Genomic DNA, 72,089 nt, shown 5'->3' with positions numbered 1-72,089 from the left:
TCCTGTTTTGTTTTTCCTTGTATGCCTAAACCTTTGCAAAGTATCTTTAAAGTGAATACAAGCAAAACGTTTTTTTTTTTTTTTCTTGTCCCTCTCTCTGAGTTACCATTTGGATTACTGTTTCAATGATCCTCTACTGGTCATCTGTTTTAGTTGACATACTAATGATCTATTACTTGTGTTTCTTACTTGCACCTCTGGATCCAGCATGGCCATTTTAGAAGCATACCACCTCACTAGTAGCTACTAAGCATATTCATAGGCTAGGACTTGGAATAATTGGAGTACCATAGTCTGGCGACATCATGAATAAAGAATTTCTTCTTGGTAATTCCTTTACCTACAGAAAATATATCTACAATCATGGTTTACATATTTGTATCTCCCTCCCTATCATAACTCATTAAGGCATCTTATATTGTGTCCGACCTCAACATACTGCTTCTTTCTAGGTGACGACTGCTGCACTGTCCTGGATAAAGACAACAGATTGCCATGTGGCTTTCTACCCATATTCATGATCATGGCTTTCTAGTGGCACAGAAAGATGCAATGGCACCATCTAAAATTATTTGGAAGCACTCTCAAAACCTTACTGCAGCCTAGCATTTACAAAGAGTCATCACTCCTAATAACATTGTAGACTTAGTTAACTGCCTCATGGACTTGTGTTTATGGATACAGCTTTTTGAATGATCACCTTTGTATTGCATTGTTTATTGTTCTCTACTTCTTTCATACCAATGCAGTTTGCCACTATGTGAAACACGATAGTAGATCTACAATGTCATAAGTCCTTCCATGTGAAACCTACATTTTATTTATTTATTTTATTTTATTTTACATTTGTTGACTGGGTTTGTTCGACTGAGCTTAGTAGCCCTTTTTTAGTGGAGGCCCGGGGAGAAAACCTCCAAATAAGTATATATGAAAAATTAACATAGTCTATTTACAAATGAGCAGAAGTATCGAAAAAACAAACAAACAAACAAATGAAATGTATACTGTATAAAATTACATGCAACCATACAACACTTATTAACAGCATAATAACAAGCAGTAGACTCGTTCATCTAATACATTAGAACAGTGTCTTTTTGAAGGGACATCTGGTAGAATTAATGCTTAATGGCCTTAAAATCCAGAAGGAGATGGTTTGCTTGGAAACAGGCAAACCCAAAAACCTCGGATGAAATGCTCAGACCTGTGAATAACTTTTGTTTTATCCAAATAATACCTGAGCTGTTCATGCAGGTCCAAAGTGTTAAGAACCTTCCCATTGTCAGACAGCAGAGAAGGAAAAAAAGGAAGGAAGTTGAATAGACTGATTAAAAGGAAACTCATTAACCACTTTGGGCATAAAATAAATAAAGTGGTACTGCGGTAGCATTGTCGCCTCACAGCAAGACATTGTCCCGTTCGATTCTCAGCTAGAGCATCTTCTGTGTGGAGGCATGCATGAATGGGCGTACCTTCGTTGAAGGATGTGCATCAGGGCTGGTAACTTGGCATGTAAAAATCCACTACCAAACATTAGCGGACCGGAGTTCCACTGTGGCGACCCCTAACCGGGATAAGCCGAAAGACACAACAAGGGATATGAAGAGGCACTCTGCCTATATGAAAAATTTTAAAAAGGAGGAACAGCCATGAAAGCCTGAAGTCCAAACACTTTCTTAGCAGAAGTAACTGCCAACAGCAGAACAGTGTTCCAAGTACAATGTTGTAAGGAAGCTGAAGCAGCAGGATCAAAAGAAGCCCAAGTCCATTTTTCAAGTACAAAACTAAGGTCCCAAGAAGGTGGAATAGGCTATCTTGGTAGCCCGATATTTATTCCTATTTATTTATTTGACTCCTATTTATGTATTTATTTATTTGATTCATTTAAGAAATTGCTTGACCTCAAGCCAAGAGGCCGAAGAAGGATTCAAAGGCACATGTGACATTAAGACTGGAAATGACTGAAAAACTTCTCAAAAAAAGTTTAGAATGATAATGCTCTGTGAAGGTGACTTGTTCAAAGTTGTTGTGCTTCATGTCTTTTGTGGGATTATATTTGTGTTCCCCTCTCATTAATAATTTTTGACTGCTTTCCTGGACTTTACAGAAGAATGCAAAGACAAGTTACAGAAGTCTCTTCCCCAGACAGTGTTTTAGTTATGCATAGACTAAGCCATGTATGCATAATTTCCCACTGCCCAAGTTTTCAGAAAATGCCCAGATTTTTGCCTCACATTTTGTGTGTGTTCCTCATAAAATGTTTGCTTTTCTGGCAATTCACTGAGGACTGAGGTCACTAAGTGGTAGACATTAGAGTTACAAACTTCATATCCTTCAGAAAATGCATGCTAACACAAATCCTGTTATTATAGCAACTTTCAGGTATATAAGAACAGTATTTGAAATCTTTCCCTGATTTTGATTCTTTCCCCTCCATTATTTTTGGCTTTTTCCGGATTTCTTGTGCTTAGATGTTGAGTGGCATGTGTGTAAGTTTTGAACTAAGAAACTTCACTAAAGAAAATTGGTTTGACCCAAAAGGTTTACCTCAAAACATGAACTGTGTTGAATGAATGGAAGACAGCAATTAATGCTAAGTACGTTTTGTATCTACAAGTATTATTGCATCAAGACTCTTACCTTTATGATGACTAATAGTAGATACACACTTGTGATAGCTGCAGTTTTTAGTAATGAATATACCTGAATTAAAAAGAAGAGTTTTTGAAATGTATAAAACAGCAAACGAACTCCACCAAAAGCACCAGTTCGTATAAGATGGCAAAGAGAAAGGAAAATATAAATGGATGTCACCAAATGATGTACTCAAGTCAAAATAGCGTACAACACACTTTAATACACGCTTTCATCATACGACTTCATCAGAAAATACTTACAAACCATTTCACTCTATTTAAATACACAATCAATTAACACACATCATATAATCTAATTAAACAATTAATTAATAATACACTTAGTAAAAAAATATACTTAATAAAATTCATTAAAACCATAATTAATTATTAAATAATTGCAGTATATTCTGTTCTTTATTTATACCTAACTTTCTATATTTTAAAAAACATTTCACATTTATTGCTTCATTTAAACCAGGAAATTTATCAGAGTTCAACCTGACCTGCCATAATGTTTCCTTTTGTTCCAAAAAATTCTTGAAGTCACCGGCTCTACAGTCAGGTTTACATATTTCCAACACTGAAAATACAAATTTTTTAAAAAATTCACAATTAATGGAATGTTTGTATAGGGCATTATTGTCGTCTTTACTTTTAATGCTGTATAGATGTTCTTTTATGCGGGTACTTAAATTGCGTGTAGTCATTCCTACATAAAATGCTGGGCATGCCGTACACATACCAACATAAACTACCCCGCATGAATTACAGTCTACATATCCCGGAACTTCGAAAATTCTGTCACTATTCAATATTGAAATACTAGTACCAACAGAAATAAACCGACAGATTTTACAATTATGACAACAAAACATGCCTTTTTTCTCAGTAATATTTTTCTTAAAATCAATATTCTGATATTCCAGCATGTTTTTGATGTTATGAGAATTCCTAAAAACAAAGTGTGGTTTACCACCTAACACCTTTGCAACATCCTGATTTCCTTGAATCACTCTCCAATTTTTTGTTAAAACTGATGCAATAATATTCATTTCACCACTCATTTCCAATGAACATATGAATTCCTTTTTAGGGTTCTTAGCTTTACAATTTTTTATTCTATTATAATTCAAAGGTTCATTTAATATTGCTGGAAATAAAGATTCATGTTTCTCAAAAATTTCATTTCCACTATTTATTAAAACATCAATGTCATAACCTCTCTCAACAAACAAAGAAGTTATAAAATGAAATTCTTCAACTAGCTTTTTCTTTTTACTAGTCATCCGACTAGCTCTTATATATTGCCCTCTTGGGATATTTTTATAATATGTCTAGGATGATTACTTTTATAATGCAGGTAACCATTTGTAAACGTCTTTTTTCTATATATTTTACTATGGAACCTATTATCAATAAGGTCCCACCATAAACACACATCTAAGAAGTTCACCGTTAAACCTATATCACCAATGGTAAATTTTAAAAAATCAGAATGACTATTAATCTGCGTAGTAAAATTTTTTACTACCATTTCCTTTCCTTCAATTATGAAAATTAAATCGTCAATGAATCTTTTATAAAAAACAACATTAAACTTCTTTACTATAATAGATAAAATATCCATTTCCCACCAAGCCATAACTATATTGGCAAATGACGGGGCAGCTGGTGACCCCATAGCAATGCCTTTTCTTTGCCTGTAATACTGTTTATCAAAAATAAAATAGTTGTTTTCCAACACAATTTCTAAAAAACCACAAATAGTGGAAATTATGTCATTTGAAACTAATTTGTTCCTAGTTAAATAAATACGCACAGCTTCAATACCTTTATCGTGTGGGATGCACGTGTACAATGATGTAACATCCAAAGTAAAAATAATATGCTTTATGGGGTCAAAAATATTTTCTTTAGCAAAATGACTAACTTCTTCCAGAAAATGCCAAGAATCTTTAATATAGGACGAACTTTCCTGTAGAATCGGTCCTAAAACAGCATCTATTATTAATGAGATACCTTCAGTACTAGAATGAGGACTTGACACCACAGGTCTAAAAGGGGGTTTTTTGGAATCCTTGTGGATTTTGGGGATTCCAAAAATAACCCCTATTTTTGGATGTTGTACAGAACAAAAATTATACAATTCTACATTAATGTAACCAGACATTAAGGCTTCATATAACTGTGATTCAATGAATTTAAACTTCTTATGTATGTCAAACAGCTTAACTTTTTCATATTCCTCTTGATTATCTAAAATTTTTTCCATACTATTGTTGTATGCTTGTTGTTCCATTATTACTACATTAGACCCTTTATCACTTTTCATAAAACACATAGTACTTCTTAAAGCTATAAGATGTTCTAAAGCCTTTCTTTCTTCCTCATTTAGATTATCATTATTTTTCTTAGTGTTTTTCAATGCCTTTTTTATATCCTCAATACATATTTTCTCAAACACTTCCATAGTATGCTGTAGTTTAGGAACAAAACTTGATGGTTTTATTAATGCTTTACTAGATTCAGGTATATCATGCATCACATAGGCTAAATTTAAATTTCTAACAAATTTCTTAACATCAACAACTGTACAACTATAATTAGCTTTATAATATGGCACAAAATTAAAACCATATTTTAATAAATTTAATTCATCACCAGAAAAAACATGTTCTGTTAGATTAATGATGTTAAAACAGTCAATGTCATCCATCATGCTTCGTCCCCCGACGAATTTGACCCCAAAAAAGTACGACTTCTTGTCAAAACTGTTGATTTATTACCTTGGTTCCTTTTTGCCATTAAGGCCTCATTCACTGTTTTTGGTTTTACACTAGTGCTTTGTTGTCCCCTGGCCGGTGAAGGCCTATTTAATCCAACCCTTTGTGGCTTACTAATGTCCTCACTATTTGAGCTGCTACCATTAGGAACACTAACCTTTACTGCTTTATCACTAGTAATAACAGTCACACCATCATTGCCTTTATCAAAATTCCCACTATCTACTACGTTATTCGCATTCACAACTTCACTAAAAGAACGCTGATTAGCATAGTCATCCCCAGCTATGATATTACCATTTTTCTTCCCAGAAAAATTGTTCCCCCTACTATTAGGCGCAAAATTGTTATAGGCAGCATTATTGTTATAAACCTCAATGTCACGTACTAGTTTAGAGTGCTTTCTATTAAACACTTCTGTGGCATGTACATTAACGTCGCGTGATAAAACATTAAACAACATTTCAAAACTCTCACTAGATAAATTACTTTTTATATGATTTTCAATGGTGTTAATTTCCGTTCTCAACAAGTCCATTTTCTCTTTATTATTGTCACTTAAAAGTCTCAAAAAATTCAGTCCTGCTTCGTTAAAGAATGTCACCAAAGTCTTGAACATCGGATTCCCCCAAGTTTTTGAAATGTACCAAAACACTAACCATGCAATGCATTAACATTTAAAATGGCATTTGCAGAGATAAGGAATGATTTCAAGTAATCATAGTAACCCACCAGTGAACCTTCAGTTCTCAACTGAAATAGATTACACTGAGGTTTGCAGTGGATTTGCCTGTTGCTACATTATAAAGTAAATAGGGTCAGAGAGGTAAACTATACAGACAAGTGTACTAGAATTTAGGTGAGTTGTTTACACTGAAATATAATTTTGAACATATTTCTACTCTATGGTAGATTTTATGTAACACATATATGGCATAGATATGGCACTGAAGATCCTGCATCTTTGACAATCAAATGTAGGATCAAATCGTCTTGCTTGAACAATTTACAGACATTACTACAGAAACCCAGGGATTCATGAACAATCATGACGGATTCGCACAAAGCCTACAGGATGTTTACTTGTTAGCATAATGAGCAGCAGCACTAATCACATATGCATGCTAGTCAACATACTAACAAGAACACTAGCACATTTCCATGGCCAGCAACAGAGTTTGTGCCAGGGGAACCTCTGCTGAACAGCACAAGTATACACAGGAAGCAGACAGGTTTGTCTATGGACAGACCTGTTAAGCATGCTCATGCAGACAGCGCAAAGCGCTACATAAGGGAAATAATGCATGCTGATCATAGGCAGGGAAAATGTATTAAGCATACTGTGCACATAAATGAAACATATGAATACAAACATAAGTAAGAGGGGATTTGAAATGGCAAGGGCAAAAGCAATACATGGATTATCAAACATAAAAAGGGTACTGAGGACAATGTACTTAGAAATCAAAGAGATGCATGGTGAAAGATATCAGAGGGGAGGGTAAATGTTCCAGGTCTAGTATGATAATTGATGTGAAGGTGCTTATGTCACAAAGACAACTTTGTAATAATAACATTTTGCAATACGTGTGTCAGAATAAATAATGGTCATCATTATTCCTAAGCAAATGCAGGTAAATAAAAGCAGACATGATACTATAGGATGTGACAGTTACACAAAATCACATTGTAACATATGAATGTCATTGACATTCTGAGTTGACATGGCAGTTCACAAAGACAGTACATACACATAATGGGATATTTGCACAGTGTTCATTACATCCATATAACACATTATAAGACATTATTATAACACATATAATGCTATGCTATACAACATATAATGCTGCACAATACTCACATGATAATGCACCATTTTTATTCATTAAATGGTTCTACACTTCATGCAGAGCCACCAAATAAAGGTAAACAGCAAAGGATGATAATGAAAGCATAATCAGCTGAAATACATGCTAATGAATCAATCCAATATGGTGGAGCCTTTCAGTTACCTAAAAAGTAACTTTGTAGTTACTCAGATAGTGTGGCCATTTGCCATGAACACCAAGAACCTACTGGAATACAACCACTATCACACTTAGAAAAAAAAAAACAATATTGGGGGTGATGCTGCTCTCTAGCTTATGTATGTGCAACAGGCACACATCTATGCTTCTGCTACAGATAGACCTTATTCAAGGCGAAGAAGGGTCTTCGGACCCTTTGTATCATTTCATGGACTGCATAACATTGAAATAGTAGAGCAATACAGGGTGTGCAACCTCTGCCACCCCTACCTCAGACCCAGGGAAACTGAAGAGGACCTATACCAGTAAAAGCTAAGGTATTTGTAGAATTAAGGATATTAGCTACTGGTACATTCCAGCGACCCACAGATGATATATTAAGGGTATCACAGGCCTCAACCTCCAGAGTATTTATACCGATGTTGCAATGCTATGCTAGAACATGCAAGGGAGTATGATCTATTTTCCACAAACCCCAGAGGAGAGAGCAAGAACAATGCAGGAATTTTATGCCATAACACATTTCCTCGAAGTCTTCAGGGCCATAGACTGCACTCACATAGAAATTACAGCACCACCTGGTGAACAGGGAAGGGCATACATCAACAGGAAGGGGATCAACTCATTCAACTGCTAGGTTGTCTGTAATGCCCAAGGAATCATCCTCACTGTCTGTGCAGGCAATCTAGGCAGTTATCATGACTCAGAAATATGACACACCTCACAGCTTTACACAACATTTGCTAAGAGTGATGTTGCGCAAGGTAATCTACTGGGTGATGCTGGTTATGCACTGGAACCATGGCGCATGACACCCATCAGAAATGCACACACCCACAGAGGAAGGATGCAACAATTACCACACTCAAACTAGAAACATTATAGTGTGTTTATGACATGCTGAAGTCATGATTCTACTGTCTAGATGCATCACAGGTGCCCTGCAGTACAACTGAGGCAGCTGAGTAGAAATTCTTATAGTCTGTACCATGTTGCACAGTACCATCTTGAGGAAACAGCTGCAACACTATCAGCTAGGACTACTGCCACACATTCTGGGTCAACAGGCAGGGCCAGCATCTCCAGCACAAACAGACAACGAATCTGAGGGAGAACTTCCAGCTGCACAGGGGGCCAGCAGACCTAGGCATGCACAATATGTCCTTGGCCTTGCTAAGAGGCAAACAGTAGCACACACACTCACCACCTAAGACTCAAAGGTTAGCATTAACACACACACACACACACACACACACACACACACACACACACACACACACACACACACACACACACACACTCAGACTCAGCAATTGAGAAACAAATTATAGCACATGCATTCACCAGTGAACGAATATACATACCAACCTAAGCACACGCAGGTATTAAAAGTGATGCCATCTGCTATCCTCAGACTTTACTTATTTATGTAATGCCCATGTATGGATAGTATCAGACAGAGACAGCTCCAAAGCACATGACTTGTAACTGCAGTAATGTGAAGGTAAGTGCATAATCTGAATATTGTGAGCAAATGTGTTAGAAGATAAAGTACCTGCATACTGTCAGTCATAAATGTACTCAATCAGAGCCTGTGTGAGGTGTCCACAAATGTCCTTCTTCACTTGCAGGAATAATATCTGCATTGCACACAATAATTGGCATCAAGCCAGTCACTTAACCTACTGTACAAAAATCAGTCAACAGGACAATTATATCAACAGTTTTTCAAATAGAGCAGTAAGCAAGAATGCAATATCACTGGTCTGAATACATGAATTACAATACTAAATGAAAAAAGCCTTCCAAAATGAGTATTTACAAAAATATTCACAATCCTGTTATGTACTAAATATGCATATAATCAATACACTAAGAAAGTCTCTTAGATATCAGACATATATACAACCCTAAGTCAAACCCAAATGAACAAAAGGCATGACACAGTCATTATCATTTGGTGGGGGGGGGGCAGTAGGCCAAGGCTGACATCAATATAGTGAGTGTGCATGAATACAAAATACAGAACATTCATTAAAGTAGGAAATATATAAGGGCCACTAACAGGAGATGTTTCCCAATCAACATTAAGGCTTTCATAGCTTGCATGTGTGTGGTTTAGTTTGGACAGTTATTGTGAAATATGTATTTTTCTGCATGAACAGAATCAAGCTCTTTGCTAGCACTATATCATGCCATGTCAGACAGGTGTGAGTCATGCATGGTAGAGTTCTCAGTTCAGTGTCAACCCTTCTGACCATGCAAACTGCCTCTGCCAGGAGTTTCACTGCTACTTCCACTAACCCAGTTCAAAGTGGGGGTGCTACCCACATGAGAACTATGTCTGCTGCTGGATGAGTTCTCTTCATGACTATGTCCAGGACCATGATCCCAAGGCCTACCATGTCTGGGTGTGGCACTGTCACAGCAGTGGGAAATAGTGACACTATGGGAGTAGTATCTGGAAAAGCCACATCAGCTGTCACTAGAGGATGTTGCAGCTTTATGGGCATGTGGATGCCAGCCAGCCCCTAGCAGACATTCCATCACAGACACTGCTTGATCCAGTATGTCACTCATCCTATCCAATGAGTCACCCACATGGTTGAAGCAATCACACACATCAGAATGTGCTACATTTAGGACTCACACAATCTATTCCAGGCCCTTGTTGAATATGCTGTGCCTCCATGACAGTCTATACATATATCCTGTGGCACATAATGACACAACAGCTTCAGGATGAGGGTGAATAATATGCCTCCTCACAGCACCTCCTTCAACCTTACTGTGTGGTGCTATGCCTTCACAATGGCTATGGGCAGACTCAACTAGCTCTGCAGCCAGAAGAGTAACCACTCTACCTTGATCAACTATGCCACCCTCAATCTGTCATATATCTAAGGCCTGAATGGAATGGGTATGTGTAGACATACTGACTGTGTCTGAAATAAGACCATTGAATGTTTGAGCCACAACCTCAATGTCAGACTGAACCTCTGCACTGCCTGGCTGTTCCTCTATATCACCAGCACCATCAGAGGATACCAATACTCTGACATCTGGTAAAATGAGTTCTACACTGCCACTGTCAGGATCATATGTGATAATAATCAATAGACACATGTAGGAGAGAAACAATGAGTGGAAATAATCCAAATTGGTTCTACATATTCCTGTTAAACAATTTCAGATGTTAAACAAATGCAATACTTTTTTACACTCTTTTCAGACTTACATCTAAGTAATGGTTATTACTAATAAAAGAAAGTTTGTGCTTATCATCTGCAGCTTGTCTTTCTTATGGTAATTCTGATGTCCCTGGAAAAAGGGGAGCGCAGAAGAAAAAAGCCTAATAAGCATCATGATGCAAATGGCACAAGGACTACAGAATAATGCTCTGCCTAGCTTCCCTTCAATAAATAGCTCAGAATTAATAAGACTGACCATCCTCCCTCCAACATAATCTTTGTTGGACTACTCTCTCTTGTAAGGCACACATATCAATGATTTCAGTTGTAAAAGTAGTAACATATAAAGATGTATAGAATGGCATAACATGCCTTACATACACACACATATATATATATATATATATATATATATATATAGAGAGAGAGAGCATACCTAGGATTTCTTCTTGAGACCTACTTGGCCTGTTTTCCACATCAACACCAATATCAAGGAATGTGTGTGAACCCTCTACTGAGCTGTATGGATCTCTGACAGTGGACAGGAATGCTTATTTTCAGTGAGTTGCAGTTCCATAGCAGGACACCCCCCCCCCATTCCATCTGTTCTCATGTTGCTGTGGCTGCTCTCCTGAGTGCAGTTGTAATTATACCAGTGGCATGTTGTCACACCTGATTATAATTTCTGGCATGACCACCCACTGCATGTATGTGAATGACTACCTGCTGTCATATGCATTTTCTGGCTGACATATCTCTTCTCCCTCTGTCAGGCAGGAAGGATCCAGGCTGAAGTAAGACTTCAATGATGATTTCTTTCATGGCACCACTGAATGGTGGCTTTTGGGGAACAGATGGTCTGAGTGTCATATTTCTGTTTGACATGAAACTGGAAAAAAACATTTGCAGCACATACAGAATGGATTTTCTTCAAACTAAATCAGTGTACCTACCCTCATCACAAAATAATTGAACACACAATGCTCATTTCAGACTACAGACAAGCTAAGGGATACCCCCATAAAATAAATAAAAAATAATAGTACATTTGTATTGCATCCATTCTGTTAACATGTCTGAAATGATGACAGCAGTTATGAAAATGTCTGCTTGATGGCAGTATTATCAATAACTAGGCAAAAGTTCAAAGTCCAACTGCCCAAACAATTTCCATTGGTCTTTCCATTGCTGTGGAGGTCACCAGGGGCTATCTGAGAAGACTAACATCTCCGTTACCTACTGATGCACAGCCCATTGAAGTGAATGATAAACAGAATACATTAGTCTCCAGTACCTGGTAAAATTCCAATAGTAAATGATAACATAATATTGTGATTTAACAATGCTAACTTTGAAAGCACAGCTAAAATTAGCAAATGTGCAGTATACCAACAGTGAATTTTTAAACTTCTAAGAATATCACGGTGCATTGGTGTAGTGGTTAGCACTGCCACCTCCCAGCAAGAGGTTCGCTGGTTCAATTTTAAGCAGAGGTGCCTTCTGTGTGGAGTCTGTATGTCCTCCCTGTGTTTGTGTGGGTTTCCTCCTGATATTCCAGTTTCCTCCCATGTTACAAAGACATGTGCATCTGGAACATTTTTCTGGGACCTCTGCTGGAAATTGGTTTGTTCCAAGTCAGACATTCCTGGTAAACAAATGTTTATATAAATATAAAAATTATTTTTATTGCATATTGAAATATATTCAAACTATGAAAATTAAATCAGTTTTTGAAAAAACATAACTTACGAAATAGTGCAGCAATTAGTTGAACAATCTCCTCAAAGTAACTAGCAGTAATGGTTTGTCTCTAACCAATCAGTCTCTACTCCTTCCTCTTCCATGGCTAGACTATTGATTTTATATAGTGTAGATTCAACCTTCTGAGCACTGTGGAGATGCAAATGAGATACAAAATCACTAGCATTCCTGAATACCAAAAGAATCACTTGATGTAGAGGACATAAACATGCTGTAAGTAGCTACATGTTTGCAATACTGTATGAAGGAGGAATGACAAGTGTTAGCTGTTAATGGCATGTAAATGTTACTGATTGTTCTGATGACAAGAACAAGCAATTCTGAAGTGACTCTCCTCTCTAAAGTGTTTGAATCATGTAGAGTAGGCTTAAAATAAAAAGTGAAAGCACCTTGACAGCTATGAGAACAACCTCAACAAGACTGATATCCTTATAGTAGGAGTACACTGTCCATCTTCTGCTTAAAATGTGTCTGAAATGCTGATCAGCTATATTACACATCAAAACAAAAAGCAAATAAATGGCCATGGCATTGCATTTCTGTCATTAACCTGAAAGGTGGTGAAGATGTTCAGAAAATAAAGAGAAGAAATAGCTGGCAGTGTTGACAACCTGACATCAATATGATGTGGGCTGTTATTAGTGTAAAGTATTTGTCAATATTATATTGTTCTAGACATGTTCAGGCAAAAAATAAAGGAGCATTTTTCAGTCCTGTGCTGTTGGCAAAGAGGGATAAGAAACACAACAAAGAGTCTGTGGTTATTGCACTGAATTGAAGGTTCGCATCCATAGTGTTCTGTCAAACAGAATTAATGTATATTTTCTGAGCATATGATCAGGCTGTAACACACACAGAAGAAACAACAAAGTTCTTGCTGTAAGAAGGAAAATAACAGCAATAAAATCCAACATCGAGAAAAAACCTTTAATAAAGAAGCAAAGCTTTCGAGTCCACACCCTTCCTCAATACTAAAACACATTACATCAACAATTAAGACTTTAAATATGAACACAAAATCCATCACATGACTACAGATAGCCAGCCAAGCATGTGATATAACAACAATTAAAACATTAAAAAGTTGATTAAAAATAGAGAAAAGTTAAAAAACAAAGTTTGTTCTGTTGTATTTTAATTAAAATGGGTTTTAGAGATACAGCTATGTTTAAACTGGAGGGGGGTCAGCCATCAAACATAAAATCCACTCATATTCTTTAATTTCAAGCACATTGTTTAAGTCCCCTCCCCTAATAGATTTATATACTATATCTATTGCCCTGAACTTAAATTTATGGGAAATAGTGCACAGTATGTGCTTACATAATGCATTATTCTCATTTTCCCTATGTATATCCGATTTGCGTTCTATAATGTGCTCCTTCAATTTTCTAGTGGTTTTACCCACATAAAATGAGGGACATGACATACAGGTAGCTAAATAGATCACATTGACAGTGGTACAGCTTGCTGTCAGCTTTAAATTATAATTTACCTTAGTGATGGGATGTTCAAAATTCTCACTTCCTTTACCTAATAAATCGGAGCAGCATGTACAACTCATATAGCAAAATGTACCTATACTTGTAGCTAATGTGATTGATTTAACAGGACAATCTTTATAGCATAATTTGCTTTTTAAATTTCTCAAATTTCTGTAACAAAAATATCCCCTACAACATTCTTCACTTTGGAAGAGGCCATTAAAATTTGCCAATTATTAAAAGTCATAACATATCTAGTTTTCTCCATAGTAGACATGCAAATATTGGTAACTATTTGGTCATTGACTCCCATCTGAAAAATGGGTTTAGCAGTCATACCCCTTTCTGTTTTGACCCTATTACTTAATTCTAGCACTTGTGCATGGTCATATCCACTTGACATAAATTCAACTTTCATATCTTCCAGTCACTGAAGGAAGACAGAATCATCAGTGTTAAGTTTGCTTGCCCTTCTAAACTGTGCTAACATAACACCTCTAAAAACATGAGGCACATATATGCTGCATCTATTTAAGTATCTCTCAGCATGTATCTCTTTTTTGTGGATACTGGTTTCAATAACACCATCCGTAATATGTAGGTTTTAGATCCAAAAATGTAACATTACTAGCAGAATATTGCATCTTAAACTTCAAAAAAGTTGTAGTTTTATTTAAATACTCTATATACTCATGGAGTTTTAAACTAGTACCCTTCCATACAACAAAACAATCATCAACAAAACGGTTTAAACAAACCTTCTGGTTTAACACATTAAAGTCACTGCACACATGTTTCTGTTCCTATTGATGTAGAACCAAATTTGCATACGTATTAGCCACTGATGTGCCCATTGCCACCCCAGATAACTGCAAATAAAAATCATCATTAAACAAAAAAACGTTCCTGGTCAAAACAATTTCTAACAAGGAACATAAAGTTTCTATGTCTTTAGCAGACATTGTTCCCTTGTGCACCAAAAATTCTGTAATAGCTTGTATACCATCTTCATTGGGGATTACCGTAAACAATAAGGTTATATCCAACGTTACAAACAAATAATCATTGCACTGTAAAGGTATCTAAGGTATCATACCAATGTCACAGTTTCAAAACAAAATCAGTGGTATCCTTCAAAATATTAGGGCAATTGGGCAAAAATTGACTTAGTTTCCTTTGCAGATATACCGAGATAGGTTTGGTTATCCAACCCTTTCCGGACACTATGGGTCTCATCGGTGGGTTTTCCAGTGATTTGTGTATTTTAGGAAGTCCATATAGCTGCGGGGTAATGGGACATGGTACACTGAAGTAATTAAATAAAGGTAAATTTATGTCTCCACATAGTTGTAACTCAAAAAGCAACATATTTACCTCACTAATATATTTTTTGACATCAAGTATTGTAATGTGTTTAAAAATATTCCCTTCCCCCAATAGCAGTTCCATGGAGCGTATATAATTAATACGATCCATAATGACCACTGAACCTCCCTTGTCAGCCTGCTTTATAACAATGCTGTTATCATTAACCAAAGCTGTCAAGGCTAGGGATTCATCATAAGTTAGATTATTTTTTTTCTGTACAGATCTAGTTGTATAAAACTTTCTTAAATCTACCTCACATACATCTTGGAACGCTGTTAAAACAAGTATACTCAATGGTATAAATGTACTCCTTCTCTTGCATTCTATATCTGACTCTAATGGGTTCCCTTTAAATAATATTTTTAAATTCACAGTTCTAACAAATTGTTTTAAATCAGTAAGTGCAGCAATGATGTCATCTGCTGCATGGAGAATAAAAGTTAATCCTTTCTGTAATAAAGATAAAGTCGGTGCTGTAAGTATGGCACCAGAAAGGTTCACAGTACCTTGAATTATCTGTGGCTTAATTTTCCCTAAGGGCTCTCCTTCTTGTGTTTGTTCCTATTTGGGTATTTTCTTTGCAAAGATCTTCCACGTGCAGCACTCTGCTCTTGAATCTTCTCCAGGTGTTCCAATGAAAAGTGTTTTTGTGGCCCTAGCATTGATACATTCAGAGTAAGTTGTTGAACCATTTTTGTACTCCCTTTATTTTCTTCTACGGTATCCATATGATGTACATTCAAGTTTGTATCCGCTGACATCACCACAGCCGAGGTAGACAGAATTGGGGGCATGTCATTCGCAGATGCAACAGGTTCATGTAAAGAACTTAAAGAGACAGTAGGAAATTTAGGAGTACCAGTTCCGTTTATCAAAGGGACATCAACCCCTTGCATATGCAGGCTTTTTTGGACATTAAAGTTGATATTTTAGCTTCATCTACTTTAGGCCAAGAAATATATGGCCTCTCTGGAAGTCCATAATGTCTCTTAACATTTTACGTTTTTTTTGTGGTTTCTAGCCTGTCATCCTATTGCTGTAGTCTAGCAAGCATTTTTTGATAGACAGATAACATATTAGAAAAACAAGGTAGCTCCATTAGGGTATTTTCTATATCGAGTATTTCTGTTTTCAGGTCACTTTCCATTTGTGAGAAAAAATCGTTCATTAAAGACATATAATCAAGACTTAACTTTAAGTTGAGTTGTTGCCAGCATTTTAGAAGTTCTGGGTGTGCATTCCCATAAGATGACATTTTCAGGAAGCGCAGTCCTCTTGGGATTATACCCATTTCAATGTAAGCAGAGAAACTAAAACGCTGCCATTGAAAACACTTGTAGGTTCCCACCTTTCTTTCTAGAAGTTCAGTTTTTCTGTTAAAGTCCACAGTATTTTCAGATGCCACAGCAGGCAAATTATTATTCACTGATAGCAGATTCAATAATGCATTAACTTCCTTACATAAAAATGATTTCACTGGATTAGTGATATCCATGCTGGCTGCATAAGTTCTCAAACAGTTCTTAACGATACAGCAGAGAACTAATAAATCCAATGAAGAAACAACAAAGTTCTTGCTGTAAGGAAGGAAAATAGCAGCAACAAAATCCAACGTCAAGAGAAAAAACCTTTAATAAAGAAGCAGAGCTTTCGGGTCCACACCCTTCCTCATTACTAAAACACATTACATCAACAATTAAGACTTTAAATAGGAACACGAAATCCATCACATGACTACAGCCAGCCAGGCATGTGATAGAGCAGGTTCTTCTGTACCTAAATTTCAGATAAACTACCCAGCTAAGCCTGCCTTTGTTCAGAGGCAATCCTGCCCTTCTACTAAAGGTAGGAAGAGTGGCAAACAGGCTCCTCCTGCTAAGACTACTCAATTTTCAGGGACTCAAAAACTTTTCTTTCATGACAAACCAGGTGTTGTATGAGTATCCATCTCTTCCCAGCCACATTCCTCTTACTCTTCACATTTCTATCTCTCTTCCTATTTGGCTTCAGATCCCTTAGTATTCTTGGGTTCTGTCGATCATTTGTCAGGGGTACTTCATAGTGTGGAAATCCCATCCTCCTTTTTTGGGCATTCCTCAGCATCCTTGGGAACAACTTTCCTTTTTCCCAGAGGTTCTTCAAAATCTCTTGATTTAGGGTACTATTCAAGAGGTGTCTGTGTCCCAGGTACTCCAGACTGTTTCTAGTGTCTGGAAAAGAGGGTACTTGGAGATCTGTTTTAGACCTCTCGCATCTAAGCACATTTCTAAAAGTTCCTTCCTTTTGAATGTTGTTCCTTCACACTCTGTTTCTTCTCTTGCTCCCTCAAGCCTCTATGGTGTCTCTGGATCTCAAGGAAGCTTATCTCCATATTCTGATCCATCCTCTTTTCAGGAAGTTTTTGTGTTTCTTTGTTGCTTCCTGGCATTTTCAGTTCTCTACTTTGCCCTTTCTACTTCCCCACATGTGTTCACCAAATGCCTTGCTCCTGTGACTGCTTTCTGCAGACTTCGAGGGATCCAAATATTTTCTTACTTAGATGACCTGTTGATTTAGGTGTCTTCTCCAGACACCCTTTTGCAAAATCTTCATTTTGCCATGTTCCTTCTTCAGATCCTGGGATTCACTATAAATTTCTAAAAGTCTTCTCTGACTCCTTCTCAGGATCATATTTTTCTTGGTTGCAGGATTCAGACAGTGCCAGTGCTACATCCCTGCCCTCTCCAAAAGCCTTAACTCATTTCTTTCTTTTCAAACTTTTCTTCCTCTGGCTTTTATTATTACCAGAGAGCTTCTGAGAGCACTGGGTTCCATGGCATCCACCATTCTGATGCTCCCTCTAGCCAAACATCACATGAGAAAGTTTCAGTGGTTTCTGAAATTAGTGTGGCTCAAACATGCACATCCTCTAGAATTTGGAGCTCTTCTTCTTCCTCCTTATCTCCAACAGGAACTTCACTGGTGGATTCAGCAGTTGTCTCTGAATCCAGGGCTCCCTTTTTGTCCTCCTCTTCCCTCTCAGGAATTGTTCACAGACACTTCAGACATGGGCAGGGGTGGGTGACATTTTGCTCTCTAAATGTACAAGGGATATGGTCACCTTGCTAGCAGAAGGAACACATCAATGCCAAAGAGATGAGAACTCTTCTACTGGCTCTTCATGCCTTTCATCCTCAATTCTCTCCAGGGCCTCCCAAGGTGTTCACAGACAATACCACAGTGATGTGGTATATCAATAAACAGGGAAGAATGAGATGTTATCTTCTTTAACAGTTGGCACTTTTGGTATGGGATCTTGTCGTCAAGCATCAAGTGACTTTTCAGGCAGTTTATATCCCTTCTGTGCAAAACACTGTGGCAGTCACTGGGAATAGGTCCTTTACTCAGTCCCATGAATGCATGGTTCACAGGGATGTGTTTCTGGACATTATCCACCAGTGGGGTACTCCTCAAGTGGATCTTTTTGCCTCCCTTCAGAACAGACAAGTTCTTCTATTTTGTGTCAGAGTCCCAGGTCCTCTATTGTGGAAGGTAGATGCCGTCTCATTTTCTTGGAAGGAAATGTTTCTTTATGCATTTCCTACCCTTCCTTCATTCTGAAAGTTCTGCTCAAGATTCAATGGGATGCTCCCAAAATCTTGTTGTTGAATCCCTTTTGGCCATGGCAGCACTGGTTCCCTCTGCGTCTGCATCTAGCCAGGGGCAATCATCACAAGTTACCTCACAGGGTGGATCTACTCATACAAGACAAGGGATCTGTCAGTCATCCACACCTACCCACCCTTCAACTGACACTGTGGGTGATAGGATTTTGATTCTTCACTGACACCTTTGTTCCTGGGACATGCTGCAAGTCCTGCAGGAGGCCAGGAAGCCTACTACTAGGAAGTCCTACTTATCCAAATGGAAGATGTTTTCTATTTGGTGTCTCTCATGTAACCTGGACCCACTTACTGTGGATGTTCCTTTGGTTCTCTCTTATCTGTGTGAGTTTCTCAATGCTGCTTTGGCCTATTCTACTGAGGTCCACTTATCAGCTATTTCTGCTTGTCTGCCTTTTCTCTCCTTTAGCTTTTAGATGTGAGGGTAAACAATTTCTCAAATGTCTTCTTAATATTAGACCTCCCAGGAAGCCAGTTTCTCCTCCCTGGGATCTTAATTTTGTTTTGGTGAAGCTGACTCAGTCTCCTTTTGGACCCGTTGCTTCAGTTTCCTTGCTACATGTTTCAGGGAAGACTGTTCTTTTGTTAACCCTTACTTCTGCCAGATGGGTGTCTGAGGTGCAGGCCCTTATGGCTTGTCCTCCTTTTTTGATCATTCATGAGGTCAGAGTGTACTTGTGCACTAAACCTTCTTTCATGTCTAAGGTGTTAATGAGCTGTCACTAAATCAGTCTATTAATCTGCCTACTTTTTCCCCTGTTCATAATCTGACAGTGAGAGGGTGCTGTATACTTTGGACATGCATAGGCAACTCAGGGTTTATTCAGATAAGACCAAGGTTATTAGATAAACTGATCAGTTATTTGTTTCATTTTATTCTAGATCTTTGGGACTTGCTGTATCCAAGCAAACTATTTATTTTTGGATTTCTAAGGCTATTTCCTTTTGTTACACTTTTCACAGCAAGAGTCTTCCTTATTTAGTTAAGGCTCATTCTTCTAGAACTGTGGCTTCTTCAGGTGCTTTTTTCATGAACTTAGATACTAATTCTATTCTTGAAGCAGCTACCTGGACTTCTATGCATTCCTTTACCAAACAGCACATGTTTTGGATGGTATCTCTAGAGCTAGAGCTGATTTTGCTAGTGTCATTCTTCATGGATTTTTAGGGGGCTCTTCTGCACCTTTCAGCTCCCAAGTTTCCTCTTGAGCTTTGGCACTCTCTCATCATTTAAAAATACTGCAGCTGTGAATGTAAGGATAAAGTACAGTTGTATGAAATCTTACCATAATGGTAGATGTACTTGCATTCACTGCTGCAATATTCGCTTTTTCCCTTCATCCCCTATTCTTTTGCCTTCCTGAATGTACAGTTTACCTCTTGGGTTTCTTGAACTGTGTTCCTCCAGGGGCATTCATTTCTGATTATGGGAGGCTTGAACTTCACCTTTATGCCCTACTTTACCAAGGAGCATTTGGGTGATGTTCTGCGTATGTTTTAAAAGCAACAAGTAGTCTTTGGTAGACTGGCTGGATGTTCAGACTTCCACGGCAGGGAATCCCCATCTGTTAAAAATACTGCAGCAGTGAAGGCAAGGACATCTACTATTATGGTAAGATTTTACACAACTGAACTTTCTTTGCTGTTTTATAAAATACCTTGCACTAGCTGTTAAATGCAAGATTGGAATTTGGTGTCAAATCAGACAGAGTTTTTGCTTGACTTTTGCAGGCATGGCTGGCGTAGGAGATGATGGTGTGAATTGAGAGCATAGAGGTGGGGTGTTGAGGAGTGTAGGATTTTTGTGGCACTCCTCATGAAGTACTACAGCCATAGGTTGCTGCAGGGGAACTATACTGGGCCTCAGTATAAGACTGAGTCTTAGTACAGATTGGCTAAGACTGTCTCCAGTGCAACTGGCATGGGGGATGCTGAAGAGAAGTGTCACCAAAGATGATGCTAGAAGTACCTCCTTAGCCAAAGAGAGGATGAGCTTAGGACTGCAGACATCCATCAGTTGTGTAAACATACTGACCCATCAGCATTAAATGCTATAGTATGGAGGATACAGCCAATATTGTTATTCAGTATATTACATGGCTTTTCCTCTCTGTTGTATAGCCATTGAAAACATTACAGCAAACCATGAGATGTACCAAGGAGGTTAAATCACCTCAGAGAGGCATGGGGTAAGTATGCATCAGGTCTTATTGAAAGTCTAATAACTATTGTACTTGTTTGCAATTTGTCAATACTTGAATAATAATAACTATTGTAATTGTATGCAATACGTCAATACTGGAATAAACAGCTGTATCTCTGATGTCATAGCAATGCAACTGATTAATGGTACAACAGAGAAAAACATTGCTATCATACCTGGATATGACAAAGGTGTAGAGAACGGAGAATCATAACAGTTTTTTTCTGAAATGATACAGTCACGTGATATGCCATGGATCTAATTTTCTCTCTTTTGTGTCTCACCCCACCCCTTTCTCTCTCATTTTTTTTTTGGGGGGGGTGTATTTTATATAGCTTAAAAATGTTCTGTTGTCATACATTTCTGATTACAAAATTTGAAATGCAGAACAGAGATGTAGACCAACCACTGTGGATCAGCCAGCCATCTCTAAACAGATTGCAGCACTGACACCCAGCACTTCAAAGTCCCAGATTGTCAGCACTCCACCCATACCACTTGCCCTACCTATGCCATCTGCATTAAGTAACTATGCCCCCACAGCTGATGCACTGGTACCCTCCAGGAATAGTATTAGTGAAGGTAGAGATTTTGTCACCTGCAAAGAGCAGACAGGGCTGGTGGAGGTAAAAAAAAGAAAGGGGTTTTCTTGCCTGAATTGGCCGTGCCAAAAAGGGCTTTATCACATTGCCAAGATGATGCCATGTGAGCGCTAACACAGAAAACTGAGATAGGAGACAGTGATGACAGCTCTGAGGGTGAAAACTAGATTATCACTGCTCTCTGGCTTGACATGAGTGTGTTTCCAATGTTCCCTAACTATCCCAAATTAAGGTGCCCCCAAACCTTCTGTGTCCATCACCATCCTTGTTTGTCCAGTATGTATATGCCTGTTTCCTTGCCAAACCTTCCTACACAACCCTACATTCCTAAGCACCTTTCCCAACATTTCTCTCTGTTTGAAAGTAAAAAAGTAAAAAGTGGGCACCTGTTCCACAAAAAATACTGACCCATACATAGCTCTCCAATGCATCTACGTGTTGTGTTGACACACTTGATTTGATTAAATTGGCTGGACATCATTTTGTTGTTACCTACCCTTGGGGTGGTGACATTCTGAATTCAGTATATTCTGGTTTCACATCTACATTTATGGTGTGAAAAAGTAGATAGCTATGGTTCTGTCCCTCTACCTTCTTGAAAATTCCTCTATTCTTTCCCCTGTGTATTCTCCTCTGTTCGCCTCCTCATTTCACCACTTTCCTGTCAACCCCATTTTGACATGTTTAGTCTGGTCAAAAAATAGAATCACACATAACTCAAATAGCCAGAATAGGTGCATAAGAAATCTCGCAGTTCCACTCCTCAGCCTTTGCTTGGAGTTTGGCATCATGCACCAATGCCGAGTGATACTGAATGGCTGATCATGTCTTATGGCAAAACCTGCTCAGTTGTTGCCATCACCCACAGCTGTCCAATTTTCCTTGTAAAAAAGTGCTTAAGCATGCTGTGCTATCAGAATACAGAGTAAAGGAAGAACATTGTACAAGATTAACTTGTGATTTCCCTTGAAGCATCTCTCGTATGTACTAGGTATAAAAGATTTTTTTCAGTAGCTATTACTAATGCAATTTGCTTAGTCAACATGTTTATAATAGTCATTCCTAGGTATTCATAAGGTCATGATAAAATGTTAGTATAATAATCTCAGTGTCACTCTTACTGGAAAATAATCCACACACTGGAATTGAACCCTGCTATAACTCTGCTCTATAATTTAGTTCAGTGAGCTGAAACCTTGTGCAAGAGAGAAAGCTAGATTTAAAGGTGGATTTTCTCTGATAAGTACTGTCCAGAGTGCTGATGGCCATGCATTGCCACTGCTTGCGCTGTAGAAAGCAAAGCATATTTAAGTGTTCCACTTTCGCCTGTTTGCTCACAGAGCATCGTTGCACAAATGAGGAAGGAAAGTACAACATTTCATTTCTGATTTGTGCTTTTGATCTAACATGGAAAGTTATAATACCACATGTAGTGTATATGTATTAAACATGTTAAGATAAACAAAATATGCTATACATACAATAGGAATCAAAACATTGCCTCTGTGATTCTTATTTGTGTAAATTTTGGTAGGAAGAACCAGTGAGCACCATTAAACACTGTTACCTAACAGTCCAAGTTCAACAAATCAAAGTATATAATCTTGCATGCACTAACACTTTGCCAACATCCATGCAAATATGTTTCTCTGCATTGCACTTTATGAAGACATTTGAACATAAGTAAGTATTGCTAATTGATTATATTACTTGATTATATGGAAATTATTTAATGCATTCGTGTGAAATGCAGTGATCTGTGTGCTTAAGTGAACACTTCATTTTGGACAGTTGGGTCTGGACTGCAGCACTGACACACTTGATATACAACCACATACAGCCTTGACACATATAAATCATAATTTTTATCCCTCTTACATTGAAATATTAAGTATTGTTTGGTATTGACGGTCCACATTGCTAATGCATGAGCACATACCATTGTTAACATTGGTGACGTTTATTAATGTTGGCATACCATCATCATAACCTAATGATCCATAAATGATTAATTGTCCACTCTGTCTTTCACAACTGTGTGTGTTTCATTTACACAAGGCAAGCTGGTACACATCATTCTCAGTTCTGCAATATGCAATAATGACAGAATAGCTGATATAAGTCAGCAGTACATATGTGATCTTAATCATAACATCGTGCTTACTCTGTCATATCAACAAATATGGAGTTGCCCAAAACCTTCAACATCACAATTTCCTCTCTGACACAGAAAAATAAGCTAATATTACCTACACTGCACTGTCACAGATTGAAACTCAGGCTATTGTAGTGGCATTTGCATTAAGTATTTTGCCCTCTAGATTGTGTCAATAGATAGGGAGGGTGTTCCAATCTCACAAGAGGCAAGTTGTGTGTGTCTGTGTGTGTATGGAGTTGAATTAATATGACCTTAACTACTGGTGGCTGCAATAAATTAGTAGCCTGGAAGTACTTTTATACTGTAGGGTGAATCTACATCAATGTCAGATCCTTCTGCCAATGTAATCTTCTCTGCCACACCACACTGATGCCATCTTCTATAAAGTACACTCTCACACTATAAAAGTTAGACTTTTGTTGTGATACTTGCATTAAGTACTCTGTCCTCTAGATTGCATAGCTAGATAGGCAGGGTATTCTAGTCTCACAGCAGTTAACTTGTGTGTATTGATTTGTGTAAATAACACAACACTGATGTTATCCTCTATGCAGTGTGCTCTCACACTATAAAACTCAGACTTGTGCTGTGGTGTTTGTATTAAATACTGTCTCCTCTAGACTGTGTAGCTAGATAGGTAGGGGGTTCTTATCTCATGGCAGTCAACTTTTGTATGTGTAAGGAAGTACATAAATATGGCATTAACTACTGCTGGCCTCAACAGAACAGTAGACTGGAATAAATTTTCCACTGCAGGCTGAGTCCACATAAATGTCAGATTCTTCATCCAGCATCATCTTATCAGCACCACAATGCTGATGTCATCCTCTATAAAGTGCACTCTCACACTGTTGAAGTCAGAGTTATACAGCAATGCTTGTGTTAAGAACTGTGTTCTATAGATTGTGTAGCTAGATAAGTAAGTGGTGTAATCTAGTGTGTGTGTGTGTGTGTGTACGTAGTTGTGTAAAAATGACATTAACTACCCCTGTCCTCAATAAAATAGTTTCCTGAAGTAAATTTTCAACTACAGGGTGAGATCACATCAATGTCTACCTTTCTTCCACCATCATCTTCTCAGCAAGACAGCGGTGATGCCATCCTCTATAAAGTACACTCTCACACTATTGAAGACAGAATTCTGCAGTGGCACTTGTGTTATGTACTGTGTTTTCTAGACTGCTTAGCTAGACAGGTAGGGGGCTCTAATCTTACAATGATCAACTTGTGTATGCAGTGCTGGGACCATTGTGTCACTGGAGGATAAATTCAACAGGTGTGCTCATTTTTCTCCCACATATTAGAAACATCACAGCAAGAGGTTCTCCCATTTAATTCTCAGCTGTAGAGCCTTGTGTGTGGAGTCTGCATGTCCTCCCCACGATCAAGTGGCATTCGAAAGACATGCGTGAATGGGTGTGCCTTTGTTGATGGTTGGGCATCGGGCTGGCACCTCGGCACCATAAAAATTGACTGCCAATCATTAGCAGACCGGAGCTCCGCTGTTGTGACCCCTAACCGGGAAAAGCCGAAAGAAAAACAACATTGACAGACCAATCCCACATCACCTTTTCACTCTGTCCACAAATGCTTACTGTCTTGAAACACACTGGTAAGGTCTTCATTTCAATAATGCACTCTCTCACTACTAAAGTCAGGCCTCTGTTGTGGTGCATGCATATATTACACTTATGTGTAGATTGTGCTAGTCAGTAGGGAATTCAAATACAACAATGAGGCTGTCCTGATTTTGTGTGTGTGTGTGTGTGTGTGTGTGTGTGTGTGTGTGTGTGTGTGTGTGTGTGTGTGTGTGTTAATGAAATGGATACTACAGGAGTGTGTTATACCTCTTACTATTTACAACATTTAGAAATCCACATGGCTGTAGAAGTCATTTCTGCACACACACGCATGCATGCAGACACACACACACACACACACACACACGCACACACATCTCCTTTGCATGACACAGCTGATGTCATCCTTTCAAAGATGCTGTGTGGCTTACATGCAAACAGAGTTCTCCTGTGATGTGTATGTATAATATACTGGTGTGTAGAGGCTGTCAGCTGATAGGCAGAGAGTTTGAATGCAGGAATGACTTTCTGTGTTACTTCTTCTTCTTACTGTGCAGAATAGACTACACATATACATGTAAGGTATATCCATGTAGTGTGCTATGTAACCACTTTTTATCAGAAACATTAAAGTAATAGACAATGATTATGTCATCCATTGAAATGTGCAGTGTCACAGCCATCAAATAAATTTGTATTTGAGCTTGTGTTTCAGCAAATCTTCATAAGCCTTTGTCATTAGGCATATAGCTAAAATCCTGATGTTACTGTTTACAGTCAGTGTACATGTTGTTAACAGTGTTGCCACCCACAATGACTATGTTCATGTGTAGATGCTTCTTCCTGTTACAAGTGTTTATTGTACATTTCTTTGGAAAGACTGTATTGAAGACCAATGCTGTCATTTGAATAGATTGTCATTCCATCACAGTTGTAGTGAATCACCTCCACAGGACTGATGACATTACACTATGTAATATATGTTGTTGCTTGAATAAGGCTTGTTTTCCAATACTGGATTATATCTGCATTGTATATAATTGTCATTCTACCCTCACAATGATAACACCAGGGGGATACAGGTGTGTTTGGGTATACCTAGCATCAGGCAGTGTTGTCTGACATACAGCAAGGTTCATCAGAGTAATTAAAGGGACACATATTCCTTGATTCATACAGATGATGCAATGCTTTCTCATAACTGCACATATGATAATTGGTGATGCACTTATACCGTGGCTCATTCATTGATCCCACTATGGAGTTGATTTTCTCAGTTCATAGGCAAGTGTTCCAAACCAGTACTGAGTGACCATATGCATTTGTGTCCTTAAATTTTCTGCATGAAAGACACCCCCAAATTGTATTTTGTACGTATAAAGTAGTGGAGCCCCCCCCCATCAATTGTAGAAGATAAAAATTATGGGCAAACACAGTACAGCTGACTGAATGACTTCACATTGGTGGAGATCAACAGATGTGATAATTCCACTGTGGCAAATGAGAATAATAGCCATATTGGTATTTGGAGGAGTTGCACAGCTTGATGCTCAATTGTAGCATAAGGTTTCATTTTGTATGACTTCACAAAACAACCATTACATCATGTCAGTCTTATCCTTTGATATGTTGCATGAACACATGTGAACATAGCTTTGGATTTCATGGCCGTAGATATTTGTTCTGCCAATGTCATGGTGAGAGTGCTACTTTGGCACATACATTGAGTCCTCTGATATACAGGAGTGTACTACATTTCATGGGTGATATGTGTACAGACATAAAATGGAATCTTTTTTGATCATGGAACATTGAGATAGGACTAATTACAATTCTGTACACATGAGCATAATGATTTAGTTGCCATCAGTCTGACATACTGATATGACATTCATTATATGGTATCTTTTCTTAATTCACAAATTAATTTAATTTGTTTGTCACAATTCCCATTGCTACCTTCCATGGCAGATGCTAACAATGCATAGCTTGGGGAATACATTGCATCACAGTTTGGTTTTGCATGTCAACTTGGTTTTGCATCTCTCCTTATCTGTCAGCACAATACATTTTTTAGTCAGTGGTGCCTTATATAAGGGGATTACTAAAGTCACACTCTGCTCCCACATTTGTACCACCATACACACCTACATATGAGATGCATAACCATTAGAATAGTGAAGTGCATAATTCTCTTCAAGGGCAATATTCCTCATGCATGTGTAGGCCTATTTGTGTGGTGTACACAGTTCATGCTAATATAACATCTTCATCCAACTATATACTTCCTAAATTCCACGGAATACATCACTTAAAATACAACAATCAGAACCCCAGGAAAGGCCTACCTCTATACTGCAGATTCTCCAGACCAAACTATCTAACTCTACTACTCTCTTTAAAGGGTGGTGACATCCACCCTAACCCAGGCCCACCAACAACTCCTATCTCTCTCCTGAACCACAAAGAATCACCTTCACATGCCCTCTCTAAACCATCAAACTCACTACTAATTGCTCATCTCAATATACATAGCATAAACAATAAAATATCTCAACTCCAGGCTCTAACTGAAATCTACTCCTTCGATATTCTCTGCCTAACAGAAACCTGGTTAAAACCTGTAACCAAAGACAATGAAATCATCCCACCTGGATATAATATACTGAGACTAGACCGAGTATGCAAAAAAGGTGGTTGTGTGGCCATGTTATATAAATCTAGCTTACAATTAACCACAAACAACTTTAAACCACCTACAGACTCCAATGCAGAAATCATTATCTCCAAACTTCATCTTAACAATTCCAAAGCCATCTATATTATCTGTATATATCTACCACCCGGTAATAACACTGCCACCATGGAAAACATACTTTGCTGGCTTTCCCAAAACATGCCCCAAGAAACCATCATCCTAGGTGACACTAACATTGACTGGAACTGCTACTGCAGTAGCCTCCCCACAAACAATATTAACCTATATGGGTATTCCCAAACCATTGCCTCCCCTACCAGGATAAATAAATCTAACAAGAAATCTAGCTTATTAGACTGGGTTCTCATAAACCATCACCCTCACAGTTATGACTCAGGAACCCTCCCTGATGACTTAAGTGACCACCTTCTTACATATATCATCAGACATAAAATCACCTCTCCCATTCTAACATCTGTCAAAAACATCAGATCTAAAAAGTACTTTAACCCTGAACTATTCCAAATGGAACTAAGAGCATGCAACTGGTCTCCCTTACTTAACCTTCCTTTTCGATGAAGCCGTTAATTACTTTAACTATAACTTCCTTGCCATTCTCAACCACCATGCACCAACTAGATTAATTAGATTCAAAACCAAATCTGCTCCATGGCTTTCAAAAGAAACAAAATACAAAATAAATCTTAGAAACAAATTCTGGGCAAAATGGAGGAAGACTAAAAACCCAATAGACCAACTAACATTTAGACAACTAAGAAATGAAACCATGAAAGCTATAATATCTGATAAAAGAAACTACTACCTGCAATCCCAACAAGCTAATCAAAACAACCCACAAAAATTTTGGGCGAGCATTAACCAGCTACTTCATCCAGGTCAATCTACTACTCCCGACCCTCAAAACACTGACCACAATAATCCAATGAATACAGCCAATGCTTTTAATACCTTTTTTACTAATGCTATACAAACCCTAGCTGGTCAACTATTACCCAATAACTTCACTCTACCTTCCTATAAATCAACCTTACCCCCTACTTTTCATATTCAACCTGTCCCAACAGCATATATTCTAACCCTTTTACAGAAACTAAAACCATGTTCACCCTCAGCAGACCAACTAGCCGCTGAATTCCTACAACTATCAGCCAAAGTTATTGCTTATCCCATTTCTATTCTGATCAATACAACTATTGCCAAAAGTCATATCCCCAATTTATGGAAAATATCCCATATTATCCCCCTCCATAAAGGCGGACACTCCACTGAACTCTCCAACTACCGCCCCATTGCCCTTCTCTCACCTTTGGAAAAGATCATGGAAAAATGCATTCATAAACAATTACTTGACCATCTAACCCAAAATAATTTACTTTCCAACTGTCAACATGGCTTCAGACCTTCACATAGCACTACCACAGTCCTTCTCTCCTTCACAGATTGTATCAACAAAAAACGCAATCTTAACAACCTTTCTTCAGCACTATTCATAGACTTGTCTAAAGCTTTCGACATGGTAAATCATCAAATTCTCATCAAAATGCTGGAATCCCTGTCACTAGATACATCTTCTATAAAGTGGTTCCTGTCCTACCTTGATAAGAGACAACAGGCAGTACTATGGCACAAGTCTCTCTCCTCTCACCTGCCCGTCAACCTTGGTGTCCCCCAAGGTTCCATCCTAGGACCTCTACTTTTTTCCATATTTATCAATGACATTCACCTTGCCATCCCCCAAGCCACATACATTCAATATGCAGACAACTCCACACTGATATGCTCAGCTACCACCTCTTCTGAACTTCAATCTCTTACCCAACAAGTATTTAATACAGTTGAAAAATGGTTCACACATAGATGCCTTCTCCTAAACCCCAAAAAGACTAAACTCCTCCTCTTCTCTCCCACCAATAAGTCCTCTCCTCTTGATTTCTCAGTAATCTTTACCAATAAAACTATTATATCCCCCAAACCTACCATCAAACTATTAGGTGTCACCATAAACAACAATCTAAACTTTGATATCCATATCAACAATACTATAAAAGCTGTCAACAAAAAAACTAGGCTCTCTCTATAGGATTAAATCTTTCCTCCTACCTTCAGCAAAAACCACTATAACACACACTCATCTAATATTTTCACTTCTGTATGCCTCTCCCATTTTCACTAATCTATTTAAAAATAATCTTAGCAAATTGGAAATGTCCTACAATAACATTGCCAGATTTGCTACAGGACACCCATTTAGAACCCACAATTGCATTCATTTAAAACAGCTGGGATGGCTTGAACTACAAAATCTGATTAAATTCCATCAACTATCTATAGCCCACAACACTCTTTACAAACCTTCCAAAACTCCTATTCTATCCACACTCATCAATCCCTATAAAAACCTGAAATCCTTAAGGACTTCTCAGAGACTTCTAGTACATACCACTAAACCAAACAACAAGGCTGGTGACTCCCTCTTTTCTAATATTGTTGGAAAAGCCTGGAATCTCCTCCCCAGTGAACTCTCCTCACTTCCTTCACTATCATGTTTCAAAAACAAATTGAAAGTGTTCCTCAGAACACATTGGTTATGCCCCTGTACTAAACCTGATTAGCTATATGTCTCTAGCTACTTTGTTCTTCCTACCCCTTCATCTCATTAGCTGTAATTTTTTCCTTCCTTATTAACCACAACACTATCTCCCTCTAGAACATCTTTTTTTGTACAAGCATGCTATCTTATGCCTGTACTCTGCACTGCTGATTTTTTTTTACTGTGATAACCAGTAATAAGAATTGTAAATATGACTTTGTTTTTGTTAATGTTTTCCTTATTTTGTTATCTTGTTAACATCATAGTTATATCTTGGAGCTTATCTCCCCGGACCTCTACTGAAAATGGACATGTATCCAGTTAGACTAGCCCGGTCAACAAATGTAAAATAAAAATAAAATAAATAATAAATAAATAAATACACAGGTCAGTTTTGATACTGATGGGATGGGTTTGATTCTTGCAAAAGGAGATTGTAGCTTTTGAGCCTTTCCTATTGTCCAACATGTATATTGATGAAATACATGTTATGCAAATATCCCATAATGTATGCACTGTCCTTGCAAACTTTTATCTCAGCTAACATGTCAGTGACATTCATATGTCATGTAATTCCCCTCTGTTACAATGTGAATTTCTGTAACTGTCACATCCTATGGTATCAAGTCTGCTTTTATTTACCTACATTTGGTCAGGACGTGTGACCACCATTAATTATTCTGACATACAATACATATTGCAAAATTTTATTATTACAAAATTGTCTTTGTGACATAAGTACCTTCACATCAAATATCTTACTAGAAGTTGGACATTTACCTTCACCTTTTACATATTTCTGTATACATCTCTTTGACTTCTGTGCATATTGTCCTCAGTGTACTTTTCCTGTCCGGTAACCCATTTATTGTAGTTGCCCTGGCCATTTCACATCCCCTCTTACTTATTACTGTATTCATGTTTCATTTATGTGCACACAACATTCTGTAAACTTTCCCTGCCTGGTACAGCTGACATTAATTCCCTTATGTAGCTCTTAGCGTTGTCTGTGCAAGCATGCTTAACAGGTCTGTCTGTAGGCAAGCCTGCTTGCTTATTGCATGTATTTTTCTGCTGCTCAACACATTTTCCTGACTGCTAACACTGTTACTGACCACGAAAATTTGCATGTATTTGTGTTAGCATGATGAGCAGCAGGCATATGCAGTTAGTGCTGCTGTTCATCACTCCAACATGTAAACATTGTGTAGCCTTCGTACAAACCCTACATGATTGTTCATGAATCAGATTGTGTGATGGCACAGTTATGATTGAAATTTTATGGGGTTTGACATTTTTTTCACCTCACAGCTGACCATCAGCTGCCATAGCTCATCTCATCATTCGCTGGGTCTACTGGACCCATTTGAGTTTCTCCAGGCTCAACATGATGACCCACAATGAGAAGACTGAGGACACTAGTGAAGCATTACACTGTTATCAATGACTGTGTCTTAACTTTCTGTTACCCAATGACAACCTTGCAAGTTCTGCAATTTCTGCCTTCTAGAAAGGTATATACATTTGCATGCATAAACATTCTTCTGACAAACTTGCATACTGTTTCTGCAGCACATATTTTGCCAGGATAATAGCACTGGTTACTGCAGTGAACCTAAGCTGCCTCCCTCCTCCAATACCCTAGGATGGGACAGCTAATATCAGTCGTTCTCATCCACCATCCTTCTCCTGTGGCCTGTCCAATTTCCATGCTGCTAATCAAAGAAGGCATGAATTGTTGGTGGTAGGAAATAGGTGTAGCAGTTTAACATACTAGGCATGTTTAATGCTGAGGAGAGGAGAGCAAGGAAGTGTATAGTGGTACAGATAAAGAGAAAGAAGATAAAGGTATGCTTAGGAAAACTGTGTCTGGAAAAGGAAGGACTTGATATGCAACAGTCATAAGATCCATGGACAATGTAAATGGACAAGAGCTATTAAACAGTCTGAGCATGTAGAGCACTAGTACACTATATACCCATGGGTGTTATGCCAAGCTACAAGGAAGAGCAACAGGCTGAAGATGAAATGTGTGTGGGAGGGGGGGGGGGCTTTGAGGAAGGAAACTTGAAATTAATAAGTTAGAATGGAGTGCATTTGGCAATCTGTGATATATTCTTTGAGTAAGGAAAGAGGGAATCTGCTTCTGAAGAGAAAGGGTGTGTATTGTTATCCAGCAGGTCGACAAAAGTATATAGACAAGGAATGTCGAAGCTAGTGATCAGAACACTGAGGTGAAGCTGAATTACTTTGTAAAATGAGAGGAGAAATGTGTAGTTGCTTTAGTGAGAAAAGGTTCAGTAATGAACAGGGGAGACAATTGGGCAAGGAAGTGGATACAGGCATGGTGTAATACAAGAAAGGACTGATGGGTCACTGGCTCTGTATGTGTAAATCTAATGACACCAGTTGCACAGTGTTCCAAAAAATTTTTAGTGGGTCAGTTGGTAAAAATGACTGAAAATGGATAGAAGTGGCAGGGTTCTAGCAGGTTCAAGTTTAGTATTGTGCTGAAACCTGTAGTAGATTTACTTGGAAAGAAAACAGTATCATGTGAAAAGTCAGAAGAAGTTGGAGGACAGGTTAAGTAGCTCTCAACTTAGTGACAAACTGAGAGTTAGGCAAGTGTAGAAGTAAGTCAACACTTCTTGTATGGACAAATGCAAGCAGTCAAGTCAGCTGGAATTATGTTTGAGAACTGATAATTTAATAAGGTTACTTTATGGATTAGAGATTCAGAATGTTGTATTAGTGATCATGACCAGGTCTGCTGGTCTACTAAGTTAGGATCAGAGAGGGGAGGAGTTAAGATGGAAATACATTGCCAGCTTGTTAAAGAATGGCACTGCTTTATAGAAATGATATTGAGAATGACAGAGGAGACATAGCAGAGAAGCTGGAAGAGGGATAGGATGGGCTGAAGTTTATGTGTAAGGACAGAAAAATGCAGAACTTGGGGTTATGGTGAAGGGGAACGGAAAGGATGTTTAAGTGGCCGAAGAAAAAGCTAAGACAGCTTCAGAAAGGATTAACAAATATATCATAAACAGAAAGAGAGCAACAAAAAGACCCAGTCGTCAAGACATTAAACTTAAGACTAAATTAATAAAAGCAAGAGGGAAGCTCAAATTCAGTAAAGTAAAAAGGTACAGTGGGCCCATTGGGATGAGTATACATAATTTCAGAACAGCAAACTGACAGAGAAAAGGGTTAATGGAAGAAATGATAGAAACCAAACAGGCTAATAAGATATACATGAAAGAAGATATAGTGTAGATGTTTGGGGAATTTTATTAAGATTTGCAAAGAAAGTTAGGGGAGGGACTTATAAAAGAATACTACAAAAGTTGGTTTAGGAAATGGAAGTGAGTGATGGAAAAGTAAAAAAAAAAAAAAAACAGAGATACAGGGATATTAGAGGAGGTGAGTACCATGAAAAGAACATAAGATGCAATTGTTCACCTGAGAATGAAAAACAAGTGTGTGAAGTGGCTGGATTTATTTAGTTATTTATTTATTTTTATTTATTTATTTATTTTCTTTTTTAGAATATGATGATAAAGGAGGTCCTGCAAATGATGGGTAGATTGTTTTTGAAGGAGTTGGATGGAGGGAGGCTCTCTAATTTGGCAGGAAGAGTAATTACAATACTACTACCCAGGGGCAAAAGTCAAAGAAAAGTCCAGGGAATTGCAGACTATTTTGTTAATTGATGGGGATGCAAACATATTCCGAATATTAACTAAATTCAAAGCTTTAGTCAATTTGACATCCATTCAGTTGAATGAAGTCATAGGAATGTTGTTCACATAGTATTCAATATAGGATATACATCAAAAAGTACCAACAGGATGGTAGGAAGTTATATGGATTGGAGTTGAAAGGGTTTAGTTATAGGGAAATAGAACAGAGCTAAGAGACATTAAAAAAGCTTTTAATTTAGTCAAAAGAAGGGTTATATACAGGTGAAGCCATTAACAAAGAGGAAAGTGTCTAAAGTAACACCAGAATACTGGAATAAAATACCTCAAAACATAGGAATTGACAATACTCCTGACTCAGGAAGTCATAAAAAGAAAAAAGACACGCAGAAAAATGTGAGATAAAAAAGATGGACCAGTCTAGGAAAGAATACTAATTGACTAACAAAGAAGTTAAGAAAGGAGTTGCAATAGCACTATCAAGGCATCGGAGGCACTCTACCATCTTCTGGAAAGTAAGTCAGTAGATGTCACAAAAAAATTATATCAAGTTGAAAGACAAAAACAAAAAGACAAAGAAGGTACACAGACACCCATCATAAGGGATGCCTGCAATAACCTTCGCAGCAGTCTACTGGATATTAAACGCAGGTGGAAGGAATACTTCCAGCAGCTCTGGAGTGAAGAAAACACCACAGATGCTCTACTGTTCCGGACGCAGCCTATGATGAGAGAAGAGGAGTAGCCCGTTGTAGAAGAGGTAAGAACAGCACTAAAGAAAATGAAGTCAGGGAAAGCAGTAGGCTCAGGTGAGGTCACAGCAGATATGATAAAGATGCTGGGTGACACAGAGAAGAAATGGCTCCCGAGGGTACTCATAGCAGTATGGAGAGAATGGAGTATCCCAGATGACTGGACAATAAGCATAATAGTGCAAGTGTTCAAGAACAAAGGAGACATTCACACAACTGATGGCAGTACAGAAGTATCAAATTCCATTAACATTGCTTGAAAGTTCTGGAGACGGTGATTGATAAATGAATATGCAACGTAATAAAAAGTAAGATGGGAGATGAGCAGTTTGGATTCAGATCAGGGTGCAGCACAACTGACCTGATGTTTGCAGTGAGACAGATGGGCAGCACAGTTGTGCAGCGGTTAACATTGTCGACTCACAGAAAGAGGTTCTCCAGTTTGATTCTTGGCTGGGGTGCCTATTGTGCGGAGTTTGCATGTTCTCCCTGCATTTGCGTGGGTTTCCTCCGGGTACTCTGGTTTCCTTCCACAGTCCAAAGACATACATCTGAAGCACTTCTCTCTGTGCCTCCAGTGAAAATAGGCTCTGTCCTAGTCAGTTTTTCCTGGTCAACAAATGTTAAATAAACAAATAAATAAATAAAACAGATAGTTGAGAATAAGCTAGAGATGAGGAAAGATTCCAACTGGGCATTCCTAGATTTGGAGAAAGCTAATTTGGTCAGTCCTGCGGTGGTATGAAGTCCCAGAAACATTAGTAGAATCAGTGCAGGCTATGTACAAGGAACCAATGACTCAAGTACGAACAGTGTTCGGTCTCATAGAGGGATTCCCAATGGAAGTGGGTGAGCACCAAGGTTCATCTCTGAGCCCACTGCTGTTCATACTGGTGACGGACTATGTTAGCAAACAGTTTGGAGAGGGCAGCTCAACAAAGCTGCTCTATGCAAATGATGTGGCAGTATAGGCAGACTCTGAGCAAGAGATTCAGCAAAGGCTAGGGGAATGGAATGCAAAACTGAAGGCACATGAGATAAAACTGTTGTAATGACATAAAATGAGGAAAATCAGAAGAAGCAGAGAATTGAGATAGAAAGGAAAACAGTGGAACAGGTTAACAGTTTCATGTTTCTGAGAGAGGTGGTTGAGGAGAAGGGAAGTCTGAATGAGGTTGTCAAAAAATAAGATCAGATGGGATGCAGCTAACTGGAACAGAGGGTCAGGAGTAGTATATGACAGAATAATGGCAAAGAAGCTGAAAAGTAAGGTATAAAAACAGTGGTGCAACCAGTACTACTACTGTATGGTACAGAAACCTGAGCAGTAAACGCAGAACAGGTGAGGAAGCTAGAGGTGATGAAGATGAAGTACCTGAGATGGGTGGTAGGATGTGCACTGTGGGACAGACAAAGAAATGAGGACATAAGAGCAGAAGCCAAAGTAGCTCCAATTGCCAAAAAGGTCAAAGAGAACAGATTACAGAGGCTCAAACACATGTGCAGAAAAGCAGAAGAAAATTTGGTGAAGAAGATTTGAGACAGGCAGAAAGAAGGTAAGAAGATACAAGGGTGTCCAGCAAAGAGGTGGATGGATTGTGTGAGAAAAGACCTGTGACAGTCAGGTGTGAGTATGAAAGAAGGCAGGAGATTGGCGCTGAACAGAGAGAGAGAGAGAGAGATGTGACAGTTGACATGACACCCCAATCCTACATAGAAAATGAGAAAAAGGGGGTTGACGATGATGATGACAGTACTCTTAAAACATTTAGAAACTATCTCAAAAAGCTTAACAAGAATGACTTCTGGTGTCTTTGCTTTGATGGAAGACACATGAGCTAAATCTGTTTTACAGTCTCTCCCTTTGATGTTACTCACATCTATCCCTCGCCTAGAACAACCCACCATTGCTCTACAAAGTATACTTTGCTGTGTTCCACCTCCTGTTATAATACTCAGTCAGCTTCACCATTTTTTCACCTTCAGTACCCTGTTGACTTCTACTAAATAACCTCCTTTTATAGCTAACTGAGCACCACTGTTCATCAGCACCTTAGCACTCTCATTACTTTTTCATTTGACCTCTTTGTTAGTCCTTATTGAAATGTATTCTCCATACCAGCCCTACTAGTATATGGTATTATTTATTTGTACATATGCTAATGCAATGTACTGTGTATATTTATATGTACTTCTAATACAAGTTGTACTTATCTGTATAAATACTGTCAGTTTTGGCAATATAAAAGTACCATCTTGGCTAGACTCATACCTGAATAGGGTTCTTGGACCAGTGTGCTCACCTAGTCAACAAATGTATAACTAAAATAAAATAAAAGTGCATTTCTCACACTCATAGTGAAGATGTAAAATATACAAATCAGAGCCATAACCATATCCTACTATCTATGCAGACACACATTCTTTTCTAATTGACTGTGCTTATTTAGAATTACCAGACACCCCTTTTGCTCCCTGTAACAGAAAAAGACAGGTTGCTTTACTTTACAACATGAGTACTGTGATTTCCATTAAATGAATGGTGATGCAAGATAGTTAATGCATTATGTCGGAGAACAGTGTACTGAAAAAGAAATGTTATTCTGTGACTGTGCTGCAAAGGGAACAGGGATTGGACCTTTTTAATTGTGTTTTGAGGATGAAATTATTTGCTATACAGATGTCTTGTGCAAGAGACAGTCCAGAATGTTGATTTATATTTAAAGATTGGTGACTGTACAGAGGTTTGAGGTGTTCATTGATGACTTTCAAACTTGACAGAGTAAATCTGGTTACAATGTGAAGAAAGTTGCACTGTCGTTTCAGTGCTGTCAATGTTTTCATGATGTATGGATAAGTCATGTGTTCAGAAAGGCATAGTTGTACCTAGTGACATAAAATGATGCCAAACCAAGCTGAGCTCCAATCAAAAATGGAAGCGGAGGGCCAGATTCCAAAAGAGTTGCTCTCAAAGTAAATTTATCCTGATTCTGAAAGACATGCTCTCAGCGTAAGTGACTTACTTCAGTTTAAGTCCTGTCTATAAACAATCTTAAACTAGGACCAAATTCCTAAGTACCTGCTCTCAGTCAGGCCCAAAGTAAACTGTCATCCTTTAGAATAAAGATTATTTTAAGGATAACATTTATATCATATTGCAGTTTTACCAAGTCATGACTTAGAAGAAGTAGTGATTCTGGCATCAAGCCATGCTGCCCTTGAATAAGCTATTCTCTTTTATTTTTTATCTCAAAGCAGACAATCCATAAGACCTCCCCCCATAAACAATTGACTCATTATTTCCTTAAGGCAAAAGCCATCCAATTCATTATTGAGCCACACCAAGTGCCATCAGGTGCATTCATTCTCTGTCCAGGACAAGACGCCATAGGTGCATTTGATTCTGCCAGTGCTAAGAGTTGCTCAGTTGATGTAAGCAATCATAAACATGAAGAAGCTGGTGCATAATCCTTTAGCCCAACCCCCCACCAAGTAACTGTGACTTCTGTAATCAATGCTTCCTGGAGTGATACAGATAGATAGATAGATAGATGGATAGATAGAAATACATAAATATACAGATATATGCATCTACTCTTGTCCAACCTTCCCTTACTAATGCACAACATGGCCTCTGCCCCTTCACATAATGTCTCATGATAGACTTTTTACACCCCTATTAGAGTCAGTATTGCTGTAAAATGGACTGCCTTCTTTCTTTCAGGATAAGTGAGCTGACATCGGACACTAATTTTTACATTATATCAGGCTTTTGTAGGCTCCTACACTACAATCAAACATATCAAACATGAGTAGAATGGGTCATAGTCAGGGCTACAGTCATCTATGCCAAAGAGTCAGAACTGAATAAACCAAATGTTTTGTTACATGTTCTTGCTTTACTGTTTAAGCCAATGTTATTTTTACTTTTTTTATGTGGCAATGGTACATTGTTGGCAAGGGTATAATTTACTGCTATATAGTCGTATTTGGTGTTTCACTACTTGCACAGTTTTCACTGGTTATTGCACTGCTGCTGCTTTGCTGCCAGTATTCAGCATATTTAAATGCAGTTACTATCAAGAGAGTTCAGGTAAAGTTTATGGATTTATGAAGCTGAGTCATGCTGTGGGAATATCTTAAGTGTATACATTGATTTCATTAGACATACAGGTATTTATATACATTTGGCTGGGATATTGAAATGTTTCTATGAAAAAGAACTTAGCTACTTAAAATGATAATCAGTCTATAATAAAGTGCCAATGACCGTGATATATAGTGCCAGTCTTTAAAGAACAGTTGTGTATCTTTTGGGCTGTGGGTCCTCAAATATTTTTCATCTCCCCCAGCAGTAATGAGGAAATTGGTTACTTGATGGTCTGAGTTAGTATTATAATCATTTTCATCTCATCTTATGCTAAGCCAGATATTCTAAAAGAAATGAATATAGTTATGCTAAGAAAAGTTCTGCTAGCTGTGACTCATGGAAGAAGTTTAGCAAACTCACAGCTTTAAAAATACAGCTGTAAAGTGATGACAAACAGAATAATATGCTATTTAATATGTCCTGATTCAATCTATTGTCCTAACTAAAAGCCAGTCCGGGAGGTTGTGTTTGCCAGATTTAACATTGTGACATGTAGCTTCAGTAATGATTTGACTTAGTCCCAAGTCACACAGAGAATAATTGAAGCCATAGGGGACCCCACTTCACCAGCTGAGGTAACAATCACCAAAGATTATTAAATGCCCGAGTGAAGATGGTAAGTTTCAGGTACAAAATGCAATCAAAGGCAATTTAGCAACAGGAGAGCTGTTGAACTAAATGATAGAATGAGGTTAGCAATCACTTGCAGAAATTTTGCTAACATCTATGAAATATTGACCTTTGAAGGAATAGTTAATGGGAAACTGTTACTGGAAAATAACTTGATGATTAAGTGCTGATTTCTTTCAATTGCTAGTTTTCTTTGCAGTTACTTAAGTTTTTGCTTTTAATAATCTTGTATTCAATGTGTTAGCTGAAAAATATGAAGTATCTGCTTAGTCAAGGTTTATATTGATTGCGACTGTTTCTTTTCAAAGATGCATTTCTAGAATATGAAATCAAAGTGCCCCTTTCAAGCTGACTTACAATTATTATTCAGAAATTTCATGCTACGGATATTAATCTGGTGTTACATATGGTATCCTGGAAGGACAAGAAATCTGAAAATGACATGATCAGCTATTAGCAATGACTATGGAAAACTCCCAGTTTGAAGAATAATGAATCAGACTTAACTGATGCTTAAACATAGTTAAGTATATGCAAGTGTTTGCGCAAATATAAGCTTCCCCTCCCCAGCTCAAACCATGTAAGCAGTCAAGTCCCATAGTTTTGGGAGATCATGATCCAGTTCAATAGCAAGCCAGGCAATTGCAATTTAAACTTACATATCAATAAATTAATGTAGACACAAAACAAAGCAAATTAAAACAGATTTCCCTAACTGACTTCTAGGACTTCCTGCTGTAAGGTTTCTGCTCCCCTTATTTACTGCCTAAGATGTATAATCTGCCTGGAAACAAGGGTCAGTCAACTCTTACTCTTACTGACAGTTAGACAGGTGTTTGAGTACCCATTCACCTTGGCCTTACAAACCTTAACACAGCACCCCCATTATGAGCTTGATCAACTTGGCACCACTCCTCCCATATACAGTGATGTGGATTCCACTTGGTAATCTGAACACCCCCCCCCCCAAACGGGGTGCAGTCTAGCTGTCCACTGATAGAAGGGAGAGGAAAATGCACAGGATGAAAAGATGATGCCCTTTCCTCACTTCTGGCTCACCATACAGCCTGCTTGTCATGGCTGCCTGTTCTTTCCACTTTTATTTCTCCATGTTAAGGCTAGGCTAACCAGCCCTGTAGGAAGAAGTCCTGGAACAGAATCCAACCTGCAAATTGAATAAATCCAGCCTAAAACCTGACAAAAGGACCCTGTACCATTTGACTTGAATTACGCTTTCTGTTTGTCTTGAAGGTCCTTGTGCCATAGTACCAATAACTCAAGTTTCTGGACTATCTTAGCAATTTTTTGGTTACTATACTTCCTAGTCCTTTTGATGGTACTGGTGCTGACTGTTTTTTACCAAACAAGTTAGCTTCACATCTCAGTTCATGTTACTCACATATTCAGCAAATAATTTTTACCTTCACTAGATCCCTCATTATCATAGCTATCAATCTCCTCTTTTTGACTATGCTCAGATAATTTTAACGTTGGTGAATCAGTATGGTTCTAAGTTGTCCATATTCCTGCTGTAATTCAAACACTGTTGATTGTAACTGGTTCCAGCACATTCCTCCCTGTCCATGCCAATGGACCTTTCATTTGGATACATTCAAATCCAGTTGAGAACCTCTAGGTGCTGTTTTTGCTTTACAATGAACATGGAAGTTCCAAGTCATGGCGATATGCTGTGTACCTCTGAAAAAAGAGGAATAAAAAAGCTTAGCTTCACAGAATCACAGCTACCAAATATGAGCTCCCTCCATATGTTTTATATTACTTGTATATTATATATTATTTGCCTTCAGTTGGTCGACTAACATGAACATTGACAACCTAAAGGTAAGCCACTCTTTGCTGAAAACATTGACTTCCTGCCACACATGTGCCAAGGAACCTTGGTGCGTGAGACATTAAAACATTGTTTTTTGCATGAGGACAAGTACCGCCTGCACCCCATGTGGGGTACTGTGTCCCCACTCTCCTCACTAATTATACATGCTATGTTCGAGACTTCATAATTTCCATTACCCTAGCTGGGGACTGTCAATCTCACACACCTGCCGGCTATCTGTATACTTGAACAAATGCAGCCGATTAAACAGATGTCAACCAAACTCCCTGTCAAACAAACCAACAGAGCTACACAGACACACACACACACAGACACACACATATATATATATATATATATATATATATATATATATATATATATATATATATATATATATATATATATATATATATATATATATATATATATATATATATATATATAAAATGTATAATGTGTGTAGATATATATATAGGGTCTATATTATATGAACAAAATGTTCATATAATCGAACGCTGTAAACAGCGAAAATGCCGGACTTGAAAACCAGCCCCACACCCCCCACTAATTATATATACCAACTCCAAGATCGCACTACAGTGAGGAAAGGGCAAATTTCCCGATCTTCACTGTACCACAATATGACAAAAAACACATCGATGAACGGCATTTTTGCATATATAGCCGTTCAATAGTTTGGACTTTTGTTCTTCTAATAGGAACCCTATATATATATATATATATATATATATATATATATATATATATATATATATATATATATATATATGTGTGTGTGTGTGTGTGTGTGTGTGTATGTGTGTGTGTGTATATATATATATATATATATATATATATATATGTGTGTGTGTGTGTGTGTGTGTGTATACATATATATAAATATATACATACATACATGCATACACACATACATATAAAACTTTTATTCACATTCTTCTAATATGTTTTTAATTCATTAAAAAGTCCTTCGCTCTCTCCTTATACTGTATTTGTATAAACAAGCATATCTGATCTAACAACTGGTGGTAAATGCCAGTGTCACATGATGCATTACCCTTAATATATCTATATACCTATGTCTATAGGTATAAATATATATATATATATATATATATATATATATATATATATATATATATATATATATATATATATATATATATAGGTCCAGAACTATTCACTGAAAGCACAATTCACTGAAAACACAATTCACTGAAACACATTTCACTGAGAGTTATACATGGCCTTTTCCCCACTGTAGTGCCACCCCAGAGTTAAAATATATAGTAAGGGGGTGTGGGAGGCACCACTCCCCACAGTGGGGGGTGTGGAAGGCATAGCCCCCCACATAGTTTTGATATATATTATGTTTAGAAAAGAGTAATTTAATGAAATTGCAAGTATCCATGTGTATAGTACAAAATATTTAAAATAGTTGGGGGGCTACGCCCCCACCCCCCCATGCGGGGGGCAGTGCCCCCTTACTATATATTCTAACTCCAGGGTCACACTACAGTGGGGAAAAGGCCATATATAACTTTCAGTGAAATGTGTTTCAGTGAATAGTGTTTTCAGTGAATTGAGCTTTCAGTGAATTGTGCACAGTCAAATGTGTTTCAGTGAAATGTGCTTTCAGTGAATAGTCCTAGACCCACATATAAAGTGTAAACACCCCTGTTACAATGTCAGGTTTTTGTGGTATAAAAAAAAATGAGACCATAATAAATAATTTCAAAACTTTTCCCACCTTTAATGTGACCTATAACCTGTACAATTCAATTGAAAAACAAGCAAATCTGTTAGGGGAAAAAATATAAAAAACATATGATACACTAGTTGCATGTGTGCACACCCTTAAATTAATACTTTGTTGTGTGTGCACACCCTTAAACTAATCCTTTGTTTAAGCAGCTTTTGATGTAATTACAGCATTCAGTCTTCTTGGGTACACACCTGCCATCAATTAAACGGATTCTGATTAAGCCCAAATAAAGGTTCAGCTGTCCTAGTAGGATTTTCTTGACATTTACTCAGTTGCCTGCTACAGCAAAAAACATGGTTCGCAGAGAACTTACAAAGCATCAAAGGAATGTCATTGTTGAAAGGTGTCAGTCAAAACAAGGGTACAAAAAATGTCCACAGCATTGGATATACCATGAACACAGTGAAGAGAGTTATCAAAAAGTGGAGGAAATATGGGACAACAGTGACGTTACCAAGAACTGGATATCCCTCCAAAATTGATGAAAAGACAAGATAAAAACTGGTCAGGGAGGCTGCCAAGAGACCTACAGCAACACTGATGGACTGCAGGATTTTCTGGCAAGTACTGGTTGTGTACTACATGTGACATAGATTTCCCATATTCTCCTTATGTCTGGGCTATGTGGTAGGGTTGCAAGATGGAAGCCTTTTTTTTTACACAAAAAAAACATCCTGGCCTGGCTAAAATTTGCAAAACAATACATCAAGTCTCCCAAAAGCAGGTGGGATAATGTGTTATGGTCTGATAAGACCAAGGTTGAACTTTTTGGCCACAATTCCGAAAGGTATGCTTGGCACAAAAACAACACTTTGCATCACCAAAAGAACACAAACCCCACACTGAAGCATAGTGGTGGCAGTATCTTGCTCTGAGGTTGCTTTTCTTCAGCTGGAACTGGGGCTTTAGTCAAGGTGGAGAGAATTATGAACAGCTCCAAATACCAGTCACTTTTGGCTCAAAACATTCATGCATCTGCTAGAAAGCTGACAATGAAGAGGAATTTCATCTTTCAACATGACAATGACCACAAGCATATATCCAAATCAACAAAAGAATGGCTTCACCAGAAGAAAATTAAAGCTTTGGAATGGCCCAGCCAGAGCTCAGATCTAAATCCAATAGAAAATCTGTGGGGTGACCTAAAGAGGGTTGTGCACAAGAGATGCCCTCGCAATCTGACAGATTTGGTGCACTTTTGCAAGGAAGTGTGGGCAAATTTTGCCAAGTCAAGATGTGCCATGCTGATAGACTCCTACCCAAGAAGACTGAATGCTGTAATTAAATCAAAAGGTGCTTCAACAAAGTATTAGTTTAAGGGTGTGGACACTTATGCAACCAGCTTATTGTACATTTTTTTATTTTTTATATTTTTCCCCCTAACATATTTGTTTGTTTTTCAATCGAGTTGTACAGGTTATAGGTCACATTAAAGGTGGGAAAAGTTTTAAATGATTTATTGTGGTCTCATTTTTTATATCACAAAAACTTGGCATTTTAACAGGGGTGTGTACACTTTTTATACCACTATATATGTTTATATAAACTAATAAGACCTATGCTGAAAGGAAACAGACATCGGACCACCACAGACAGAATAAACACTCTTGTTTATTTATTAAATAAAATGTAACTTTATTAGATTACATAACCTTTGAAAGCTTATGTTTAAATAAAAGAGCCTGACCAATCACAATGCTCAATCAATTTACAGTCAATTTTAAAGCTATACCATTTAAAGAACTGTTCATATATATGTGCAAAATTTAAAAACATATCTATGAATATGTATAAATAAAAAATGTTATATATTTCAACCATTCACTTATTTTTTTCTTTCAGAAACCAGCTAAGGGATAGCAATACATAGGAAATATAACTTAATCTTCTATCAGCTTTTAAAGCCGATATATTGCTAATAGAAATTCTGTCACTGATGTCTGTGAATGTCGTGGCATTTAATAAAATCTATCAATATGTCTCTGTATACTCTAAATAGGAAGACCAGTTCCCTCCCTTTTGTTAATAACCACCTTTTTCTAAAACACAAAACCTTTTTGAAATTCTGACAGTTCTTACTATGCCTAAATAAAGAATTAATATTGTCTTTCTTCTTTATAGTGTAAGTGTGTTGGTAAATTCTTGTTTTTAAGTTGATTTTCTGTCTTGCCTATATAAAAGGCAGAGCATGACAAGCAATTTGCTATATACTAGGTAGAGGAAACACTTTTTAAAGCTTCCAATAGTAATGTCTGTGGCATCACATAAATCTGCATTCTTGGCACGCTCCACATTTTCTCATTTTTCCTGGTTTACAGTAACCCCCTCTGACATTACCACTTTTTTTAAACATAATTTTAATGTTCTTTCCCCTTCTTTAAACTATTTTGGGTACTGAATCAAGTTTGTTTGTAACCCAAAAGCTCCAAAAACACCATTCCAATTTTCTCTATAATTGTCCAGGTGTTAGATGAACTTTGATCAAAAGTCAAAATACAAGTCATACCAATGGCAAACTCATTATTAACCAGTCTAGGCTGAAACTCAGGATAACATAATAATAGTGCATAGTAAGTGTTCCTATCCCTTGAAACTATAGTTCCCTGTTCATTTAGCAAATAGGTGGGATAATTCCTCTGTCTAATATTCCCTTCAAGTTATCTTGCTCTTTAAAGAAACACTCATCTTCAGTAACTAACCTTGATAGTCTAATCATTTGACCTTTTACCAGGTTCCTTTTCTGCCAAAAAGGGTGGTCACTGTCAAAATGAAGATAACTAATCAAATAGGTCAGTTTTCTAGAAATAGAAGACTCAAACCGCTTTTTGTGTTTGTTCTTATACAAATGTACATCCAGGTAGTTAAAACTGTCAACAGCAATGTTATGTGTTAAAAATAAAAAGTTGGTTGTAGTATTTGTATATTCTATAAAATGTGAAGGTTTCTTTGGGTCATCATCCCATAAAGTAAGTATATCATCCAGGTACCTGTTATATTTATAAATGGGATTTATATAATCTGTCTCAAAAATAAACTTTGTTTCCCACAGCCATAACACAATATCAACAAAAAATAGGGGCAGAAGAGGACCCATGGCAACCCCTTTAGATTGTTTAAAATATCTCCCCTCAAACAAGACAAAGTTATTTCTTAACACCATTTCCTTTAATATAAACAGAATATAAATGGAATGGTGTGTGATTTTAGAACCCAAAGCTAGTGCTTCCCTAAAAAAATCCATGCTCTTCAAAGAGAATGGATAAAAATAAATACTTATTGCCAGTACTAGGGAAGGCAGTATTCTCTTTGAAATCACAACTAGCTAAAGATTTCAATAAATGCCAAGAATCTTTAAGCACATGAACTCTGTCGTTAAATATCTTTCAGTTGCAAATCAATGAATTTCACAAAGGGCTCTGTTTTTGAGCCCCAAGAGGCAACAATCAGTCTCATAGGAGGATCTGAAACAGATTTATGGACTTTCGGAATCCTGAACAATGAGGGGATCAGGTTTTTTTTACTTTCAAATAAAGGAAGTCAGTCCCACACAAACAATGAAAAATCAATAGGAATCAGGAGTCCACACCACAATCCTTTAATTAAGCGCTTTCGTTTCCTGTTAGAAACTTCATCAGAATACATGTTGCATACAACCCCACCTTTAAATAGCCTTGTAAAATTACATCACTTCCTTGTTATTTTAAATTTTAAAGCCATACTTCCAACATCAAAACATATTGAGCAGGATTCACGAAGCCTCCGTGTAAGAGTTATAACTCATACACGGAGGCTGCAGTTAAACGGAGTGATGTCAGCATGCTCTGCATATTAATGAGAGCATGCTGAATCACACTTAAGGCCAACACGGTCCGTGTAAGACAGTAGGGGGCGTGTCCGTAGGCCGAGCCCTGTAAGCGGACATGCCCCCAGAAGAGGAAAAGTACCCAAAGTAAACACCCACGACAGAGTCCACGGAAATGTGAATAAACAGAACACAACACATGCCCCCACAGACTATGAACAGAAAACATATAAATAAACATGTTTTATATTTTTTTTTAAATTGTAAAAATGTTTAACCGTGAGTGCGCTCGTTTGCATGGGCATGCCCGTAGCGCAGCTACAGTTAGCAGTCAGTGGGAAAGCATATAAGAACTAAATATGCAAAATAAGCCAGGAAGCAATAGCGTAGTGGTAGAGATGTTGGCTGAAGAGCAGCCATTCATGGTTCGAGCCCCCAAAACACCAATTTTTTTTTTTTTCAAAATAAGCAGGAAACAAGTCCCTGACAAATATGTACACATAAAACCACAATTTATGTAAAATGTAATGAAATAGCCCATTTATATTGAAGACATGTGAGGTAACAAAAGAATAAAAAATGCCAGATGTGCTCATAGCTGAGCTACAGTTTAACAGAGTGATTGCATCTGCCCGTAGATGAGCAGTGGTTTAACTGGTGCAAAATGAGTGCCCGTAGCTGAGCAGTGGTATAACATGCTAAATCTATGTGCCCCTAACTGAGCTGAGCGTAATATGCGTGCCGATAGCCAAATGAGGCTTAAAGCAGCGTACCCCGTTTGCGTGGAGCTGCGCACCGTGCAAACAAGCTAACCGACGGGCAACGTTGAGCAAGCCGTATCAAAACTGCCTTTACACAGACACACCCCTCAGCATGTGTAGACAGTCATGAAAAATACAAAGCAGTGGCCAGGTTCGAACCCAGGATACTATACACCATAGTCAATGTACAGAACCACTAAGCCATGACAGCAGTACATACTAATGCAATAATAGCTAATATATAGGAATGAATACAAACTACAGCATGACAATGCAGGTTTACTGAAGATGATACAATTCCAAAATGGCCAATCATAGATATGTGCGGGAAAAACGGACTATATAAGCCCCATAGGCGGGAATACACAACATAAACGATTGTAGAACTGACCTGCAGGCAGAATGACAGGAGTAGGAGAGGGTAGTTGCTTCCGAGCACAGAGGTGGGGTGTTGAGGAGTCCAGGTACATGGTCTGGCTCCTATTCCATAATCATGAGGCCCAACTCATGCAGGGCCAGGTCCTCTGGGGAGCATACAGGGCTGAGGCGTGGGACCGGTTGGCTCATGATCTCACCAGTGCCACAGGGATTCCAAGGACTGGTGAGCAGGTCCGTCACCACCATGCAGACCTGAAGAGATGCAAGCAGGACCAACTGAACCTTTGGATCCAGGAGGCCCGGCAAACACCCAACACCCCACTACTGAGTAAGTAACATTTAATTATGTATGTAAGAAATTAAACTAGCTGATATTATGAAGATGTGTATTCCAATATTACTTCATTTATATTACAGCTGCAGGTGTCCGTTCTGCGAACCGTAGAGCCTATGGCGATAGGCTGGTGTGGTTGCACCACCAGGTAGGTCAGTAATCCACTACCAGTAACCGTAAAGAAATATAAAAGTATGACAGTCAGCAAAAGAGTGCAGTGTAGTCAGTAAGGACTAAAATCTGCAAGTAACAGTGTGAAAGTGTCTGCAAGTCTTGCTTGATTACAAAAGTGTGTTTCAGCCTGTAAGTTAAACAGAAAAATGAAACTGTCTGACATATATTCTGAAATAAAAATGCCCTACCTGTAAGAAAATAGTACACAACCTGCAGCAGGCTGAAAAGTATAGCTGCAGAAGATGATGAAATCACATGTGTGAAATATATCCCTGTGGAAATACTGAAACATGACAGAAGTGAGACTACTGGAAAGGATTGTAATAACCACAGGTAAAACATGTCAATAAAGCCTAGAAGTAAGTACCATCCTGAATAGTGAAATGAAAGCAAGTGAGAGAGTGTGAGAAAGTGTCATGAATCCAGCAATACAGTAGTAATAACCCCTGAATAAAGTATACTGCAGTCAAGACAGAATGAAATGCATGTGAGAGTCAAAATCAAACAGCGAAATCTGTTCAAAGTGTTGCTGCATGTGGAATGTGTATCCCAAAATCTGGATATGTTGCTCTCAGTCTGAAATATGCAGATAGGATGATTGTCTGATATACCAAACATCCACACTTGTCTACAGCTATATAAAGCAAATGTAGCAGGATGAGGTAGCTGAACAAAGCTAGATATGAATGTGTATGAAGAACACTAAAATGTATATTGATGTTGCAGTAACAGTCCTATCACCAAGTTGAAATAGTTATCATATAGGAAACTGCAGTTAGAACAGTAGTGTGTGTATAACTGTAGCTATTAGAAATGTACATCATATGTATTGTTATTCGAAGGTGTTAATATTACTTTCTTTACCCCACCCTATAACCACATATAACCCATTCCACGTGAAAATGGTATGTGTAATCACAATTAACACCCCTGGACATTTGTCCTGTTGGGTCATATATATCTGCATGTCCGTTGATGCATCTGCCCTGTTCATACATCCGCACCTGATGGCCTGTTGCCATCAATTAACCCTGCATGTTGTTGGACTGTGTATTTCTGTTCAAATTATGCATGTGTTATGCACGCTGTTCAATGGTGTGAATATCTGGGTGTTTGGTTAATGGGAATACTAATGCATGCTGTTACAACTAATTGTGAATGGTATTATATGTCACTAACCCAAACTGTCATGACATAATGCAAAACATAGGACAACAGGGAAGGCGGGTTCCAGCGGACTCACCTCTCCCACCTCAGCTGGCGAGTGCCCCTGGCACTAGTGCCGAGTCCGGACCCTCCTCCGGTGGCCCTGTGCCACCTGTGGGTGGAAGTGCTGCAGGGGATGGGGCTCACCCCTCCTCTGCAAGTGTGGCCGGAGGAGAACCAGCACTAACCCTCCGTAGCGTCCGGACTATGGTGCGTAGGGAGATTCGGGACTCTGTTCTTGAGCCCCTACGCCAGCTCGAGGCACGGGTGGTGCAACTAACGGGCATGCCTGTTGCCCCGCCTACACAGCCCCTAGCACAGCCTCGTCCTGGGCAGAGAAGGAACAGTGGTAACTGCCTATGGGTGGGGATATCAGTTCCACTGTTGCCATATGTGGGCTAATGGGCTCTGGATATCCAAACCTCCGCCCCCGTCAATTGTGTAACCCCCCCCACACGTGTCATACACCGCCCCTGTATGCGTCTTGTTTGTCTTGTCTGTTTACCTACCCAACCTACCTCCCCAGCTGTACCGACTTCCTTCACCTGACATACCACTCTCACCTGAAAAAAAAAAAAAAGGCACTCTGTACCCACAAAAAAATTACGCCCCATACATAGCTGCCCATTCCACACACATGTCTACAGGACATGGAACCTATCAATTACAATTGGCTGTACAACAAGTATTATTGTTGTCCTAACACCTCTCTCAGGGGTGGAAGGTTTCAAATGTCACACCAAATTACATACATATGCACAGCTGTTGCTGATGAAGAAATGGGCAGCTATGGGCCTTACCTACATCCCTCCTGCACATCCCAAGCTTGTTTCCCTACTGTCTTACCCTCTTTGTGACCCCTTTTTCACCACTTTTCTGTCTCCCCTTTTTCTTTTCTTTCAAAGAAAATAGCGCGGGTGTGTGCCAGAGTAAGCACCGTTAAGCGGTTGTAAGCGGGTGTGCACTTGTGTGCGTGGAGCTAACCGCCAGTGCACATGCGTGAGCTCCGCACAAACCAGCGCTAACCCGGTTACAACTGCTTAAAAGTGCCTTAGTCACATTGATTTACAGGTCCTGTACTCAGTTCAAAAGCAAAATAAAATCCCACTGTCAGTCCCAAACCCAGGACCTTGGAAACACTAGTCTGTACGACCTACCACTAAGCCTTGACTCTTATACAAAAACATTGTGCTAAAATAAATATAACATGTAATAGTAGGGATGAATGTAAAGGGAATATAGGATGTGTAGTACACAAAGCATGTCATTTAAAATTACTGTCAAAACTACTGGATTTCCATAATAGTAGTGTGTGAACAGAAACAGCCATGCTAGTTGGCAGCTTGTAGATAATAAGGTCAGTTAAAGTACATAGATATATGTATGCATATGTACATATATATATATATAAATATATATCTATATATAGTTGTAGGAGTCAATGTGCATACACACTTGCTACAGGGAACATGAAAGAGGAATGGAGAATTGTGAATATACAACACAGCCTGAATCATGAGAGAGATACTAACCTTTACACTCACAGAACACTGTCCACAGCATACCAGCATGGCCCCGCCCTCACAATCTGAAAGGGCAACGCCTATCCCACATACCCTTTTATAGCACTGACCTGAAATCACAGTGAGAACTGCAATCAGTACACAACTGGCTGTATGCAATTAGCAAATACTGGCTTACAATTGGTGCAGAGGCCATCACATGGACCTATGCAGATACCTACAAAAGCATCCAGTGCTAACACTCCCCACATGCAATACATTCATTGCATTGTCTGTAAGCAGACAGAGGGAGAGCGAGAAGTGAGAGAGAGCAAGAGAGAGAGAGAGAGAGAGAGAGAGAGAGCAAAAATAAATAAATAAATAAAAAGCAGACACTGTGACTCTGTCACCTGAAGCTGTCAGCACTGACAGTAGCAGCAGCAAGCAGAAGCTGTGGTAACGCAACCAGCTGCGACAAATAGAGGTAATGCAAAGTAGCAGGTTAATAGTGTGCATACTGTGAACCCTCCAAATGTGTCATAGGTCTGTATCCATAGGTAAGTCCATGTGATATGTTGTGTGTACGTAGTTCCACCAAAAGGGGATGACCATACATTACATGTCAATCAGTCTTAGGCCATGATCCTGGCAGCAGTTGTCTGTGCGTTGGCCCAGCAATGGCTGTAGTGACTGCTTTGAAAGGTCAGCCAGGTTCAAAAGTCAGGATCAGCCCATTACAAAGGCACACTGCTGGGAACAAGTGTCTGCAGGTACCCGATGTCACTGCATATGCATCCCATACTGCATAATTCCATAGCTTAGCAGACCAGGCTCGTTATGCATATGATGTGGTAATTCCCAGGGTCAGTCGAAGTGCCCCCTTAGTGGTGTGGGACCACTGTTGCTGTATGCCACTGTCCAGGTACATATCCTGTAGTACGGCCAAGATAAACTATCAGTGTTATATGCGGTTGTATGTCCTCTCGGAGTGCTGGTAGCACACATCCAGGGGTACCATGAGGTCACAGTGATGCTGTGTGTTCTTCTCTGCTGAGGGCGGCCCTCACCTGGACATGTGAAATGATAGGGAGGTTACATCCAGCTGGGATAAATATTTTAAAGGTGGGGGAGAAGGAGGGGGGATACGTGCACCGAACATGTCTGCAAGATTGTTGCCAATATCCGTGTGTTTGGTGAATGTTAAGTAGGTGAGGATTAACACAGAGCATATCTGAGGCATGTGGTCCATATGTGTAACATAACTGAAGAAGGCCTTGTGGTCATCTATAGTGTTTGTGTCCATTTCCCTCCCAGAGTAGGCCGTGGCCATTGTTATGACGGACCATAGCGTAGTACCAGTGCTGACCACAGATGCCTTCCCTTAATGTGAATGTGATCTGTCCTGCAGTAGCCTCCTGCTATTGTTATACAATCTGCCTCTGTCTGGGGTCCACCAGACAGGATGCCTAACCTTTGTGCATAGGGTCTGGGTTAGAAATGTGTGTGCAAGTTCCATGCAATCCGTGGCATGTCCGTGGTAAGCATTTGCAAAGGGGTCAGCAGTGTGGCTTGTGGCTTCCACTGGCCCAGTGTGCTGCATGGATACCATCTCGGTCCCAGCAAGTGAATAACTGTCTAATCACATACATATCAAAGTAGTCTACTGTGCTGGTGGTGGTGGTGGGATATGTATATCCAGGCCGAGTAACGTCTGTCCACATTACAGTAGTGGACGGTGTCCCACATACAGTACCTTGGGATGAACCCCCAGAGTGAGGTTGTGCATTGCACCTGTCAGTGTGTGCTGACCGATGGGGCATGCTACTATGTTGTGTGGAATGTGGCAGGTATTGTTGCACAGGTGTTGGCTGAGCACTGATATCTGGCCATGTACCTGTATATCCACCACGACACACACACACATGCAACATATGGGAGTAGTAGTATACCACTACACATGAGTATCATGTATAGTATGTGTGCCATATACTGCTGACATGGTCTGCTGATATCCTGTTTGTGTTTTTTTCCAGGGAGATGGCGCAACAGCGTAACCCTGCCTACTCTGTGGCGGAAGATGAGGAGATCCACCAGAGCCTGGTGCGGGAGTATGACATCCTGTTTTCCCGCACCAGTCAGAATCAGCAGGAGAGGGCCGCACTGTGGCAAGACCTTGTCCGTAGGGTAAATGATATTGGCACGCATAACAGGACATATGAGCAGGTACGACATCACTGCAGTGATTTAATCCAAAGTTTCCAGCAGCGTGCATCAGATATCCACAGGCAATAGGTCGCCACAGGAGGTGGGGTGGCCACACATCCCCCACTCACCAGACTGGAGGGGCTACTCCTAAGTGTTGTGGCTCCGCTACTCCTAAGTGTTGTGGCTCCAGCCCCAGAACACCAACAGCAGTACACCAACATTATGATGGAGGCTGGTTCCACACAGCAGCACGACATGGAGCGTGCAGGTAATATGCCATATGTACACCTGACTGTTCTGTACACTGTATCATATGCAATATCAATGGCACAGTTGTGCCCACTGACATTAATCTCATCATTTCTGCAGGTCCCTCCAGGGTTACAGCAAGACAGGCCATCCATGCTGGTGAGTGTGTTTAACATAACCTATAATAGTCCTGATAATGCTAGTAACAGTAGTGTAACTCAGTAGTGCTCTTTGTGTATACTGCAGGGTGTGCATGTGTGCATGTGTACAGGTGTGCCTGTGCCCATGTGTGCATGTGTGCATGTGTGCAGGTGTGTCTGTGTCCACGTGTGCATCTGTGCATGTGTGCCTGTGTCCATGTGTGCATGTGTGCATGTGTACACATGACCATGTGTGCATGTGTGCATGTGCCCATGTGTGCATCTGACCACATGTGCATGTGTGCATGTGTGCATGTGTCCATGTGTGCATGTGTCCACGCGTGCATGTGTGCATGTGTCCACGTGTGCATGTGTCCACGTGTGCATGTCTGCATGTGTGCCTGTGTGCATGTGTGCATATGTGCCTGTGTGCATGTGTCCATGTGTGCATGTGTGTATAAGTGCATCACTGGTAACAATGTCTGGAGACTGTAAACTGTGTTTCCTGTCTTCATCCCACAGGTTCTGGGGCTGCTCTGGTAACCTGCAGCAGGGAACCTGAATCCTGTGCCACGGCTACTGGTAATGATGATATTTGTGTGATGGTACAGGAAGGTGTGTCAGGGTCTGCCATCGGTCAGCCAATTGACAGTACACAGCTGTCAACCCCATCATTGCACACAGTCATCCTGCCTGTACATCCTTTGTCACCATTGTCCCTAGGTGATGGACAGGATACAGTGGGCATATACCAGGGTAATGTGGTACCTGTGGCACATGCATCCCCACACAGCAGCCATGGGCAGGGTCCTCCGATGGTACCACACAGACAGTTGCCCATGGGTTCTCGTGGGAGCATCCGTGGGCGTACTGCCTCTGGCTGATGTGCCCAAAGAGGTCTGTCAACCTCAGCTATGTTTCGGACTGTCATACAGGCACAGTCACATATGGAAAGGTACACCAGACAAGGTCTGAGGGAGCTGAGAGCATGTCGCACAGCCATGACAGACAGTATGCGTGACATTGCGGATGCTATCCGTAACTTCACCGATGTCATAGACAGACGTTGTGGGGACATATTACAGCAGTTCCACAACCAGATGTCCATGAGCCAGGGCAATGGTGGGCGTTTGCGGCGTCAACGTGGCTGTATGCCGGCAGCAGCAGCAGCTGGCAGTCGGCGCGGATGACAACAGGCTCGCGCACGCCCCCATAGTGCCAGCAGCAGCCCCAGCAATGCTGGGTCTATGCTGTCATCGAAACGCCCCAGGAGACCATGTGCACGTGGCTCTGGATAGTCCCAACAGGGACTTGTGTCCAGTCAACACACTCCCGCTTCTGATGACAGTACCCAGTCTGGCTTTGTACTGGATACGGTCCGTAGCACCCCTGCCAGGCACAGGTACCATGTCCGTGCACACAGACACTGATCTGTATGGCCTGCCAGGTGCAGTCTGTGGCTGTCCACAAACCCCTGTATATGGCAGCCATGAGGTGGAACTGTGTGCGTGCATACACACATGCGAAATGTTAACACCTAGGGCAACCACATACACGCACACACTGCACCAACACTGCCCCACCCTGTACTGCTGCCCCTCACCAACACACATACACACACATGTCAATTGGTGGTATCAGTGGCTGACTCAGGCATACCTAATCCACACCCTGTGCATATGATGACACTGTGCCACCTCCTGCAATCTCCAACATCATTGCGGGAACAGGTAAACACATTGCTGATGCACAGGGTGACTACATAGAAGTGTATTAGTAGTATCATGTTGGTAACAGTACAGTGTGCTGCTATGACTGTGTGTTTATCCCAGCATGCCTGTTGCAGTAACTGTATGAATGTCCTGAATTGTTATCTGCAACCATAGTACATACCACAGTATAACAGCTGCACATAATTGAATGCCGGTGGTAAGGTTGTCAACAGATAGCCACATACATGGGTAGCACAGGGGGAAAGCTAACGCAAGTAGTGATATGCAATGGTGGACATGTACAGTAATGGTGTCAAGTTGCCCACAACAACTATGCCATGTGGATGTTCGCGCATGCAGATATGTGTGCAGTACCAATGTAATCCAAATCACAAATAAGTATGAAATAATATCAGTTTTACCATGGGCATCTGCGCTGCGTATTCCTGGGTACATGTTGATAGTGCCTACATATTTGCATTGTTACTTACTGTTAGTGTTACCCCTTCTTTGTTGTATAATGCACTACTTCCAGCCCTGTTTACTGTAGCTTTGTTTGCATGCATGTTCGCTTGGTGTCCCCTGGAACACTGCTTACACCTGCAATGCAGAGTTACAGTGCTTCTGTAGACTTCTAGTGACATCTGCATAGCGTACGATATGTATGTCAACTTTACACATGACAGAACGTCACTGTCTGTCCTGTACACATGTACGTTGCCTGTGACACATTGCACACGTCTTACCTGGCATTTACCCACGTGTGCAGTCATATATGTCAGTGCTATGAAACAGTAGCGGTACACCCACACATACACACTTTCAGTATGTTGTTCTCCATTGGTCCTATGTGTTGGTACTCACCATGGCAATCACACTACTAGGGTAGCATGTGCAAAGGTAACCTGTGAATCGCCTCTATGGTCCAGTTGTAGTTTATGTGAGGCATGTGTCATTGTCACAGCTGCCACATGTATGCAGTCAGCCATCACCCTTGGCCAGGAACGTACAACACATGTGTGGGATGCCACCACACAGCCAATCTGGGGACTGGTCTCTCTGAACCCAGTAATGCCATACCCTGTCAGGTGGCATGTCATATATACTACGTCCTGGACAAACGTCAACCCCAATCCCTGCTGCTACTATTGATAATACCCCTGAAGATGTTCCTGATAGTTTTGACCAGTTCTTTACTGAGACAATTCAGGCCCTAGCTAGCCATCTACCTCCTAGCTCCCCTGGTCCTGAAAGTAGCACCCCCTAGAAAACTACTTGCGTCCAGCTGCCAACCAGTCGCCACTTCACTTCTCCGTACCTTGATTGTAACAGTGAAATCCACTACACTTTCTGCTGATCAACTCCCTGCCGAGTACCTATCAAAACCAGATGATGCTATTGCTTACCCCGTCTCAAAGTTAATCAAAGGAACCATGTTAGAATCTAACTTTCCCACCATCTGGAAAATGTCATATGTAATCCCACTTCACAAAGGAGACAGCTCTACTGAAGTCTCCAATTATAGGCCAATAGCTATACTCTCTCCACTTGCAAAGATTATGGAAACTTTCGTCATAGACAAGTCATGCATCACCTAATCCAAACTCGCATTATGGCAGACGCTCAGCATGGCTTACGTCCTCATCACAGCAGTACGTCAGGCCTCATAGCCTTTACTAACACCATAAGCCATTCTTGCAACAATAATTATATATCCGCAGCCCTCTTTTTGGATATTTCAAAGGCATACGATATGGTTGATCACCAACTTGTACTCCACACCCTGCAAAGACTGTCTAGATACTGGAGCCTTCCAATGGTTTCAATCCTACCTGCATGGTCGACAGCAGGCTGGCCTCTGGCAGAACAAACTCTCTAACCTTCTACCTAACACCCTCAGAGTACCACAAGGCTCTATACTAGGGCCCTTGCTGTTCTCCATCTTCATTAACAACCTTTATACTGTCATCCCAAAAGTCAGCTGTATCGAATATGCTGAATACTCTACTCTGATCTGCTCAGCCACATCTCCAGTAGAGTTATGGTCAGCTACCCAGACCACCTTTAATACAATAGCAAACTGGCTTTCTGAACATCGTCTGATCCTAAATCCCAATCAAACTAAACTGCTGTTATTTCACCAACACGTAGGTCTACCACTTTCACCGCTACCATAACATCAACTGATGGCACAATAATCTCCCCGACCCATCTCCGAAACTATTAGGTGTCATCATAGACAATAATCTCAAATGTGACATACATGTTAACCAGATTATCAAAGCCATCAATAGAAAACTAGGGTCACTTTACAGAATTAAAGCCTTCCTAGCCCCTCCAGCTAAAGGTGCCATAGCTCGCTCACACCTTGTTTCAACCCTTCTGTATGCATCCCCTCTACTCTCGAATATGAACAAGACTGTCCTTAACAAACACTCAATTTGCTACAACCACATTGCCAGGTTTGCCACTGGGCTGCCTTTTAGGACACATCATTGCATCAATCTAAATCAGCTTGATTGGCTTGCAATACCCAGCCTAATACAGTATAACCAACTGAATATGGCCTATAAAATCCTCTATAATCCAGACAATACTCCTGCAATTCAAATATTATCACCCCCTATAACAATCCTAGACCACTTCAATCCTCTAACAAAGTACTACTTCAGACTAGCAAGTTTAATAACACAGCCGGTGATTCTCTCTTTGCAAACCCTGTAAGCAGATCCTGGAACTCAATTCCAGCTGATATTACCCTACTGTCCACCTTAGGTCAATTTAACAGTAGACTCAAACAACATTTGTCACTTAACTGGCTATGTCAATGTATCAAGCCTGGCTAACTCGAATGTGTAAAATCTGTGAACCACTTTACTGTGTAATTTTAATTTAATCCTGACTTGTGCTCAGGTCTAACATTAACCTGTGGAACATGTTTGACTTGCTTACTTATGTAATCTCTGTAAATAATCTGTTTGTAATATGTAATGCTAGTATTATGTAATGCTATATCTGCTACCCTCGTAGCTTGTCTCCACGGGCATCCCCTGGAAATGGACATGCATCCAGTCAGGCTATCCCAGTCAACAAATGTAGGATGAATAAATAAATCAATACAATATATTACAGTGATGGCAATACCAGTCAGACATTGGCACACACTGACAGCATGCTGAACACACTGGGGCATATGTGGGGACTCAGAATAGCAGCCTGCCTGGGCATCACATACCTCCGCAGCTGGCACACAGGCATATGTTCCGTCAGAACAGAGCGCATGCCACACATGGCACGCACATCCCCTGTGCCACACACTCACAGCCTGTAGGGCTACACAACACACCTGATACAGATGTGTCAGGTACTTGTCTTGTGTGCTGCACTGGGGTCCCACTCAACAGGCTGTATCTGGTGAAGGTCACAGTGATATCCCTCAGGGGCACTATGGTCCACCACAGCACACATGCATACAGGTCAGTCAGAGGCATGGACAGATATGACTCACTCATTGACCATGCCAATGTGGCTGCCTGAGACATACCTCCCTGGACTACATGATAGGGAACATAGAATGGATCTCTCAGCATGTGGCACAGGCCAGTATGAGCCTGATGTTGGTTGCCAACATACCCTCACCAGGTATTCTACCACTATATGTGGGAAGGGTGTTGTATGTCTACATTATGCTCAGTCTCCACTGTCATTCATAGGGTATCCACTGGCTGTCAACATGTGCTTACATGCTAGGGAAGCCACAATGATGTGCATGGGTCATCTTGCACGTGACAGCCATGGCCCGATGTATAATGGCAAAGCTCCTTGGTACACACATACTGCCTTATGCTGCAGGACATGGTTTACATACCGACCTCCGTGGGTATCACACAGGTTAGGACACTAACAGTGCTGATACACAGCAACAGCAGTGTACACCGGAAGATGCATGCACCAGACACTGCCCTCAGCACGGTGAACTGCAATGTCTGTGCAGTACCAGATTCATGATTCATGGCTCACAGGTGTTACCCATCACTGACAGGTTATGCCCCATACCATGCCTGTCGTCCCCTACACATGTAACACACATGGATAGGGGGGTGGTATCCCAAGGTAACACAGATACACACACCTCCAGGTTGTTGGCACACCACAAACCATCAGGGCCTACTCATGTGCAGCTGACAGTGTGTCAGACTGCCATCTGGTTCATAGCCTGGCACAAACAACCCTCACATACACAGGAAGACCACCTATCCTCCATAACAACACTGGCAATATGACAGTCTCAAGAACTGTGTTTATAAGGCCGTACTGCATGAGCATTACTGTAGCTACAACACACTAGTTGAAGGGTTCACAGCATGTGGTCACCGAATTGCAGTGGAATGACATGTTACCACTACCACAACAGGTGTGAACATGCAGCACCTGTACATCGACTACATGTACACTATATGGCCCAGACCAGATGTGTATCCCCTGCTGTAGGTCTTTCACCATAGACACCCACACTGTATAGGGACATACCACATGCGGTCCCTGCACAGTAAGACACAGTCATATTGGTATACATTGCAAATACCATTTATCCACTCAAAGCATGTGTCAGACATGGTAACTACTGCAGGTCACAGGTATTTATGTGTATGTGTCACACACATACATCATGTGTGCAATGCCATTGCTGGTTTAGGCAATGGCATGCATTGTTATGTACAAACACCCACACAGGGTCATACTGTGTGACACAACCACACATGACAGTTGTGGGTTACCAAAACATACCTATCTGTACTCTGACAATGGTAATAGACACAGTAGCAGAGCACACTATTGGCATTACAAGCCCACTAGCCCTGTTTGGCTGTGATGATAGTGTGGTGACATCCCCTGTGTTTACTGGGGGAGTATGCAGCATCTGGTGTATTGTAGTATTTGCCAAATGGATCTGTGCGCTCACACTTGCATTTACACACACCCCCTACTACCCCCAGACACATGCACTCTTGCCATTTGCAGGATTCATTCCCCTACCTAACTAAGTCATGACACGTGAGAGAGACGCATTAGCAAAGCGCACTATTCGGTTTACTAGATAGTTCCTCTTCTCTGGCTATACTTATAGGGTGCTGACAACATCAGTATTTTGAAAGGGTAATGTGCATCAGGTAGAGTGATCTCCTGATTGCCAAAACTAACATGTTTTTCATACGGAAATGCACACACACAAACTCCCCACATCCAAACACACACACATGCCATTTACAGGTTTCAAACTCCTACCTAACTACATTACGATACTCGAGAGAAACACATTAGCAGAGCGCGCTATTCGCATTACTGGGAGACTTCTCTTCTCCTGCTGTATTTATAGGGTGCTGACATCATCTGTGTTTAGAAAGGGGAGTGTGCATCCTGTGGTGTGTTCTCCCAGTTGCCAAATGGGACATTTCCCTCACACACACTAACCCCCTTCATCCAAACACACACTTGCAGGATTCAAACCACTACCTAACTATGTTATGACATTCGAGACAGACGCATTAACAGACCGTGCTATTCGCATTACTGAGAAGCTTCCCTTCTCCTGCTGTACTTATAGGGTGCTGACATCATCTGTGTTTAGAAAGGGGAGTGTGCATCCTGTAGTGTGTTCTCCCAGTTGCCAAAAGGGACATTTTCCTCACACACACTAACCCCTCTCATCCAAACACACACACTTGCCATTTGCAGGATTCAAACCACAACCTAACTATGTTATGACACTCGAGACGGACGCATTAGCAGAGCGTGCTATTCACATTACTGGGAGGTTTTCCTTCTCCTGCTGTACTTATAGGGTGCTGACATCATCAGTGTTTAGTAAAAGGAATGTGCATCCTGTAGTGTGTTTTCCCAGTTGCTAAAAGGGACATTTTCCTATCATACACACAAACCCCACACACACACACACACTGAGCATTTGCAGGATTCGAACCCCTACCTAACTATATTATGACACTTGAGGGAGACGCATTATCAGAGTACACTATCCGAATTACTGGACATCTGATCTGTACCTGTAGTATTTCTAGGGTGCTGACATCTTTATTTCCACAGAGGTATGTAGATGTAGTACTACCTGTCAGGTGGGGGATAGCATATATATGCATTTGCAGCCACCTACATCAGGGTCAGATATGCACATTGCACTGGCAGGTTATGTTCCATACCATGCTTTGGGACCACAGGACCTGTAACACACAACACAACCAGTCCAGAACACCACACCCACATCCAGGACACACACTTAGCTTCCCTGGGAACAGTGCCAGGATATGCAGGTATTCACATATACCATTCCAGTTGTTAACATCAGGTACAGGCATATTGTGTGTGAGAACTACTCAGGCCTCTACCACTTTATCCTACAGCCACTACAAATTGTGGGTCCATGTGCTATGGCAGAACCACACACCACAGCCACATGGGTGAATACATATTGCACCTGTCCATCTGCAACATGGGTACTCACTGTTCCACACCAGAGGTAGACCACCATTGTTGATATCTGACCATAACCACCTTTCCCTGGACATCCATATCTCATCTCCACCCCCAGGCAAGGTTGTCACTGCACACAAACTGTGTTTAGCACAAGCAGACTCTACACTTGTGTAGACTGGGTTGGATGACTTCAGAGGACCCATGCTGGAGGACTATACTGGCCACTCAGCATAATCCTTGACACTTGCATCCTATGAGCATGTGTACAGTTTGCATTGGTCATGCTATCCCACATATACCCATGACTGCTCCACAACAAGACACCTGTCAGCTGTACACCGGCCATATATGCGCCGTTCAACAGACAGAGTGACCTAATACATTGCAGAGCTGTAGCCCACAGAGGGAGGACATCTGTGGACAGTTCCAGCACGGCACTTCATTCACACATACTCATTACAACACAGTGTTGACAGTGGAATCGTCCAGAGAATGCAGATAGGGCTCCCCTCAGTCTGTTATTGATGGACACCTACTGTCAGAGATCCTCGCAACCCTCTCACAGCACACACCAACAACATGGCTGTGGCTTAGCACATTCAATCCCTGAGACCTCCACGGTGCCCCTGCTTGACAGAGGCACAGCTCACTAGCCTGACATGTTGCCTTCTGTGACCTACTTTACAGTGGCATGGTAGCCTACTATCCTGGGGATGCAGATGCCAAGCACACTCTGGCTGAGCTGTCATTCCCTGGGGCAAGAAGCCTAGTATTGACCTCTACACCCATATGTTCAATTGTCGGATGCACAATATTTGTTGTGCTGTTCTACTGTTTGCAGGTCTTTATTGCCATAGCATTCCCTGTTCCTATGACCAACTTGTGTATCTGTGGCAGATGTTTGCATATGATGGCGATCCACTATATCACTTATGTCTCTGTGGTCATTTACTGTGTGTACTGGGCTGATTGCTGTGCTGTGGTTGGTTCCTGGACTGACACGTACAAATACCAGATATGTGTGGCCAACTGCTACACGGAGATATGGCCTAAGTGTGTGAGCATGCCCAGTTCAGCCTTTCCATGGCATGTTGTCTGACATATGCCTCATTTATCAAAGTGTGCGAGCATGCCCAGTGTGAGCTTTCCATATGTTGCACTCTGAAATCCACCACATATTTGGGTGTGTGTGACCTTCGACCTTATCGCACGTTTATGATTGTGTGCTGGGTGTCTTGTGTACTAACTGGCCAACTGCTTCATGTCTGCCACAACAGGGATTATACTGTGCCTGCAGGAATTGCATTGGATACTTTGCAGACAGTTCTCAACATACTTTCATAATGACCTAACACTGTAGTACCGTATAGTGTAGTGGTTTGGTACTTTCACTGTAGTGGACAGTATCCTGGGCTTTAGTCCTATCACTGCTTGACATCTTCATAGTGAGCACAACAGACTGTGTAGGGGCCAGTTGTACACATATGACAATGTTGCAATATGTTCAGATATGGACTACCTACACCAGGCTCGTCCAACATTGCTAGTGTATTCCACAACATAGGTGGACATTGGCAAACACTAGCGATGTTCCGTAGGCCATTTCTGATGGTAGTCACAGGGTGTGTTTGTCCTTCGACACACATTGTAACTGGAGTTTGCCATTACATATGTCATGGTTGGTATACTGTGCCTCTGTCTACCTCTAACATAACTGTGATACCCAGGGTAGCCTACCATCTCCCATACACTCATCAGGATGCCTCTTGAGGGGTGTCGATATGTGGCACTCTAGCTGACCTGTACCAGGAGTTTACTGAAGTGTGGGGGTGCCTTCTGTGTTATGGATCATTCTGAACAGCTTGTCCTATGTATGTCAGTGCTGGGGTTCAGGTCTCTCATGTGCATAGCTCACTGCCATTCAGATTGTACAAGGTGCAACATGTTCATTCATTCCAGGTTGGACATGGCTTCATACATCAGGCACAACTTTCCTGTAGCTGGGAAGGATGGCGGTGTGTGGGGCTGCAGTTTGTTTACTCAGGCAACACATGGCATCTGTTCATGCTCTTTGCTACCCCTGGTGGGGTACTGTTGTGGACTTTACAGTTGATAGAGGTGTCTGCTGCGGTGTATCCCACAGGGGCTATTGTAGTTAGTTGTGATGCTGACGGAGGATGGCTGCAGAGCCAGAGTGAGTTCCCCTTATCTACATCTGCCAGCCTTCATGTTTGGGTGGGTATATGGTACATGTTTCTGTGAACACTACAGACACATGTTTGTCCAGTGCAGGATATTTATCACCTTTTGTACCCAGGTCTCACATTACATGTTAGGTACCTCATGGGTTAACACCTGTGTGGTAATTTGTGGGCACTTACTGTATATCCACGGTGGTTGTCTATACACAGTTCTGCGATTAGCTTGCTGACATAGCTATGGCTACAGTTGTCAGTTTGTAGATGGCCCTTTTGTGGGTTGCTTGTGTCAGCTGGGGGTCGGATATGGTGGGCTGTTTGTACTCCTCTGTATACATGCTCAGTCACAGTCCTTCCATGTTGGCCTATACCTATGGGACATGTATACAGAATGGGGGGTGGGGGGGCCAAGACCAGGCCTTGTGGGATGCCACTCATATCCGCTTTGTAGTCTGACATGGATGCGGCATGTCTGACCATGTCAGTTCTGTCCTCGGTCTGCTTTGCAACCCCTCTACTGACATAGGGGTATATATTTAAGCTGGTGAACATATCCATACTGAACACATACGGTATTGTCTAGAAGCATGTGCACGGTCCAGCTACGCTGTGTGGACCACATAGCCCTCATCAATGACATTAATGACTGCTTCAAATGGGTCAGACATGTTTAGCGGCCAGTTCTGCAGTTACAGCAGCCACAGTGTGTAGGGTCCAGTATCAGTAGGTCCACATTAGCCTTCTGTCTGCGGTACATACTGATCCTTTCCATAGCTGTGCAGAACAAGCTTGTCAGGATCCTGGGGTGGTAGCTTGGAGTATCCATTCAGGCAACACCTTTGTTGTGATGGACCACTGTTGTTCTACACTGCTCTTTGGGTACATATCCTGTGGTAAGGCTGACATTGGCAGTAGTGTGATTTTGCATTCCATTACTCTTGGGGTCCATGTTGGCCTCAGCACAGGACACCATCACATACATTTGCTGCTATGTGTTCTGCTTTGCAGATGATGGCTGTTACCTCAGCATCTGCAATGTCAGGGGACCATCTGCTGGGATAGGTGTTTTGCACTCGGGGGGGGGGTTGTTTGCACTGCACCTGACAGGTTGTATGTTAGCAATATGTGTGTGTGTTTGGTATGTTGTTTGTAATATCTGTGTGATTCGGAGCATATCTGTGGATGCCCAACATGGTTCCTACCATCAGTTGGGTATGCCTTGTGATTATCCATAGTGTCCTGTACGTTTTGTATCTTCATAGGTTCATGGGTTCATAGTAGGCTAGAAACCCTAGGCCATTAGTAAGCCTAGCTAGAGTGTGTGTGTCTTTCGCCACCCCTTGCTATGTTCAATTATGGCCATTTATGAGGTTCTTCACTGTGCCTCTTTCTGGTCATGACACAGTGGGGACCCCCAGTATACATGTGCGGTCATCCATCCACTTGGCAATATTCCTGTTGAGGGGTGTCAGTGAGGGGCTCTGCCTACCATGGATTGGGATCCTGTTTCTGGGTGTGGGGAGCCTATGGGTTATGTATCTGTCCCTCCAGCACATCTTATTTCATTATGTGTTGAGGTTGACATCTGTGACTCTCACAGCTCCAATGGCTTTGATTTCCTGTGGTGTAGCATGTCCATTACTCCTGTGTTGGACATGGCCTGGTACAACAGACATACAATGCCTCTGTGTAGGCAGTGTGTGACTGAAGTCAGCTGGGGTGTCCACAGCCAGGCAGCATATGACATATATTTCACACCCTTTATCCTGTTGGTGGGGTAGCTATGAGGCCTTCCGAACTGCTGCAGGTGTCACGAATGGTACATCCCATATGAGTCATTGTACTAGATTATGGGTCTGATAAGGGAACAGTACAGTGGCACAGTGACCTCTGTTGATGTTGATGTGAATCCTTTCATGATACGGTGACCAGTATCAACAGTCTTCATAGCCACATTGGCATTGTGGCTGTCACATGACAGATTAATGTCGACCTGTGTCCCTAGGTCCCTGATGACTCCTTGCATACATAATGGTTTGACACCTATGTGGTACTTTGTGTACCTTGTCTGGTATTTGGTGGGACATTCATACTGTCCAGTGTCTTCGGATGTCTGGGTGGGGTTCTTGTGTGTAAGAGTGTGGTCTGTCGCATGCTAAGGACTGTACAGCAGTTTTGACTACAGTTATGTGCACATGTGTGGTGTCCGCTGCTTTGTGCATTGTCAGTTACCTGGCTATATGGGTGTCTGTGCTGCATATGGATACTCCCCCTCCTTTGATGTCTTGGTGCAGGTGTTGGGGCCATAACACATGGTATGTGGTATAACCTAGTAGTGCTGGTGTGCTATCACTAGGCCTGCAGCAGGCTTCTGTCACTGGACAGGCATCAATGTTCTCCATAATGGGAAGTGCCTCAGGGGCATGCATATTGCAGTTTACACATCTGGCATTGGTCAGCATTACCCTTATGTTTCCTACCACTTATGTTTTCTAGGGTGGTGGGTAGTCTTTTTGGCCTTGCCTACATACGGCTCTATGGAGGCGGCATAGGCCTTATCCAGTTTCCAGACGCACACGGGTAACAGCTGACAGCCATCCCTGTAACAGCAGCATGGCTTGTCATGCTTGACATCTCAAGCAGACACACATTACACCCTCTTGGACTGACAACTGTAACTGTGCCAGCTGTTAAACATGAGCATTCTGTGTTTGTACTGAGGCATCATTCTTGGTGAGGGTTGGATGCTGCAAACAGCCAGTGTCATCCCGCCCTGGGGTACATACTCGTAGGGACCATCCATGTCTCATTTGATATTGACCAGGGAGGTACATCTCAGGTAATTCAGACCAGCATGGACATTGGGTGCATCATATTTCTGCTTGCTTTGGGGTGACCTGTGTACTTGTGTTAAGTGGCATTTTGTGGCAACCTACAAGCAGCTTACTCTACCCTTTCCCTTGTTCAGTCTGGTGTGTGGGACAGCTGTGTGTCTGCCTATACAGACACCTATTACGACTGTATCAGGCATGTTGTTTCTCCTTCGGGCCTGTGACTGTTTGGCGCACCAACTTTGCATACTATTCGTTGCATGTGCTATGTTTGAAGGTTGTGGTTGCTTATGATCTACTTTGGAGGCTTCTGTTGGTGTGGTGTGTTTGTAATTGAGGCCTCCGGCAATATTTGTCTGTGTTTATGTGTTTGGTTTACAGTTGTGGTAGGTCTATGTGGGACTGGGTTTGTGGTGTATGTGGTTACCTTCTCCTCCTGACTAGCGTTGACAGTACTGAGTTGTTGGAGCTCAACCTCTGGTTTGTTTACATGGATGCATCTATCACATATGTTTGTATTTATTGGGGGGTGTTGTGGTTGTCTGTGTCCTTGGTACTGGCGTCACATTGCCTCTGGATTCATAGATTATACTTGTTGTGCTGGACTTAGTGGATTGTATGTGTAGACATATGTTGTTGCCATACTACTGGTCAGTGATTACTTCCCTATTTATGTTTGCACTATCATGTGGTAACTTCCTCATTCTCTTGCATGGTTTGGTAATGGCTGGAGGCCAGCATGCCAGATGCCTGCATGTATGGCATTGTGTGTTGCTGTTATTTGTGATTGCATACTCCAAGCATTCCTGGCTGTATTCATGGAATGCCTGTATATCATGTTCTGTGGTGTGTCCCATATTCTGCACTTGCACAGGGCCTTTTGTGGATTCAACATCGGTTTTGAGGGCTGCAACCTATACTTTACACATGTTTTTCACTGTGGTATTCTGGCCAGGGACTGGGGTCAGGGTGTGTATATCCAGTGTGATTACTCTATGGTCTGGTCTTACCAGTGAGGGGTACACGTCTCATCTTGCCATCCAGTACACATGTTGCTGATTATCACATCCAGTATGCTTACCCCTCTTGTGGGAGTAGTACATTGTTCCTGGGCATTTTGGTTTATGGAATCTGGGTAATTTTCTCCTACTGTGTTGGTACTAGTACAATGCTACCAGTGTATGTCTGGGTATTTTCAGTCAAGCAATATAATGTGGTTTGGGGGGCTTGATATATTCATGTATTCCAACATAGGCCAGGTGCTGTTCCTGGTATTAGGACAGTGGTCTGCAGCAGGCTATATACTGCGAGGCAGTTTTAGCCATTGGTATTTGACCATGGATATTCCATGCTGCTTCTTGTTGTGGTTCCAACATGGGGGTGTGGTTATCCTTGCCATTTCTTGCTAGTCACCCTCCTTTTGTAGCTTGTTCCATGTTTTGCGGCTGTTCAGCACAGTATGAGGTGTGACCTGGTAGTGTTAGGGTGCTGATGTGAGCCTTGCCCAGTTCTCTATTACAGGACTGGTATCTACATTCTCCTTACTGTGTGCATTTACACTGCACACATCTTGCTGTTTATGCATCTGTCAGGGGGTAGTATTACATCTAGGTTCCTATCCCTTGTAGAACCTATGAGGTTGGGTATGTGTTTTGAGACTTACCTACTCAGGGCATGCAGTGGGTACTGACAGCCTTTGCCAGTATCCATGGGGCATGCATGATAGGTGCACGCCACCCCTAGCAGGTGGTGCATCATGTCAAGCTCCGCATATCTTCCCAGCCTGTAACATATTGGCTCCCCTTTGACTGACTGCATTACTTCAGCCAATTATTGTACTTGATCTTCATGTCTTCATAGTGTGACATCATGCTCGGTGAGGGTGAGATGTTAGGCAGGGTCTTCATGTTTGCATATACTAGATGGTGTTACATTGCTTAACACATTGCAATCATGCCTCAGGTGGTGCTGTAGGGCTGCCTCTGTCGGATGCACATACTACACTCCCTGTACATGTTTGAGAGCAGGTTGTGTCATGTTAGGCATCCCTATTACTATATGAGTGAGTCAGAGAGGGGTATCATTCCCAGGGTTCCTACTGAGCCAGTGTATGTGCTATGCATTGCCTCTTTGCCAAGGCCAGGGCATACTGGGCACGCCTCCTTCTGCCTACTGGGGCAGGCTCAGGTTGTTCCTCCTCCAAGTCACGCTCTGCCTGTGATGGCCTTGGCATTGGTGGGGGGCTGTTTGGCCCAGTCCTATGCTGGTCCTGCTGCAGCTGTTTTCGCAAGATCATATTATGTAGCATAACACATACCATGACAATTTGGGTACATGTAGTTGGTGTGTACTACAAGGCTCCACCAGATGTGTCCAGACACCAGAACCGTGACTTGAGTAGACCAAACACACGCTCTATTACATTACGTGTTTGTGCGTGTGCCTCATTATGGCATTCCTGTTCAGGTGTGTGTGCATTTCTGATGGGTGTCATCAGCCACGGCTCCAGTGAATAACCTGCATCCAACACTAGGTGTCCGTGTGGGATGTCCCCATTGGCAAATGTCTGGTACAGCTGTGTCAAATGCCGGATGTGGGAATCGTGATAACTCCCGGTGCAGCCAGCACACACATTCATTATTATGCCCTGGGCATCAAACATGATCTGGCAGTTGATGGAGGGGAAGCCCTTGCAGTTAATGTAGGCCCTACTCTGCTCAACGGCTGGTGCTTTGATGCATATGTGCGTGCAGTCTATTGCACCCAGTACCTCAGGGTATTCTGCTATTTGCTGGAAGAGACGCATATTGCTGGCCAATACCTCACGGGCATTGGGGAAATATACATGATCACCAACATGTGCTGACATGGCATCCAGGAACTGGTATAGTACCCTGGAGGCTGATGCCTGTGATATCCCCATCATATCGCCAGTTGGTCTCTGGAAGGTACCTGTTGCTAGTATTCTTAGGCCAACACATACCTTGGTTTCCACTGGGATGGGTTCCCCTCTGTTGGTTCTGTGTGTGAGGCGTGGCCTGCACAGCTAAACAATTTGCTGCAGGAGCTCTCTGTCCACTCTATAGCGCTCTACTATCTCCAGCTCATGTAACCCGTGGTAGGTGACCCTGGGCCTGTACACTCTTCTCCGTCTCCTCACTGTGGGTTGTCTGGCACCATCTGCATTGTCACCACCCTCAGCAAGTCGCCTATGTCTCATTATGACAGCTATGGCAGCCCCTAACATTTCTGCTCTGAGTGAAGCTTTTTCAGTTTTCACTTCTATTAGCTTACTCCTGTCTTGCAGTGTCTCTTAATGGAAACATCCTGCACTACTGTTTGCAGAGTTTTAAGTGCTGGGCTGGGCTACTATTCTGCCTGTGTAATTGCCTGCTTCTAATTATTTTCACCTGCTAGCTTCAGCAGTTATCCCTGCTAGCTTCCTATTAATTCAGTTGCTTCCTTTTTCCTCTCTGTTTCCTCAGGGGGGAGCAAAGTGCATACTATCTGAAATACACTCACAGTGGCTTACACGCACACACGTGTTTACACAGTTCAGAATCTACTTATTCAGGTTTAAACGCATGCACACCCGTGGAAACAGTGTTAAACATCTCCCAACATGCTCCCACATGCTCACACTGCCTTACACGCGTGCACCCTGTCCTACTCACGCTTCCTGGCGTGCACACGTGCGCATGCATGGCCAGCAAGAAACTTTGGTGTAGGTAACAGTGTACACCTTCCATTTCTTGACTTTCCATGACTTATCTAGTGACACACCTCTTTCCATGATCTCTGCCTGTCATCTGTCATGTTACACTGGTCTCCAATGAACTGCATTTCTTTCTACCATTCCCCCCTGTGATGTCACCTATCTCCTACTCTATTCCTCCCCCTTTTGTATCCCTTACACTACTCAGACTGTGCTCATTTGGTATGTGACTGTGAGATTCAGTATCTGAACCCTCATTTACATGAGATTGCCTACTAATGCTTAGTTACATGTCTTAGACTCAGCTTCCCCCCTTAGCAACCACTACACGGTGGCCATGTTGGTTTTGGTCTGCTGGTCCCTGCATTGTCATTCCATGTATTGCATGAAACCCACATTTGTGGGTTTATAAACTTCTTTTTTATGGTTTTATACAGCGCAGCCCATTTGCGCGGGGCTGCACAGGGTTTAAACATCGGCCGAAAAAAAATTTATATTTTTAATATTTTTGCATTGGGTTATCTTGCCAATGGCCACATATTTGGCCATTGGCATGCTGCCTGAGTCATATGCAACATTTATTTGGAGCTGACATCGCTCCGTTGTGGAATTTGCAGAAATGTACTCAGTTGTCAGTTGAGTACATTTCTGCAGCTAAAACGTCTCCTACACGGACTGGTTTCTGCTTCGTGGATCGCTAATATACCTCATTTGCATACCTTTCGGATGCAAGTCAGGTATGTAGCATGTCCATGCCCAGTCCGTGTAAG

The sequence above is a fragment of the Protopterus annectens genome, chromosome 5.part1 (genome assembly GCF_019279795.1).
Source record: "Protopterus annectens isolate FY-2018-M chromosome 5.part1, PAN1.0, whole genome shotgun sequence".
Taxonomy (NCBI): domain Eukaryota; kingdom Metazoa; phylum Chordata; order Ceratodontiformes; family Protopteridae; genus Protopterus; species Protopterus annectens.
The sequence above is the reverse complement of the archived record's forward strand: the minus strand, read 5'-3'. Positions refer to the sequence as shown.